Here is a 59,447-nt window from a genome sequence, read left to right as displayed (position 1 = left end):
GTGTATGTCCACTATATTGTGTATATATATACAAATATTTTTTTCTATGTCATTGATTTGCTTCATAATGTCAATTTTTCTCCAGACATATCACTGCCACCATCATAGCACTGTCTTCTGCAGTTTAAATGTTTTGGTTGGTTTGGTTCTTCTCTGTTATGTGATGTTTCACTTTTAAAACAGGATCTGTCTTCTGATTATGTATCACTAGTAATATTACTTTGTTGGACTGACTACATTTGGCAATGGTGAATTTGCTTTTATTTACATACTTGAGTTGCTGTAGTTTGCTTTGAAGCCTGTGGACAAGTGTTTAGTGAATTAAAACCACAAAATATCTCATCTAACAAGCAGGAGATAGAGTGGTTTGTACTCCAGCTCTATGTTAAAATACGAGTCTGCTGGATAATTCAAAAGCACAATTTTCTGATTTTGCACCTCTGTTGAATGTTTTTTTGTTATATTTGGATAATTGCTGCAGTTGGATGATTAAATGCATTGACTGCAGCAAATATATGGATAAAAGAGCTGTATTCGCTGGACTTACGAGTTGATAATGTGATTTAAGTCATCAGGAACAGTAGACAAAGCAGTGTATATTTTTTCTGCAGAATAAACCTTTTATTTATGAAATGTTCTATTATTGTATGTACCCTACATTCAACACATCTGTTTTGATTTTCCAACGTTGAAAGTGTGTGTGCTTGGAAAAACAATTTTCATTTCATATTATCTCACTGGTACCAAATATGGTGGTGAATCTGAAAGATACAACTTTATCAACAATGTACCTTTTAAGAAATTTTTCTATTTATAATAAGTCCACAGTAATCCAGGCAAGTGACACTTCTCATAGTGTGTGCATGCATGCTAGTTTCAAACTCAAGTGCCACAACTCACCATGCAACTTAATAAAATACAAAAATCCCTTTCAAGACTGTAAATAGGAAAAAGACTCATTCTGACAAGGAAAAAAAAAAAGATTAACTCAGTTTTAAGAACATCAAATCAAAATCTAACAATAAAAATCAAATAGAAACTCGATTTTCAGGACTGATTTTCTGTAATAGCAAGTCCCTTATATCACCAGAAGCAGAACTTAATTATTTTAATGTTTAACAAAACTAGTACAGTTACCTGAATACAAGATACTATGATAAAATTAACAATAAAGTACTGATATTTGCATGTGTTATTATGAATTTCAATGGATGACAATTTAAGAAAAAACAACAACCAGATTTCAAACATGTTGTGGTTACTCAACCTTTTCCATATTGAAACAGTCTCTCTTTGAATTGTGATCCTAAGAAGCTGGCAGATAGATTTAACATTGGCTGACTAGTTGTATTTATAAAGAAACTCAAGAAATCTTACTGGTCAGCACATCTGAAACATGTGTGTAAATGTTAAGTAACTGGAACACATTTCCCAACTGCAAAAAAAGTAGTTTCAATCTCTGGCTAGTTTATTTATGCTGGTAAGACTAAGTTTATAGTAGGTATATGGCAAGGTAAGCTGATGGTGGACAGAAAAATCAAATGCTTCTACACACCACAGGTTAACAATTTTTAAAAGAAGAATAAATTGAACACAGACGGCAAAGGAAAATATATAACTGAAATTTTACTATTTTGTAAGGCTACTGACTGATTGCTGGAGTTGAGGAAAAGTGAATGAACAGCAAAAGAACAAAACTGTAAAACATGGAATACTAGTTCTATTAACCACTTGAAGGTAGTAGGAGCATTATATATTACATAAAACATACAGCTCATTGTAAGTGCAGAAAATGATTGTTGGAATATTTTTGTCAAGTTATACCTATCAGTAACCACACATTTGATCCAGCATGACTCCTTTAAATAATCCACATAATTATCTAAGAATAATTAGCAATGCTTCATTGCATATTAGCACATATACATACTCAAACTCAACACTTTTCCTTCACAAAGAGTTTTAATAAATATAAGTTATACATATGCCTCAATAATTAGGTTACTCCATTCCTAGAACACCAGGAAAGCCATCATGGTTGTTGCTTAATGAGACAGTCATTTCTATTTTTATGTCAACTATACAAACAAACAAATATAAAGAGATGGATCAACTAGTAATTTCAGTCTACCTGTCCTTAATATTACAAAAGCAGTAATACAATTCTTGCTGCAAGAAATGTCAGTTGAAGAAGATTTATTTGTTTATTTGTTTGTTTTTTGAATTTTGCACAAAGCTACTCAAGGGTTATCTGTGCTAGCCGTCCCTAATTTAGCAATGTAAGACTAGAGGGAAGGCAGCTAGTCATCACCACCCACCGCCAACTCTTGCGCTACTTTTTTACCAACAAATAGTGGGATTGAACGTCACATTATAACATCCCCACGGCTGAAAGGGCGAGCATGTTTGGCATGACAGGGATGCGAACCCGTGACCCTCAGATTACGAGTCGCATGCCTTAACATGCTTAGCCATGCCAGGACTGCCGTTGAAGAAGAAAGAAATGCAATGAACTTCATGCATTATTCCCACAACTACTATATTCACCCAGTGCATCTGTCATGATAGTCTTCTGGTCATGTAACCATTCAACCAGAACAATAGTGCAGTTCTATACAGCCTTGTTCAGTGAGATACTTTGAGTTACTGAACCAATAGCTTTGGGTGTACTATTTTTTGTCATAGAAAGGAAGATCATTTGTAAACCATGTTTATGCAAAATATGGTTCCACTAAGAGTGCTTTTAAATTTAATAGCTGTCCCTGCTTTTTATCATTAGCCAATACAGAAAACTTTATTAGTTGTTTATTGTTGTCATGTAATTAAAAATTTGTTTTTTATCCACTTTCTTTTATTTTTCTCTTTCAACACATGAATTTAACCACACAATTTTTTTACAATTAAACAAACTACAATCTTCTATAAATATTTAATGAAATCCACTAGTCAATACAACACACACATACAAATAGATAATTTTTTTAAACTATATCCATATTTCATTTATCATATCTTCAACATGATCACATGTACTGAAGTATTACAACAATAAATAACATTTATTATGCTACAGTCATTTTATGTTTAATTTCATTTAAGTATCTCAAATGGAAAATATACTACAATTATTATTGTTCACATAATTTTCCCAAAATACATGCACAGTCAGCATAACTATTCAAGAGTAAATTTAGAAGAGTATTTACACTCTGGAGGAGGTAACGGTCCTAAAATGCAAAAGTTCATGGGTTTATTGCTACACTAACAAAATAAAGAAATATAAGAAAACTGACAATCAATGCTATTTTCCATTAAAATTCTTCTCAAAATGAATTTCCAAAGCAATTTTTCATATTGGGCTCCAGATACTTTGATAAGCAGAAGTTAAAATAAGACTTAACATCCTACTAAGTGTTTTTCGTAATTCTTAAGTAACTTTTTACATCAAAATCAAATCAATTCTGATGCTAGCAAGCTTATTCTTATCTCAGTTTAAAACACAGTACAAAACTATAAACTTCAAGCTTAATTATGATATTGTTTGTAAAACTTTTTTTTTCCTGAATGAATCAAATTGGAATATTTTTAGATATAGTATTAATTTTATCAGATGCTTGTAAATTCCCCATATTAATAACATACCTATTTGAAAAAAAAAAAAAAAAAAGGTTTAGGCTATGAACTAAGATATGAATATACTTCAACTTTGAAGATCCTGTGTGGAGATGTTTCAATAAAACTGTTGGAAGGAATCAAGAAAAAAAATTCTTAGAAACTGATGGGTCATATAAACTTAAATTACCACAAATAACTATCATTAAAAGTAATGAAAATTTTTGTAAATTTCATGTACAAATTATACAAACAACTGAGTGTTAAAGAAAAACATTCTGGTGATCTCAAAAATTTTACCTATCCCAACTTAAAAAACAACAACAAACGTTTACAAGTTAGGTTTTTATACACTTTTGGTATTTTCATAAATCATCATACATAATTTTGTTGCTAATGTTGCATGCCCTCTGCTTCACAAATTGATGGTTTATATGGACTAATATTTCAAAATTCCTCAACGCAGCCATTTTAACTGTAATGTTTCTCTACATGTGAATTTTACATCACATGAACATTACTATAATATCTCCCCTTTGTAATAAATCAAATCTTGTGGTTTAAATCACAATTACATTTCTTTTCAATATTGTTACTATATACTACACTTCATTATATACATATTATTCACTATCAAAAAATTTTCCGGTAATTTTAAGGTCACTACTGGTTAAAAATTATACATATACTACACAATGGTTCACAAACTTTCACTGGGGGCAGTATTATATTTTTATGATATTTAAACAATGAGTATATTCTCTGATACAGAAACCATAACTGTATTATTATTTTCATTGCCTTTTACCTGATATTCTTATTACATATATATAGTTAAACAGGAATTCTTTACCAAACTCACTAAACAAACACACATTTTTCTTACCTACATTTCAATTGTGAATCTTTTAAAAATATTTGTTACCACTGATATCACCACACTGCTCAGTTTTTTTAAGTATTATCACCTATGTTTTATATTCAAATTTCTTCTATGTTTTTGATTGTATGATTCAATTTTATGATTTCTCTTTGGTATGAATTTTTTTATGCTTTTTTAGGTAGCTTATAACCCCAAATTCTTTACCACATACTTCACAAGAATAAGGTTTCTCTACAGTATGTGTACTCTGATGTCTTTTTAGATAACTTTTGATTCCAAATTCTTTGCCACATACAACACAACTGAATGGTTTCTTTATAGTGTGCATCCACTCATGTTTTCTTAAGTCACTAATCCTTCTAAATTCTTTACTACACACTACACAGATGTACTGTTTGCCCTCAGTGTGTATCATTTCATGTTTTTTCAGGCTGCTATTACTTCCAAATTCTTTGCTGCACACTATGCAACTATATGGTTTCTCCCCAGTATGTATCCTTTCATGTATTTTTAGGTCACTATTTCTTCCAAATTCTTTTCCACATATTACACAACTGTAGGGTTTCTCCCCAGTGTGTATCCTCTGATGTATTTTTAAGTCACTATTTCTTCCAAAATCTTTCCCACACACTAAACATCTGTATTGATTTTCTCTTGAGTGTATCTTTTCATGTTTCTTCAGATCGCTATTACTTCCAAATTCTTTGTCACACATAACACAACTGTAAGGTTTCTCCCCAGTGTGTATTCTCAAATGTATTTTTAGGTCACTATTTCTACTAAATTCTTTGCTACACATATCACAATTGTATGGTTTCTCTTTAGTGTGTATCCTCTTATGCATTTTTAAGTCACCATTTCTTCCAAATCTTTTACCACACATTATACAACTGTATGGTTTACTACCAGTGTGTACCTTTTCATGTTTCTTCAGGTCACTATTACTTCCAAATTGTTTGCCACACACTACACAATTGTATGGTTTCTCCCCAGTGTGTATCCTTTTGTGTATTTTTAGATCACTGTTTCTTCCAAAGGCTTTACCACACACTATACAACTGTGTTGCTTTTTCCCACTATGTATTTTTTCATGTTTCTTTAGGTCACTACTACTTCCAAGTTGTTTGTCACAAACAACACATTTGAATGGTTTCACCCCAGTGTGTGTTCTCAAATGTTTTCTTAAATCACTATTTCTACAGAATTCTTTACCACACATAATACAACTATATGTCTTACTTACAATGGGGGACACATTGTTTGAAAATGTTTCACTAAACATATCACTAAAGCTTTGCTTCTCAAATTCTCTATTTTTCATTTTTATATAGGAAACTTCTTGTGTTGAAATACAACAATAACCTGGAAATGGCTTGTCACAACAGTTGGTCACACAAGCTGGATCTGTAAACAAAAGATAGAAACAGTTTTAATAGTTAATAAGTGTTTTACAAAGATGTGAACCACTCTAAGTGATGTTCTTGCAGTAATCTCATACAGTAAATCACCAAAATATATTACAACAAACCTTATTAGACAATATTGGTTTCTGAAAGATGGAATAGCACTGGCATAATTTTCTTCTACTATTTTGGAAGAATATCTACATAGTTTAAAAAACAAAAGATGATGAAAGAAGCAGCAGCTGGGTAATTAACAAAATTTATTTTCAGTTACAATACACCACTAAAGCATCACAGCAAGGGTTTTGTGATGATGAGAAACCCACTTGAAGTAAAAACTGAAGGTGACTTAAGAAGGTCGAAACGTTGTTCTGTACTTTATTTTAATTAAAGTGATAATACCCATACCAGCTGTCTTGAGAATACAGTAAGGGTCTGTGCATTTTCAGAAGTCTGCAGTTAAAAGTTAATATTTTCTTTACCTGAAAATGTACCACAGTTAGATACTAATCTCTCTTCAGAGGAAATAGCTAACACCTCATGACACTGAAATAAAAGTATGCACTTGCACCAAACCTTTGAAAGAAATTCAAACTCCAACATGTAATAATGTGTATTGCAATAGTCTATGATAAAATCATTAGATTATTCTCCTACACCAAAAGTTAGGGTGTCATCCTTCATGAACAGTAATTCTCTTCAACACAAGAGGCAAGAAAGACACAGTGGAAGTAATAAAGATGGGTGACTGGTTCTATGGGAAGGTGACTAGCTTACTGAAACACATTTTGAGGTAAGAAACTTCATAAATGCAAATGATCTCTCCACAAAATATATAGTTAGAATACTACATTGAAAAAATGGTAGAGTGAATAAGGTTTAGAAACAAACTAAAATGATAAGCTCTTTTCTAATAATGTAGCAATAGACAAGGAAAAGTTATCTTGTGTGTCAGTCACTGGGGCAGGTGGGGGGGGCTAGTGTGATAAGAGACTACTTCTGTTTCCAAGGGATACTATTTGGTGATGCAGAAACATATTGTCAAATTAATTTCCTGTGTAGTTTATAATGTCACAAATAGAGTAAATGTAATGACTGGTCACCTGGCTCGTATATCTCATGGAATTAACAAATCATGTACAACATGTTGTATTGTAGGATAATAAATCCTACATTTTGTATATATACCACATGATATACTGACAAGAATAAGCAGGTGCAAGAATGAATAATCTCTGAACTGTGATCCAAAAAGAATATGAGACCCATCTGGCTGGTTATAACCATTAGGAATGATCCAATTCTTAATGTAAGGATGTCTTGCAATTTGATTCTAGGTAGACATCCTTGCACTGTACTTTCAATCAAATAATGCATTCACTTAAGTCTTATACCACTGGGATCATAGTGACCCAAAGCAGAATTCTCTACATCAATCTCCCATCACCATGGTAATGGAGAAGCAATAGTTTCCCATTAGAAATATACTGAAGGAAAGAAATTGTACAGGAAAAGACATTAAGGAGGTAGGTGGACCAATGGATTAGGAGAATAAAAACAAGGTGGAGCTGGTCAGGTGTAAGGGCAGGAAACAACACACAGTTCTGTTTGTTTCAAGGACCAGTATGACTTGAAAGGTAAAACATATAAACTGCTGAAAAAGGTTTTGCAGAAAACTTCATCTTAACCCTCAACACTGAGAATGGGCAGATGAACTTAACCCTTTCTTTTACCTCCTTCTTTAAGCATATTTTAGAAAGGTGATGTATTCCTTATAATATAATACTGGCCAAGTGGTGGTTCACATTGTCTCCAAAATACCTATATATTTACCTTTTTTTGTGAAATCTGAAAAAAATAAAATAAAAAAGTAATGTCTTTAGAGCTTCTGGGATTATTGGAAAATGGCGATTAAAGGTACATATATTCAAGATGTGGAAGAACATCAACAAATTGTAATGCAACATTAAGATGTCACAAGTCATTAACATTGGACCTAAAATATCACATCCAGAGACAAGAGAATCTGCAAGATGATGAGCTTTATATGAGTTAATTCTCTCAACATGGGTTTGATTGATTTGACCAATCGCATGACCTTTCTGTACTGGTATAAAGTCTTCATAGATGTGATACTTCTGATATTCAATATGGTAAGTATATCTTTAGAAAACTTGGCACTCTCTTTTTTATTTTTATGTGAAATATTTTAAATAAACTAAAAAAATTTATCCACAAACATAGTAAGTATTTGTTCTGAATAGTCCATGCGCTAAGTGAGTTTCATGTTAAGATTAAAAATAGTTTTCTTCATCTAAAAAAATTTCAGATTTGATTTCTGTAATCTATAAAACTTGCTAAATATATTTCCAATGTTTAAGTAAAACTTGTGTTATCTTCACTACTCTGTAAACATTGGTCAGTTTAAATGACCTCATAACCTCCTCCAAAAATCAAAATAAGTCTAACTTACTCTTTTTCTTTCTAGAATGACTTTATATATAGTGTAACATGAAACAACATTTGTTTATCCTAAGTAGCTTTAAACTTGTAACAGTGTATATCTATATACAATTAAATTTTATTGCTTATTGCTCTTTGAATTATGTCTAACTACTACTCATGCAATTATAAGTTGTAAATCACTTGAGGAACATGGATATCATGCTATGTTATTGAGTTATGATACACATGAAGTGCTCATGTGTGTGTCTCATGAAACATTATTATATCACTGGTATTATTTATTTTACCTAATTTAACCTTAACTAAAGAGATCCTTATTTTTATGTTTTAGTTACTTTTATAATAATAAATCAAGAATAAACAAGAAACAGAGTACTTAACCAAATCTTCTTTTTCTTGCTGTTGACTGGAGATGACACTTAACCCTACTTTTTTATGGTAATAGTATTAGTGCACTAAATAATTTCTATTTAATTAAATAATGCATTGACAAACTAATAACATGCAAAAAGTACACAAATTTTCCTAACTCTCTCAGTTTTTCCAACTTTCTAACTATGCAACAAGAGCTGTTACAAATTCATCCAAGCTAGTCTTCATTTTCCCTATGGGAGGGAAGCTTGTACTAACAGTGAAATTGACAATTCTATGTTTAAAAAACAACATAAATACATCATTCGATAGATGAAACCCTTGGCTTTCTATTGGATACAGGTAATATAGAATTAAGTGTAAGAGAAAATTATTAACAAATCATAAAAGAGAAGATGTGAGAGGTGGGTGCAGCAAGAAGGACTGGGTTTTCTGTTTGATAGCTCTGTGACCAAACAGAATTGAATGATATAAAACTTATGGTTTATCTGAGCAATGAAGGTTTTACAGTGAGTAAGTTAAGTTTAATTTCATAATTATTGGAGAGGTTGTAGATAAAACAAAGAAGATGCCATGAGAAAATGTGTCATTTGTGTCATACCAGGGAATATGCAAGATTTTTAAAAATACTGCCTTATTAAATTAAGAACTTAAAACCTATACAATATTAAAATATGGATTATTAGTTAAAAAGTTTGCACTGTACTAATTGATATAACATAAACAAAAAACAGTTTAATAGAATTTTGAATGTCACTAAAGCCTTGTGAAATGCACAGTAAAGAATGCCTGTTGCAATAGATAAGACAGATAAGCTGTTTAGACAAACTAGACATGGAAGAAGTAATGAGAAGATATATATACATAAAAGAAATACCAACTGCCTCAAGTGAGAGTAGTACATGCAAGATAACAGCAAACTGCTTTAAAAAGACAAAGGAGATACTCAAGGTCTGTTACTGAGTAACATTGAAATTTAATTAAAGTATTTTACTATCAGTGTAGTTTAATAAACTTAGTGTTATCAAGTACATTATAAATCAAAGTTTCATATTATTTTAATTTTTATTCCTTCACTTTCAAAGAAACCTCTAAAACAATAATTAAATTTTCAGTTTTCTTGTCGTGTGACCTGCTCAAAGTTAAAAATACCCTAATTTTTCTTTCTTTTATTTTAACTGTATTGGGTCTCAGTACAGGTTTTTCCCAGATGGTCAAAGTACACACATACACTGCATCTTTACCACTAACTAAATCAAATTCTAAAAAGTCAGTTCAAAGAATTATATTACAAAAACGTTCTCCTGCACTAGTAGAAGCCCTGCCAACAGAAAATTAGAGAGCACGATTGCTCACCCACATATTAGACTTGAATGGCATGCTTATAACCAATAAAAGAGCAGATTTCAAAATATATTTTCTATGATCTTACAAACTACAATAGCTGAGTACTGAAGGTAAATGCATTATTGGAGATCATTGTCTCTAGTGCTTGGCTGCTTTTTCTCATTTTATATATATTAGTCTGAGAGACAGTTAACTTCCTCAATGCAGGGCTAGTTAAACTGATTGACTTCATAACCACTTGATACACGTTACAGTTTCCATACTATAAGTTTTACTAAAATATGTGTATCTTCAGGAAGTTTGGAAGATTTTTAATAAACATTAAATATCATTTATACATGAAAAATAATTTTTACTAAAGATTTATAGACACATACATCAAATCTTTTTTATTTCTAGTCCAAGTGCAAAGTGAATTTTAACTAAGATGAAATATAACAGTGAACTTTGAATTTGTGAAAACTTTTATCATATGATTTGAAGTCAATCCAATAAACATCACAAGTATTTGACTATTGGCCATTCTTCCAGTATATCTGGAATTTAGCAGTACACTATATAGACACACAGAGATATTATTTGTGTGTATAGTTATAAAATCCTATTTTCCTTTCAACAAACATATTCATCAAGCAATAAATACTACTTATTTACTAATGCTTAAATTTTAGTTAATTTTATTAAAACATAGAAAAATAAGTAAAAAATATTTTGAGAAACAAAGATCTTTCGTACTTACAGTGTTCTGAGAATTTGTTCTCATGCATTGTGCATGCTAAACTTCATTTATTGTTCCAAGTGAAGGGAAAAGAGAGATTCATTTTAGTATGTACCAAATATATATCTTAAAAAACAAAATAATTATCAGTTTATGATATTAGTGCACACAAAAACACTATAATGTATCTGGGTTATTAAACAAAACAATCTTGTATATGTTCAGAGTATACTGCCTGCAGGCACCTGTTCATGTGTGTGTAAACATAAATAATCAAAGATAAAGAAAGCAAAAGGAAAGTAAAACATTAAAACTCAACTATAAGGAAGAACGTAAAGATGTGAAATTATGCATATGACTCAAAAAGATATTTTAAGATAATTCAATGAAAAGATAAAAAGTATGTGTAATTTCCATATCCTTTGTTTTTAACATTTTCATTGCATGTTGATGATGATAATAGTTAAACTTAGTAATATAATAGAGGAAATGGAAAATAAAATATAAAAAAGGATTACCTTAAAAAGGTGATATGCATTTAGGAGGTTCTAGACATTATGCAAACGAAACATAAGTTGAAACCATAAAATAGTATTTTAATAACTTATGTGAAAATCACCATGCAGTTGAACCAAGACTTCACGTGCAAATAACTACATTAAATAACAGATTTTTATTAGAAACTGTATAAAAAAATCAAAACTTTTAGGAAAGTTCTTGTCAAATTTTAAAGAATCTTATTCACTAGGTTCATTTTTGGAACAAAATATGAAAACAGCAACATTACTTACTCACAATGCAAGTTGCCAACAGTCATAAGATTAAGGGAAAAGGAGAAAAAATATGGCTTAAGAGAAAAACGGTACAGTGAACAGGTTGCCATATGTTTGAATGGTAAACATGTAAAAGCCCAAAGAACCAAAGAGATATTCCAGTCTAGATGACAAAAATGGCTTATTAAAAAGGATAAAAATAGGTCCATAAGAAACGAGGAAAAATAAAAGGAGGCTAATGAAAGGACAGAAGGTCAATGACAAAGCTGTTCTGTGACTGGCAATAATATAAATGGTTAAACAGCCCTTGAAAATACTGCTTAAAAGGAAGTAACTTGTGGAAGAATCAGACAACATGGAAAAAGGGAATGGTAAATGGACCAGCATCAATCAAACATCCACTTGTGGTGATAACTTCATGTAGCCAAGGATACCTATAGTCACGATACAGCAAATCAACAAAACTCAGCCAAGAACAGCTATAATCTTCAACCAACAACAAATAAGCCTTTATCAGTCCCAGACTGCTGCATCAGAACTCTGTTGTCTTTTTCCAAAGAAAAACTTCATCAGTGTCCATAGGATCCTCAGGTGATGCATCATGATCAAATGTTGCAACCATCAAGGCTATGCCATTCAACTCGAGCTTTGACTTTCTGATGCTTTCAACAGTACACCCCCATCAACCCCCACATTCCAGTTGACAACCTACCAAGACCAGTGAATGAACACCACTGTTCTGCCTCATGTTATGTGACATCAACCAATTTCTTAGAGACAGTAACTTCAGATGGAAGAACCTGTTAATACAAGACTTCCCATTCTACAATGCTTCAACTGCCAATAAATTGGTCAGAGCCAAACTGCATGCACAGTCAAACCTTGATGTGTTAGATGTTCATCTTGTCACTGACTGGCCTAATCAGCAAGTAGATACAGTCTGTACTATCTCTGAATAACCTCATGCTACCTCTTACAGAAGTTCCAAACTTATACACTATCAGGACATGCCACCAGTTCCTCAGAGACAGACCTTTCTCTAAGAAGACTATCAAACCTTTGACAGATCCATTCCATCACTAGCCTTCACAAAATCCCTTAAATGCATCCCAATGAACCTGAATTGACATTGTAAAGCAACCTACACTGCCCATTTCTGTCAGTAGTTTGACTATCAAGCCTCTCTGTATGCATTATCAATGTTATTCAGCTTTGATTAGATTAATTACACTGCACAACAAAGTTTTTGCTTCTTGAACACTGTTGGGTGTTCCTTATAGATTTTTGGCTGCTGATCACAAAAATCACATCCAGATTTGCCCATCATGTACTGTTTCATTGAAATCTTCAGTTTTACCAGGACATTGCTACAATGGAAAAACGATATCAGGGCAACCGGAACCCGTCAATGCTTGCTGACTACTCTTGGGCACTGCAACGTGATGCACCAGACATTGAATACAAATGAAAATTAGAAGCAAAACACTTTTTATTAAGTCAAATTTAATAGCATATTAGAAACATAAATGCAATTAAATACGTTATTGCCAATAAACAGTTAACTGTCTATTTCTCAGAGTTCCTACATGATGAAGTAAAACCAAAACTATATTTGTGCATACCCACCAGGTACCTGTCACCAGCAAAAACTTTTCAGGAAGCAAGACTTTTCAAAAAAATTGTTGTGCAGCGTTATCTGATGATCTCCCTCACTAGAATGTGCAGCACAGCTGTCCATTACCTAAAATTTCATGAACTGATCCCAGACACCTTTGAAGAACTCATAACAAGAGGGTGCCAAGACCACGTTCAAAGGAATGTATAGTTCGATTTTCTTTTTATTACTTGTCAACATCCACGATGTCTTTATTAAAAAAAAATTGATTGTGTGAACTGATCTAGCAAATTAAAGCTAGAATCATCAGTCTACTTAATCTCAAAATAGCATTTAAACTACCTAACTAAAAGTTTATTTTCAAACCTCTATCTCAAGGAACTAAAGGAATAGCTTTGCTACCTAAAGACAACACACTGACCACACACAAACACAACTTATGTAAAATTACACAACCTAGCCTACCTTGCAATATACTTCTAGCTATTTATATTCTCCCTAATATTGCACCTATATTCAATACATATCAAAATGTAATTATCCTAGGTGACTTAAACACTATACATCCTACTGTTTTCAATAACATCATTTACAACTCTGGAAGAAAAATCATTCATTCTCCATGGATCCCATAATTTTATAGGTGGATATTATAATACCATTTCCTCTAATTTAAGAGTCTACACACACACCACCCACCCAACAACCTCCCTGTTATCATATTCTCTTCTTTTAATTCAATATGGAACAAATGCTACCCTGACTTAAATCCTTCCCAGACAACAAAAACAACATTGTTGCTTATTCAGAAAACTTAATTCTGGCAATCACTGAAATCATACCATACAAAGTAGTACCCCAAAAGATTCCTAAAAATTCCCTAAACTCTTTCAATCAATCCCTAAAATTCACCAACTAATTATCAAAATACAGCAGTTATGAAAAAAATTCATCAAAACTAAAGACCATTCTCTAGAATACCACATCAATCCATGTAGAAGTAAAACACAATAACTCAAACAACAACTGACAGAAATTGAACCCAACTTCACCAAATTCTTGACAAATGAAAACACAACACTTACCTATTCTTGAAAATCTTTAAAAACATTTGTAAAGAAAACAATGACTTTGGATATATTATGAAAACTTCAATGCCACCACATATAACTAGAAAGTAGATCTTTTCATCCAGTACCTTGTAAACATATTTTTTTACATCAAACCACAGCAATTTTGAGACAATTTCATAAACGTCCAAAACTTTATTGCCAAAAACACTTATATGCCACTACCTTTCACATACTTTTTTTTAGGCTTCTCTAAACTTCAAAACAGCAATGATATCTCCATCCTGATAACCAGGACTTAAATTAAATAATATTTTAAAAAGCTTAAACCAGCATTCCTAGCAAAGATCACATCCCAAACATACTTAAATATGCATCTGATAAAGTAATGTATTACTTGAAAGACATTGCCAACTCTCCTTTATTTTCTGGTACCTCTCATGGTGCTGGAAGTCAGCTATCAGTGCAGTCATATCCAAAAAAAGGTAGTAACTACTAAAACTCTAGTAACTTCTGCTCTATTAGTCTCAATAAGTAATGAACTTTTTAAGAGGAGAATTATTATTATCTAACTAATGTGGCTACTCATAGTGGACACACTATCTGAGATTCAAAATTAAGGTAAAACAAAACAAACAGCTGACCAATTTGTAAGACTCACTGAAACTACATTCCACAGATTTAACTTCCAATCCTGTAACAATAGTCACTTTCTTAATGTTTGAAAAGTTTTCAACACAGTATGACACGATGGTCTTAAAACAAACTTGCAAATTAACTATAAGATCTACCAAATTTATGTAAGCTGGATCTCTAACTTCCAACACAACCACAATGCAAAAGTATACATTAAACAATAATTTTCTGATATTTTAAATTTAACACCGATATGCTACAAGGTTCCTTACCAGGTCCATTGATATATACCAAACATCACAATATGCTGACAATATAACCATCTGGAGCACATTTAACAACCCCTCCAACTTGCAGCTAATAGAGTTCAAGCTTCAGTTAAAAGAATCACTAATTAGTTTAACCTATGGAACACTATTCTCAATACATTTACAACCCAGGCCATAATATTTCACAGAAGCCTTAAAAAAAAAAAAAAAAAAGTTTAATTCAAATTACATGACTCTGATATAACATTCACAAAAACAATTCAGTTTTTGGGAATAACATTTAACTCAAACCTGACATGGTATAAACATTTTAACAATATATGTAACAAAACTGAAACAAGAATTTCCTACTTGCAGAAAATCAAACATCACATACATGGTTGTGGTATAAAAGGTACCTCCAAGACAGATGATAAAAAGTTCCATAATCACCAAAAAACAAAGAAGCAAAAACCACAATATAGCTGTCCAAAATTAGGTAATGAGAAGATGGCAAAGAGTATTTTGAACTAAAGACAGCATTTTAGGAAGAAGGCACATAAGGAGACAGGCATACAGAAAGAGGGCTGGTCAGTCAAGAATCAGAAGGAATACTATCAAATCCTTTAAGTATGGAACTAGTGACCAAAACAAATGGAAGTCTGGTGTATAGTCACAAATGTATCAATAAAATGGCTACCAAGTGAAAAATGAAACAAATTCACAGAAATACTTTAAGATGTCATATCAAATCTATAGGAAATATGCAGTATAGAAAAGAAATATGATCCACCACTAAATTCAAAGTTCCACAAATATAGAAGACTAACAATCAGATGTTGATGCCAAGAGCCCAGAAGAGGAGCTCGAGAATAAGAAGCAGGGGTGCCAAATGTGAGTACCTTCTCTTTCATTTGATGTAAGAATTAGGTCAAAATGTTCAGATGGCTGTAACAAAAGATAGTCACAGGCTCATTGAAATACTCATATTTCAATAACACTAATATGGAAAGGCCAGCCCACCAAAGACAACATGAGAGACATCCTTCAATTGGTGGTAGCTCAAACAGGGTGGAGGATTATGAATGCTCAAATGTGTGGAAATGTTTGAGCCACCATGAAATTGAATGGTAAATAAATAGAAATAAAGAAACGAGAATACAGTGAAGTACAGGGCCAGATTCAACTAAAGAAGAATATATATTAAAAAAAAAAACCAAAAAAGAGAAAACTTCATGCACAAGAAGGAAAACATACATGATAGCTTTGGGAACCAGAAGCTACATACCTCAAAAATGTAAAGTAGAAGGTTGATCTCACCAAGAAAACAGGGGGCAAAGACTCCCAAAGGAATCAAATACTGAATGGGAGTCAATACAGACTAAAGAGCCTGACCAGCAAACTTAAACAAGCAGGCATCCAAAAGAGAAGGTAGGTTATAGTAGATAATGCTTTCTAGGAAAGAACTAGGAGATACCAAATGTCATCTATTTAGTGGTGGATGCAGACCCAAAAAATGCATTCTTCATGTGAAAACCTTCAAGACTTAGCTGAAAATAGACTGGTGTGAGTCCTGAAAAGCAAAGAAAGCCACTGATAGAAAATGTGTACAGCCCAAGGGTTTTATGCAAAATATAAAAGCCATGCTCCAACAGAACCAAAGCTGAGGGGGTTCTAGAAACAACTTATCACAAGCCCCATGGCAGGTGGCCTCTCAGGAGGAGAGACACAAGTAAGTGGCCAAAGAACAAGGAACTCCTCAAAAAAATACCAAAAAATTTGCAATAATGTAAAAATAAAAGAAGAGGTTGAGAAGGGGAATCTAAGAGTTGAAGAGATTGCTAAAAACTCACCCAAGAATCAAAACAAACATAATATATAAGAAATGTCATGGAAAAAAATGGATGTTACTTAATATTCCTCAAGTATAGAAGATCCAGAAATAAGGACAAGTTATTGAAAATTTGATCAAAGTCATCCAAAAACAAAGCAGGATCAGCAGAGTTTACAGAAAGGGGAAGCCATGAATGCTATATCCAAAATGAAGGAATGTAGGACAGAACCAATTACAGGAAGTACATTGTTCATTGTAAATATTATTTTTGTTTCAATTTAAAAAAAATAAGACAAAACCTGTGGAGGAAAGTTTGGACATCAGGAGGTTTCAGAGACATAACTATGAGAAGTTATATTCAGTAAGATTGATGAAACTGAATTCATGGAAAGTAGTAATATTTCTATTTTTACTATTCTTTTTTTTCATTTTCAGTAAGTCTTATGGTACTTAAATCTTGATAATTTTTGTATTACTGAAATTCAAACACTGGATTAACAATGATCTAGACTATTCCTGTCAAGACACCATATCAAATTCTAGAATGCATATTCTAAAACTTTCTAGTTTGATTAAGACAAAATACAAAATATAGGAAAATACAATTCATTTCAAAAACTTTACCAGAAACAAATTTTAAAATCTGTGTTTCTTTCTTGAAATCACTAAAATGATGGTAAGATAAGACATAATACTTCAAATTTTAATTAGACACTAAAAATAAGAATAAAAATTCTATACTTTTCAATGGGAAAAAGAATACAACTGAACACTTCAGTGTAAAGAAAATAAGCAAATTTTTGGTATAAACAAAGTACTCATACAGTCATGAGAAAAAGTTAGAACACCCTATGAAAGCCTGTGTATTTTTGTAATATTTTTGGATACATAGATATTTAATCTCAATTTTAACAATACTGAGAGAATATAGGAATATAACTAAACAATTAAAACTGAAGAAACGACTTTTCAAGATCTTCTGTAAATGTAATTCTACAAAAATGCATATTCTAACTGAGGAAAAAGTTAGAACACCCTACCCCCTAATAGCTAGTGTCACCCCCTTTGGCTGAAATAACTGCAGTGAGACGCTTCTTGTAGCCATCTACCACTCTTTGACATCGGTCTGAAAAAAGTTTGCCCCACTTCTCAATGCAAAATTCTTTCAGCTGTGAGATGTTTGAGGGGTTTCTTGCATGTACAGCCCATTTCAAGTCACCCCACAGCATCTCAATGGGATTAAGATCTGGGCTTTGACTCAGCCATTCCAGGACTCTCCATTTCTTAGTTTTCAGCCAGTCCTTTGTGGATTTACTGATATGTTTTGGGTCATTGTCGTGTTGCAGGGTCCAGTTCTGCTTCATGGTGGATTCTATGATTGTGAGCTGTCCAGATCCTGCTGCAGCAAAGCAGCCCCAAACCATGACACTTCCACCTCCATGCTTCACAGTTGGTATGAGGTTCTTTTCCTGGAATGCTGTATTTGGTTTATGCCAAACATGTCCTCTGTTCTGGTGTCCAAATAATTCAATTTTGGACTCATCTGTCCAAAGAACATTATTCCAGAAGTCCTGGTATTTGTCTACATTCTCTCTGGCAAACTTCTGTCTGGCCTTGATGTTTCTCTTAGAGAGCAAAGGTTTCCTCCTTGCACACCTCCCATTCAAATTAAACTTGTGCAGTCTCTTTCTGATTGTAGAGGCATGCACTTTCACATCAACAGTAGCCAGAGCCTGCTGTAGGTCTCGTGATGACATGTTAGGGTGTTTGGAGACCTCTTTTAGTATCTTGCGGTCTGCTCTCGGGGTGAACTTGCTTGGACGACCAGATCTGGGCATGTTGGCAGTTGTTTTGAAAGCCCTCCACTTGTTGACTATTTTCCAGACAGTGGAATGGCTGATTTCAAAATCCTTTGGGATCTTTTTAAATCCTTTACCAGACTCATAAGCTCCTACAATTTTCTTTCTAAAGGCCTCAGACAGCTCTTTTGTTCTCACTATAGTGTTCACTCTCACTTTAACAGTCAGGAGCACACCAAACTAAATGTCTGAGGTTTAAATATGGCTTTATTCAAAATGCTGAGTAACGATTTTTTAATCATGTGCACCTGCTGTGATACACCTGTGTGTGAGTTGAGCCATTTTAAGAGGGAATAAATGTGGGGGTGTCCTAACTTTTCCTCAGTTAGAATATGCATTTTTGTAGAATTACATTTACAGAAGATCTTGAAAAGTCTATTCTTCAGTTTTAATTGTTTAGTTATATTCCTATAATATCTCAGTATTGTTAAAATTGGGATTAAATATCTATATATCCAAAAATGTTACAAAAATACACAGGCTTTCATAGGGTGTCCTAACTTCTTCACATGTACTGCACATGAAGGATGCATTGTTCCATTTCTGGTTGAGGAGTACAGTCTAATACTAATTACTGGTGCAGTACATAGTCTACTATGTGTAGGTGAAACTAAAGAATATGTGGAGCACTGCATTACTTTTGGATCAGGTATGCTATTTGCCTTTGAAGTGAGAAATGAATTTAATATGGGTAGAAAAAAAAGGAATGTGCACAAGTGAAATTTGTTCTGAGAGGTGCCATCCCTTGCAAAATATAAATTGAATGATCTATGTACATACCAAAACTCAACTGAACAAACAAGGCTCCATGACTCACAGTCAGCATCAGGAAAATAAGTATCAAAACAAATAAAGTTTAGCATAAACATAATGGCTAGGGCATGTTGATCATATTACATACACTCATCAACCTCAACTGTAAGTAAACAGAACGTCATACATCAAATAACCAGATTTATGAAAAGGAAGCTGGCAATTGGCTGAAACTGGACAAACTCGTAAAACCACAACACAAGCAAAAAGTACAATAAACCAAACCTGGCATTACGGGATTGTGGTGTTGCCTCAACTCAACAATAAGTATAGAGCAATATCTATAACTGGTATTATGAGTGGAAATCATAACTCACCCAACTGAATATGCTAGGAAGAGATATCCTGCATCTGGAATTATAACAAAAACATGGACCATTCATTCAACTGCAAGAACAGTATATAAACATCTCCGAGCCAGTATTATAAGGCAAACAAAGTCCCCCAAACTTCACTGTAGAAGCAGGAAAAGGACTTCCTATAAGTGAAATTAATGAGAAATCAGAGTCATCACAAACACTGTATTACCAGAAAGATCCCATACAGGCTAGACCTGCTCCAAACAACAGTTGCCCATTTAAATAAAAGCATCCAGAGAAAATGGAAAATGGGAAACAAGCTTTACCCTCTTCTCAGTGAGTAGATAATCAGTGGTATGTAGGGTAAATTAAAGTTATACAATGCTCATGAAAAAGCCTACATGGTCCACAATTGCAGTGATTGGGAACTGGTAAGGACTCTCTTGCTCTAGTGGAAGAAAAGGGAGGGGGGAGTACTGAGGAATTTCACACCATAGAAAGTGCAATGGGTATCAATGATTCCTAATTTTGAAATGCATACCAACCCTAATTCAATCAAAAGGACATCAGGGATGGGTAGAAATCCCATTCTGCTTTACTCATGAAGTCCACGAATGACAGTCCACCACTGAATGAAACATACTGATAGCTAGAAATATACATACATACTATTGTTTATGCCACCAATGGTTTTGCAAAACATCCCACCTCTATAGTGAGTATAACAGTTCAATCAGTGAACAGTGAGGGTTTGAGGCAAAGCATACCCAAACAAGCAACACCTGCATCAGAATGGGATCTCATTATCACTTGTAAAAAAAAAAGTCCCTGAAAACATATCAATAAAAGAAAGTAATAAGACTTATCCCAGCCAAAGACAAACAGATGTGTGTAGAATTGCCATGAGAGGGATACAATATCAGTTTAAGGAAGAAACAGCCACGTTGTGGAGATAATGAGCAACAAAGATGTTGAGAGTAGTCTACATTTCTACCTGAATGACCACTTTCAAAGGATAGGAAAAGTGAGCAGCCAAAAACATGATATAATGAATTTAATGAAAATAAACTTTGAAGAGATGGTCACCTTCCATGAATAAGTCCAAATACACCACAAAAAGTAGTATTATAAAGCATATAGTTAAATATGATAAAAAAATGTATCTGGATGGAACAATGAATTAGAATTAACTAGCAGCCCAGGTAACAAAGTACTCATGAATACTGAACTAACAAACCATCCAAATTTATTTTGTTCACAAGGTATGTACAAATAATAAGTTTGCAAACCATCTAAAATTACTGAGAAAGCAAAATAATAATGAATATCTTAACAGACAATTTATCTAAACTAACTTAGATGACAAAAGATACATATGCCTAACGCTGAGGATAATTAGGATTATAACTTAAAATTACCGAGAAAAACAAAGTAATAAACAATACCTAACTTATAGTTACCTGAATTAACTTAGATGACAAGAACAAATATTTAAATTATTGAAATCCAAGCACTGATGGCATGAAATAATTCATTTTCTCATGTGTAAAGAGCAAGGACACACAAAAAATACCTGACCCATACCTACCATGGTATATCCATAATATGTGAAAAAACAAGTTGAAAAACTTGCCCACAGATAGCAAATTCACTCATGTTTCAAACATACAGCAAAACCAGAATATGTCAACTGATGACCCTATTAATTAGCTGTAAAAACAAAATAGAAGGGGAAAACTCCTGAAGATGTTTAGCATGTGACAGACCAATATACGAAGATGCCAAAAAAATGTCCAAACAGATTTCACCTTGATTGTATTCTTCCTAAGAAACATTGCCAAGCTGACAAAATTAATTTGTTGGTGAATATATGAATCTAGCTCCATGCAAACTAAGGCTTGTACCTCCTTTGTTGATAAAGTCAAACCTGATTTCTGGGAAGTTGTACCAGTAGCATTTTCAACTGTAATGGGAATTTCCACAGTCGACATCTTGAATCATAAATTTATACTAAGATCTCTTATAATTCAGAAACAATAAATAAAAGAAAAGTTGAACCAACTGAATGCAACTAAAATACAGCTATTGAAAAACAAAATAGAATGGTAAATAAGCACAATCATAAACAGGAGACACATGCAAAAAAAGCACACATCTAAAGAATCCTGTGCCAATCATGAAAGTGAGGATTCAGTGGAATAGCAGAGGGAGCTATCTGTACCAATTTAGGTGGTGCAGTACTATTGGTGGAGAGTTGTCATATGTTATGTACATGTCAATAATGCAGTTCATGTGGATTAGTGTGTTGAGCATGAACATTTTTTTAGCAATGCTCAGACATTAGAGGTTGGGTATCTAACTTAGTTCATTAAATTTGTATTTTACAAGGGACTGAACTTCTCAGAACAAATTTCACTTGTGCACATCCTTTTTTTCCACCTGTATCAGATTCATTACCAACTTCAAAGGTGAAGAGCATACCTGTTCCAGAAATACTGCAGTACCCTATGTGTGTTTTGGTTTCACCTAATAGTACACCCATTCATTCCAGACAGTTGCTTCTCCTCCATTTCAATGTTAAGCACCAACACCAGCTCCTTCACCTTTGCAATGTGGAATCTTAGATTTGTATGAAAAAAGGTAAGACTGTATTGGAAATAACATTTTATTACACTGAAAATGTAGTTCTAATACAGTGGAGTGCCGTTAAGCCGCGGTATTTGGGGGGTCAACCTGCTTAACCGCGGCTTAAACCTTTGTGACTGAAAAGCCGAAGTCTTCAACAGCTCCGCCGATGAGCCTCATCCAGGCCATTGCGTGATCATTATATCGGATTATGGAATTAAAAATAATACTTTAATTATTGATCACTTTTTTCACGGATTTACCGTGGATTAACTTTAATGTATGGAGAGGTGTGATTCGGTAACAATGGCAGCCTCCATAAAGCTGACATAGAGAGCGGATAAGGTAGATTATCGGTCGATTTCTATTGTAATATATTTTATTTATTTCCCAAATTAAAGCAAATTTTTTTTAAAATATCCCCTTGAAGTTATAAAGCCAGGATTAAATTCGTAAGCCGTGTTTTTACACGTTCTTAAATTAGAGATGAGCCGCGATAATCCTTGCTCACATCGCTCACAAGACTTGCTACAGCGGCTTAAGTGATTTTGCGGTTTACTGGTCCGCGGCTTAATGGTGCTCCACTGTAGTTACTTGCCACCTCTCATTCTTCCTCTCCACTGCCAGTGTTCTTTAAAATACTGCTCATTTTCAAAAGCAAGGACTGAGTGGGAGTAGAAGAAGGAGCCAGCTGTGCCAATATAAGTAGCACAATATATTGGAGAGTCACATGCTACATACATGTTTAATAATAGCACAAAATTGGTGGGGTATATGGGCTGGTGTGCTAAGCAAGAAAATTATTTTTTGCAATCTTTAGAGAGCAGAAAGAAGACTGAGATAGCTTTGTGTGAGAAGGGATAATATCATACTGGAAGTGTCACATAAAATAACTAAACAGGTCTTTCAGTATGATTGGGTCAAAGTGGACCTATACTGACTTTTTACAGTGTTATATTCAAAACTTAATTAATCCTTTTGCCAAGGGATCAGTATAATACATACAACTTTGTCTACACATTTGCACACACCAATTATTTGCACTATAATTTTTCAAACAGTATATGTATCTTCACAAAATTTGGTAGACTTTTAGTAACAAAGTTTTTTTGTATACAAAAATGAGATTTATTAATGAAATATTTTAAATAAAAATTTGTTTTTGAAAATAGAGTCTGTTTTATTACTAGTCTGAGCAGAAAGTGATTTCTTAAGATTAAGAAAACTATTTTTGTCCTAAAAATCTCAAATATCATGTGTATAATCTTTAAAACCTTCTAAATATATTTCAAACATTAGTTTTCAGTAAGAATTTATATTTTTTGTTATTTTCTATACTCTAACTATGTGGGGTCTGTCACTTGACCAACCTCATATAACCGTTATGAAAAAAATTACAAAATAAATATAAATTATGCTTTTTTTGTTTTGAAATGACTACATATTATAACACAAAAATATAAATGTTTAGTCTAAGTAGCTTAAGTCTCATAATGCTATATATTTATTTATTTTTTACTATATTAACTTTCCACTCATGCTTAGCTAACATTAAGATGGTGCACACGCATGCATGTTATGTATCTAATAATATAAAACTGAACTTTAGTCTTCCCTATCTTGGCTGTACCTTAGTGGACTAGTATTCTGTAATATAGTCACTTTTCAATTATACATTATACAGTAAAACCTGTCTAAGCTGAAAATTGCATATGGCAGAAACCTGTAGAAACTAGAAATATCAAAATTTTGAAGCATTATCTTAAGATATCTCTTATAAAAGACCATCTATATGACAAGACCTGTGTAATGCAGACAAGAAACTCTTTCACCTTCCTCATCTATCAACAAGTTGGATTAGAACCTGAGTAAGTCGGAAAAAATGTTTTTGATTAAATATTAATTTATTATTTAATTAATAATTTCTTTAAATATTAATAAATTATTGTTTAATTAACAATTAGTTTAAATATTAATAAATTCTTGTTTAATTAACAATTAGTTTAAATATTAATAAATTCTTGGACATTTTGTTACAGTAAGTATTGGTTAAGTATATTATGTTCTTTTTTTCTGCCATTATTATTCTAGAGGTTGCCATTTGAAAGAACGATTAACTGTACTTTTGGTCGCATTTGCTGATGGAAAACTAGAGAAACCATGGGTAATATGTAAAAGTGAAAATCTGTGTTGTTTCAAAAATTTATGAAAGAATAAACTTCCTGTGAAATGAAAAATGAAAAATAAATCATGGATGACAAATGCTATATTTGAGGAACTTTTGAACAAATTAAACAAAAGAATGAAACAAGAAAATAGGAATATTCTACTTTTCCTAGATAATGCAACTTGTTACCCAAAAGTTTAACTTTCAAATGTTCATTTAGTCTTTCTACTTCCATGTACAAAATCAGTTCTACAGCCACTAGGCAATAGAATTATACAGTGTATAAAATTAAAATACATAAAATTGATGCTTCAGCATATTACTGCAAACATGGACGCTGTATGAGAGCATTTGAAATGACCAAGATAATCGATATTGTAGATGCAATTGCATTTTTAAGTCATTCAAACAAATGCATAAAAGATGAATGCATAATAAAGTGCTTTTAAAACCGTGGATTTATTCCTGATAATAGTGGAGATTGTGGAGAAGTTGCTTGTTATGATGATTCTAGTGAAATCCAAACTCTGATTGAGAAGATTGCTGCAGATGATTCTGTGAACACAGAAAGTTTTGCAAACTTTGACAAGAATGTTTTAACAGAAATTGATATAATAGAATTGCAAGATAGTAACAATGTGAGAGATTCAGAAGATGAACAAATTGGAAAATATAGTGAGAAAATGGAAATCCCTACTTTATCACAAATGTTAAGTCATATTAATGCTATCAAATTGTATGCAAAAATGAAGGGAAAAATGAACTTCATGAAAAGGCCGTAGAATTGGCATTCTCTTTTAATCACATGAGAAAGCTCATTAAAAAAACGAAACAGTTGAAACTGGACACTTTTTTCAAATAAATTTGATTAAGATTTTGTGTACTTATGTATTTTTTGAATGTCTATTTTTGTTCTTATTCTAATAAATATCGCATAAACAGTACAATAACTTTATTCACAAACATTTTAGTTCCCTTGAGTCAAGCAAGTATAACGTTCCGCTCAAAAATTAAATATAATTAAGGAAATGCATGTTCACTATTTCTAATCTGGAAATTTTACTCAGTACTATGCGATTCTGCCTTAGACAGCTTCTACTGTATATGCATATAGTTTATTACTGCTTAGAAATAAATTATTAAACTTATTTTTCTTAATATGTAGAACAGTAAACCTAGAAATAAAGCAAATGATTATCTCTTCTTGCTATGACCTCTGATCTTGGTTGCTGCTGGACATAGGTTGCTAAGTCTTTTAAAATTTCACATATTGAGGATATCAAATAAAAATTCCCTGGGATTCAGCACATGAAACAAAACAAAAACTCAACATATTAAGAAACCAAATAAACACAGTCACACAACTATGATCGCCCGATAAAATCAACAAAATGAAACAACACTTCATCAACATCAAACAAACAACAATAAATCCCAAGATATTACAAATTACAAAACCCTATGCTGTTGCATACCATATGTTCCCAACATCAGAGAAAACCTAACCAACATTTGTAAAAAACTTAAAACAAAACACAACATTCCAGTAAACACCATATTTATTCAAAAACCAGGTACAAAGTCCATACTATGTGAAAACTACACTGACAAACACAACACCAACATAATTTATAAAATACAATGCAACAACTGCCACAACTTCTATATATTGGAGAAACAAGTAGAAAAATGGAAATTAGATTAAAAAACACACAAAAACCCACCTTCACACGTTTTTGGACACTGCAAATCAAATAAACACAACATAACCATAGAAAACACCTAGATATTAAGTAGAGAAACAAATATAAATAAATGCAAAATCAAAGAAGCCCTACTTGTACAGCAACTAAAACCAAAATTAAACTAACATAAAGGAACAGCTTTACACCTACACTAATTAATAACCTAATATCCAACTACAATGCCCCCTACAATCCCGTACCAGTTTATACTCTCGTTCCTAAGACGTGTCTGTCAACAGTCACATTCAAACTCTCTCTTTCTTAACCTGAAGATGACCTAGGAAGGTCAAAATGATGCTCTCTCCTTATCAGTAAAAGTGTTAACACCCATATCAGCTGTTCTGAGATACATTTTGTATATACAGTTAAATAGTCATAAAAAATCATCAATAATTACACTGGTACCATCAAATTCCACTATAATTTCTTAAGCTTGGTAACTATGATGTATTTAGATTTAAAAAAGTATGAAACTTTGAGCAGGTTAAAGACACAACTTACCTTCACAAAATATTGGTTTGAAAGAATGTGGAAGTCTTTTCACTGACTAAAATGGCTGAAAAACCACGAAAGGGACATTCTAAGCTGTTGATTGGTTATTCACATGTCATATACTGTAGTAAAAGCATGTAAATGACTATTTCAAAAAAATGGAAAGAGTTGAATGAAGCTACCATGTTTGATTCAGTACATTAGCCATATCTCTGCAAAACTAAAAAATATGAGGCTCTTACTTTAATTCTAGTCTGTCAGTATTAATAAGCTGAGTTGTTAATTTGTACAAAATTATACTTAGTATTTTGGCATCATAAACATTGAATTTTAAACTGCTGCCTTAAACATAACATGTGACCTACTAAAATCTATATTTAGGTGTGTTTCTTTTAATATTTACTTTCAAATTAAGAAATTAACTCATATATAACATTAAAGTTTAAATCATAATCTACAATTTTATTCCTAAGATAACAACAAAAATTCACAAAATAGTAGTTGAATAAAATTTTGAATGCAAGTCAACAAATGCAATGACATGCCCTTTAACCAGTGACCTGTTGCAAAAGGGTTATACAACTTTTTGTTATCAATGTTTATTAATAAACTTGGCATCAGACTATTCTGTAATTCAAAGTTTTATATTATCTAAGTTGTAATTTCTTGATTTCAAAAGGAAGTGTTCAAATAAATTCTCAGTCTTCACTTCTCTGTAACATGCCCAATCAATAATAATACAAGTTATAATTCCAGGCAAGAATATAAAATTTGAGCTTCCTACATACTAAGTTACAAATATTGTAATAAATTTATTAATCCCATCAAACAAGCACAAGCCCCTCCCACTTCATCATAGCTTTGATGAATATTATCAACATCACGTCTTTATTTGATAGATGTGTTTGTTACCTACATAAAAGCATTCTTTCTTATACAAAAAACCTAAGGTGGCTATTTATTTATAGCAGGTATAGGTACTTTAAAACTGTTTATGACCATTACTGTTCAACTCTGAGTAGCTAATGCAATGTCTTAACCTTTATAACTTAGAATGCCAGTTAAATTATAGTAGTTTGGAGATATTTTATTTTAGTATCAAAGATATGTTCTGTGTTTAAAAATGCAAATTTAAAGTTACATGAATTTTTAGTTAAACAACTAAATCAGTGAGAAAAAAAGTAAGGCTTCTGTTCCTATTTCATTTGTATAAACTCTATGATTCCCTAAATGAACATCAAAAGTTTTTCTTTTTTTTCCAGTAAAACTTTAACTTTATTTTTCTACCCTAACATTTTCTGTAGGAAAATCATTAATGTGAATAAAAATATCAAATCAATTAAAACTTTTTTTTTTCTAGAATGACTAGACAAAAATAATTATTTATCCTGAGAGTTCATACTTCTTAATCTCTTTACAACTGTTTTTATTTCATTTTGTTGTTCTTTGAGGTATGACTAACTTGTGTAACAAAGCAATAAGCCACCTGATGATAGCTTAGGATAAATACATTATTACTTTACATCAAAGGACAGCATCTTGTGTTCTTTACTCTAAGAGAAATTGCAATAACTATTTCAAATTTGTCATATAGGTTTCATCTAATTTAATAACATTTTAATTTTTACTTTTTGTTTATTTGTGTTAAAACAATATGGCAACAAATAATAAATATACATAAAGACAATACATTTACCACTTACTTTAGCCTTAAAGACTTCTCTTTTGCACTAAGTGCATGATATAGTCCATTTATTTTCTCTGTGTTGGTTCTCCATTAATTAATTAATATATATCTTTCAAATATGTATTTTAGACAACACAAAAAATATATCAAGCACTAAACAGAATGTCCCAAAACATACTGTAAATAGGTTTGAAAATTTAATTTATGGTTGGAACAACTTCTTTAGTGTAAACATATCAGCTCTCCTGCAGACAATTAGCTACAAACATTAAAATAGAACAACCAAATTATTTATGTAGTTCAGAATGTTCTTTCTATTGGCTGTAAATATGTCAAATACCAATTTCAGGAAAAAAAATCATATAGGCATTTGTTAAAAGACAGTGGGTATGGGAGGGACATGTCATGGAGGTTAAACAAATTTAGAAACATTTTAGTAAAGCAAAAGGATAAAAAAATTGACATTTTATATTCTAGCTTGTCAGTATGTATAGTATGTTTTTATAATTGGTTAAAAACCTGATGAACTTGTAAGGAAAGTGTACAAAATTCAGGTGCAGATTGAGAAATATTCAAACGTTTCCTTTCAAAATTAAGAAATAAAATCGTATATATAGATTTGAACTGTTATCAACATTCTGGTGCCAAGTTTATTAACATACCTTGATAATAAGGTAGTTTACCCCTCTTGTGTCATGGTTCTGTTGAAGAGACTAAAGGACAGGTTTTTATCTTACTTTTTGATAATCTTTATGTAAATATATTAATGAAACAAAAGTTACTTTATAATCTGTTATTATATTTCATACAGAATATACCAGATAACCATTTGGTACATATTAATAAGTGATATATATTACTTCCATGAAGCTGCAGTAAATAATATTAATGGTTTTCTCCAGTGTTTATAGCAAAATATAGATATAATATTATCAGAAAAATTACATCAATTGTTAACAAATAAAATGCCCCTTTCTAAAAATCTGCCTTGATATGGTACACTCTGAAACAAGGTGCAACACAAAGTCTAACATTGCAATCTGGACAGTAGTATCTACTTCCTCATCCAATTTTCTTTCCTTTGGAATTTTTCTGAGCACTACACACTGTCTTGTTGGGTTAGTTTTCTTTTATGCAGCTGGTACAATTTCAGGTAAGTGACGTTCTGTCAGGCAAAGTGAATTTGGTGTTGTCCCTGAATGTACACCTTTTGAGAAGAGTTCTGGTGAATGGTATTTCTCTATCTTCTTCTCAATTCTGTATTCTAAATGTTTCCTCTGGCCTCCTGTTTTTAAATACAAAACATATGAATTCCAAAATTCCTGTTCTCAAAAAAGATTTTTTTGTAATACTTTTTTCAATGCTTTCTTGGAATACAATAGTGAGATAAATGTTGATCAACTTTGTTGATGACACCCATCAAATCATTGCAATCAATGACTATTTTTGGCTTCTGCTTCAGTTATTGTTTTTCAACACCAACCATTTCAGCATTATGAGCAGTTGAAAGCATGGCTACTTCATTTTATCCTTCCAGCAAATGACAGTAGCCTTTCCATGCTGATATGCCATGATTTCTCCTTTCTTCAATTTTTTCATCTTCAAGTTCAAAGGCATTTCTTTTCTCATACGTTTTACTGTTCCATGTGTGTCAGTGGTGTGAGGAATAAGTATGTCTGCTAGTTGTGGGCAAGTGTGAAAAACTGTCCATTGTTAGGCAGTAGCCTTTGTTCAGTAAAGGTTTCAATAATGACATCACAATCTGTGAAGATATAGGAAGTTCTTTATAATCTTCATCAACAACTGTCCCTTTTCCTGTATAAATCAGACTTGAACAGATGTATCTTGACTTTGATTCACAAAGCATGAATGTCTTGAAACCAAACCAGACTCTTTCTAGAGGAATGTACTGCATCCAATCAAGTTGTTCTTTGAACAACATGAGACTTTCACCAATAGTAATGTCTCTCTCTGGTGTATAAATATGCATGCACATCTTTTTAATGAGGTTGGCTAATGAAAAACCACAAAGAAAAGAAGTGTGACTGCCACAGTTTCAAAAAGAAAGAACCTATAAACTCAAAATTTTGCACCCATACTAAGTGTACTCTGAGGATATGCATCTGGTTATTACTTAACTTATATATACACACATTTGTTTAAAGAGGTAAACTAGAGAAAAAGTGGTTCCTGAAGTAACAACTTCTAATATATAAAAAAAGCCAGCAGATTTCATAACAGTGCATTCTAACAACAACTTTTATGTCATGTTGCTTAGCAGAAAATATACAGATTATACTTTTATCCTCAAATGGATTCAGAATACACAAACTATTAACCTAATAGTCTGAGCAAAGCTTAGTATTTTTGCTAATCTAACAGACATCAGCAAAAACAGCATTATGAATGTCATCTAACAAGCACTAATTGTAATACATGATAACATGCAAATAAATTCATGTCATGAATTAAACATACATCAAAAAATGGTTTGCAAGGATTAACGTAAGCATATATTTGAAACATGGAAGGTGCCTAAGTTATCACTGGCATATTATAAAAGAAGTTAAATTTTGGATGTAGCTATTGTAAAAAAAGTTGTAACATGAGTACTTCAATTCTCCTATGTTAGTTTAACCATTTATATATTTAAATACCCCATACCCTATATGTCCAATATTTAGAGCATGGGTTATTTATTACTTTCAATTGCCCAATCTTTAACTTTACTACCTGAATGAAAGCAGCAACTTTGATGTCTCATGTTCTGTTTATACACACTCACATTGTAAATTCTGAAGATTTATTGTGTTGCATTATTTTGGTTAATTTTAGGATTTATACTTTAAAACTTTGTTAGGAGTGTAGAATTTCTGAAAACATTTCTGTATCCAAAGGACAAAGTTCTAATAGATCTACTTGTCCCCTCCTTATCCTACAAGATACGAACACACACAAATAAACAGAATATAGCTTTTAGAATTTTGCTCTCTTTCAGGGGCTCCATCTACTCCAAACCCAAGAAATTTTATAAGGAATTTCAGATAGTGAAATTAAAAGAAAAGTCAAATACCACAAATAACTGTTGTAGTCTACAGTCTCTTGTGCTTGTAAGATCTACAAGAGCAACTATACACTGACCCAGAAACTTTTTAAGTGATTTCTCTCATAAATACTTCAATTAGAATATGAAAGTTTCATTAATGCTAAGTATCAATATAATGTCACTGTAATTCCTGGAAGAAGTTGATAAGTACTGAATGAAGAGTTTATTTAATAAAATGCATAATTGAAAATTCAACAGTTATTATTTTTATTCAACTGGTTTTACTTCATTTTCAAATGTTTATGTCAACAGTAACATGAATTTGACAAGATAATATAAAGACATACAATATGAAAACCAGTTGAACTTCAGCCCATTGGCCCAAGTAATGTTATAATTGTCTGCTGTTTAACTACTAGTAGCATATTTCATATTAGTATTACTAGGATTTAGTTTATGTAACAGTTGTAAATATTCACTGTACAACATGCTATTTTGCCTGCTGAAATCATATTCCACACAGAAACAAATAGAGAGTCCATGACATAACCTTAACTTTGCCATATACTGCTAATGTAACAGGATGTTTGTATTGAGACTGTTTTGGGCCTGCAGATGATAAAATAGAAGGACATGTGATAATTGCAGTCTTACCTTTGTAGAGTGAATTGCATGGAACTGATATAAAAAAGTAACTCTACAAATACTAAATTTTCAAGTCATATAATAAAACATGCTTCTAATAAGCATATTAAGAAAGGATGTAATGTTGCAGTCTAACTTGTTTATTCCTTGTGTACCAGTATTTTCATGTTTTATGCACTTTAGTTTCTAAAAATTGTAAAAGTACTAAGATTTAAGTTAAATGAAAATGTAATTTATCTACCAATATTCCCTTTAAAATATTATTAACAATTTCTGAAACATTATATAATCACACTCACCTGATGTACCTTCCAACATAAAATCAGTATCTTGCAACTCTTTTTCAAATTCATTTTCTTTTGTCACACTTGCAATATCATGCTTTGCAACGTCTAGAATGTTGTCACCATCACTCTCGCTGAATTGGGAAGTAATGTCATCTTGTAGTAAATCATCGCACTGTTCAGTTTTCACTCTGACAAACATGTTCTAAATCATACAAGTCACAAGAGACCATTAACTAACAATACTGCCAATACTAAAGCAGATAAAGAGTTAGTTTTCCAAGCTCACTTGCTGCAAACCAAGACCTACACCTAGCATTTTGTTGTGAAATAGCAACTGATAAATTTCTACAGTAAACATCATGATATCATGGCTAGATAATTACTTAAAATGGTTAAAAACAATAGTTGGTGTTTTATTAATTGTATTCAACAACAGTATTTTTGGTAGTCATAGTAACTGTATTAGAAGCACTACTAATATCAACTTAGGAAGAAGAGAATATCAGAATACACGTTACGGCACAGATTTTAAAACTAGACTGAACATGAATAATATTTTGAATTACCTTGGAATTGTACAGAGAAAATAAATAATTAAAGTCTAGGAATATCTTTGTAGAGGACCAGCATTCTACTTAGTCAGAATTATATTAAAAAAAGCCAAAATATACATATTCAATACAAAATCTATATAAATATAACAGCACTATCTATTGCCTGTTCAGGTAACTACTTTGCAGGATGTAAAAGGATCTTCATCAAAATTGGTAAGAAGGTTCAATAGGTCCATACAGAGGTACATATAAATTTTAAGTTTTGCATTTTGCAGTTTTTGTGGGCATTTTTGCATGTTTTACCACTACTTTGCCTCTTCTGCAAGATTATTACCAAATTTAGCATGGAGGTTTGTTGGATCCATGGGAAGATAAATACAAATTTTTGGTTTTGCAGTTTGCACTTTTTATGGACATTTTTTTATAATTAAATATACAAAAAGCACCTTTTCATGTCCTAAAATAACCTTTCATTAATCATGAATTTACATAACTTTTGTCCAGGGGATGGGTACTCCAACTAGTAAACCAATAAAAGACTATTCTAATGATGATTATGAAACAAAATATCCACATATATCACAAAAATATTTAACTTTCTCAACTCCAAGTTTTCATTTCTCAGTCCATCACTTACCTGCCATAGTGGCTGACAAAGTAACGAACCCAGGGCCTCCATTAAATCCTTAAGGAAACTATTACAGAGTAATCCTACCTGACCTCTCTGACTTCTTTCCATTAACTTGACAGTGTTAGTACATAAAAATACTATATTATAATGGAAACTTGTAATAAGCATATGAAAGTACAGAATACCAAAGGAATTTTGTATCTACTAATCCTGTGGAAAAGGAGAAACTTAAAAAGTACTTGTCCATTTAAAAATTTTGCTTATTTCATTGATATTAAAATAACAAAGCTATTTTTAGCATAGAATTTTCTTGTAAATTGAAAGATTTGTATACTGATTGTATTGTTATTTGTGAAAGAAAAATAAAAGAGCCAAACCTTACTTTTAATACCTATTTTAGATATCTAACCAGTTTTATATTTATTAACATATTAACAATTTTCTGAAACAATTATGTAACCCTTTCACTAGAAGTATTATAAAATCCAATAAGAAACATACAAATTTTGCATAACCAATAATGATTTACTGTCAAAAGTCACTGTTTTCATGTGTGTATGTATTGTTACTTAATTTACCAGAGTAAAGAAATATTTCTGTAGCCTTCCTGTGAAACAAAGTTATATATTTTTTTTTATAAATTATGGTGCTGTTTATTGCTTATTCATTATTTCTGTTTTTTTGGTTTAGTTTATCTACGAATTTGTAGTTGCATTAAAAAATGATAACTCACCTTCCACATAATCACTTGTATTTTGAGTAAATAAATGTGTGTATGATGAAACTGACAACAGCTATCACGCTGATGAGGTACAGATACTATTAATATAGCAGAAGAGTATGTAAATTAATGATCACATGAGGTGCACTCTCATGACCTACTCTGCGAATAAATATCCTGTCTGATGCTTCAACATGACAGAGAATCATGAGATAGTTATAGAAGGATATAGTTATTGCTGTATGTTTGTTTTGTTTGTTTTTGTAATTTTGCACAAAGCAACTCAAGGGCTACCTGTGCTAGCCGTCCCTAATTTAGCAGTGTAAGACTAGAGGGAAAGCAGCTAGTCATCACCACCCACTGCCAACTCTTGGGCTACTCTTTTACCAACAAATAGTGGGATTGACCATCACATTATAACGCCCCCATGGCTGGGAGGGCGAACATGTTTGGCGCAACCCCGCGACCCTCAGATTACGAAGCGCACGCCTTAACGCGCTAGGCCATGCCGGGCCGTTATTGCTGTATGTCACTTGATATTGAAAGGTATTGGTTGAATATTGCATTTGCTGTATTTGTTTTTAAAATTAGATTTTTTCTTTCTGGTTCTTTTTCATGATCCAATTATTGTTGATTTAGTAATATTTATGATAAACTATTTATTAATACTGATGTAAATTTATGACCAGGCATTTGTTATTTAAATGTTGAATTTATTTCTAAGTGTTGTTAGTATGAATAGATTGGTTTCTTGTTGATGACGCTTGATTGTAGCGATAATCAAGCTATTTATTTTAGACCATTACATTAAAAAGGAAGTAATATAACAAAAATTAACTACCAGCAAAAACAAAGATTTTTCAAGAAATAAAAAATTCCCATGTCTCGAATTCTCTGAGAGGTATTTTAAAATTACCATATTGAACAAGCAGCAAATGGCTTTACCAAACCACCACTTATAAATCTGTGAGTGACTGATAAGTTGTTCATAGTGTTTTGAACCTTTGCTCCTTCTCCTCATAACTACCTTTTCAAGTCCACTCGTCCCCAGGCAGTTTTTACTCATCTACTGTGACTGAGTGATTTTTTTCTCCTTAAAGACTAAAGGCATTTTCAATCAACCATGAAACTATAGCTTTTATGTGTACTCATTTTATTTTTGTTTTCCATAGAATAAGTTTCAAATTCATGAAATATTTACCTACATATACTGGTTACTTCAACACTCTGGCATATCAAACTTTAACTGAACCCTTAAATTATTCTGGAAATCTCTTAATTTCAAAAGCTTGAGGTTCTATGAACCCTAATGATCAGGTTCTTATTTGTACCTTTGTTACTTCCTGCACCATTCTAGTAATTTCTAAATTTGACTTTAGTATTATGTCTTTTACCAAATTTCTGTGTTTCTCTGACAACAATTATAGTTAATTTACTTTCAACTAAATCAATACATTATTTCAAAGTAAATAAAAATAACATCATATTTCATTTGTATAAAAGTTTGTGATAGTTTCAAACTTTTTGTTTCTTTTTACCAAAAAATAACAAAAGGACTGTAGAGATCTATCAGTAGACAATACATCAATAAACCTCAGCATTCTTCCTAAGGTTCTACTCCAAAGATCATTAGTAATAATTATTCCTAGAAAACGAATCTGATAAAAATTTATGAAAGTCAATAGATTGAGCCTTTCCAGACTAGCTGTATTTCAACAATTGTTTACCCAAAAATACTTTAGAATTGTCATTTTTCATTGTGTAATTTGCCAAGAAAACTGAAAATATGTTCAAACTTATATTGCTACACACCTTTGAGGAGTCATTTACTTATATATAGAATACATTTAGCAATTTTTTATAATTTTTCTGACCATTCCAAAGCATAAGTTTATACCTGTTTATTTTGTTTTTCTTACATCAAAGCCATATCGGGCTGTTTGCTGTGCCCACCAAGGGGAACCAAACTCATGACTGTAGCATTGTAAAGCAGTAGACTTACTGCTGTACCACTGAAGGACAGTTATATCTAATAAGAAACTATCATCCTTTCAAAATACAATTCTCGAGGTTTTGTTTCTTATGTGATTTTTTTCATTTTATCTGATTTTAATAGCCCAGTCTCTCATTCATACTATTTTGTAAGTTCACAGCATGACATGTGAACTCCTCCTAATGAAGCTCGGCCATGAAAATACTTAAAAGTCTATATACTACTGTATATGGTAGCTTATAAAATATTCCCATCAATATTGAGTAAATAAAATATGATGAAAAGTAATTTATAAACCTTGCTTGTGTAGAGAACAACAACAGAATACAACAGACTTAAGAATATCACCTATCTGAGAATGTTTCTTAGCTTCCTTCAATTTTCTTTACAATTTTGAATCTCCTTTTGTTTTAAACTACATGTGTCTGACTGTTAGAGAATGTTTCTCTAGTGACAAAAAAGCCTAGTTAAGTTCAGAAAGGCAACAATAGAACTCAAATCCTTATTAATTGAATACTATTGTCAAGTTTATCTTATTCAAACAATGAAGGTAAGTAAACAAAATTATTACTTATTGAAAATACACTAAATTTATTCAAAATACATTTTTCCAATAAAGAATATTGTTAGTAAAACCATTTTTATCAAACATGAGAACTTTCCACTGTGAAAGTTCAAGTTGTAAGTTACGATATATCTTTGTCAGTGTTTTAGCCAGAAGTAGTTATTAACTTCACTGGCAAAATAAAATTTCACACACAAAAAAGTTACTAAACACCAATCATGAAAACATTTTCTCATCAATAATAACTTAAAAGTGATGGTATAAAGTAAATCAAATTGTATCATTGCTGAGCTGAAACTAGATACTACTTAGTAACATTTTACCAAGATTCAAGCAATTTGGTTAAGTACTGCCACTATGAGAAGGGAAAAAAAAATCAATGGATGCATGTAACATCCCATCCCATCCAGTAAGAACTAAGTTTCTTTAAAAAGTATATAGTTATTTTTAATTTTTTTACAAAAATTATAGATGTGATACAAAGAACTTCCTTCATAAAAACAATGCAAATCAAAGAAAATATCTGTGTTGGAATTAGTATAGTTATTTCACTCTAATAACAAAAAAAAAATCAGTAAAGATTTTAATAAATTAATACCTCATTCTCTCCCAATACTTGATCCGGATTATTCTCTTGAGCCTTCCTAAGAATGAAATGTGAAGATCCTTCTTCTAAACAAACAGCTTCTCCAGTTGCTATTAAATATTAATATATTTTTTTTAAAATATGAACATAAATGAATATGACCTATGCAATGCACAATAAAAGTCCAAGTCATATCAGTATCTCAGGGTTAATCAGCTGACAATATCAATGTTTTAGAAACTAACAGAATTCAGAAGATTATCTGTACTACTGACATTTGTTGGTATTTTTTATTAGAATTTAAATACTATTTTCTCTATTCCACCCATTCATTATTTAGGTGTGTGTTGTTCTCACAACAGTTAGTAGTTCTACTATATGGTAGTAACTTCTAGCTGCACCTAGAATATTCTGCTCTCTTCATTATAACTTTTGCCCTCATGAATACCCAAACTGGCAAAAGTATGGGTTAGTAACAGCAAAGGAAGCCTCTTCTCAAATTTAATTTTACATCTTAAACAACAGTATAGGTTAAAGCTTGATACACCATTTTATTTTGGGAAAGGCATTGAATCAGTGACTTTCCCCAAAACAGATCCCATCACAGCAACTTAATTCATACTTAACCTAAGAAACAACATATAAGGATCATATATATTATATGTAATAACACATAAAACTGTGTATATGCAGAAAGAGGAAATATTTCCATTTAATGTGATTCTTGTGAAATCATCACGTGTGTAAAGATCTCACATTAACATCCTTTCTTATTGCTTTGTCTTCATAGTTTTTCTTTTCAAATGGTTTATTTTCATTTTATTGGAAGAAACTGAAAACCTTTCAAATGGTTATGATTTATTTTACCTATTTTTTGAACTGATGAAAAGAATAATTCAGATTGCAATTATGAAGTCAGCAATGAAACAATAAAAATCAAAGCTATCACTTCAGTGTGTCTAACTAGCAACCATGTTGAGACAAGAATGATATGTATACATCCACAAAAAAGCAATATTAGCATAATGTGACAGCAAGTGTTAATTCTTAAAGATATACATATGTGAAAGTATTTTTATTTTGGTAAGGTCATTCTACAAATCAAGGCACTGCTTATTCTCTGACTTATAAAAATATATTATTCTCTGACTTGTTTTAACATTAAGTTCAGTAACTGCATTCAAAATTATACAATGCATCTTGTCAGTTTTTTGTGTTATATTTGTTCAGAGGTTTGTCAACATGCAAAAACATACTATAATGCACAAGAAACTTTTCTTAAACTACTGTTAGTCAACTGAAAATTTTTCTTCAATTGCCAAGTCTACCTATTCAAGAAAGGTTCAAAAGATTGGCTGCCAATAATCATAAAGTCCTCTACAGCAGTGCTCTTAATAAAAGAAATATGTACAACTTTAAAGGGATTTAAAGTTAAAATACCATAACAATACTTTCATTAAACCTTACTTACTTCTTGAAAAAACTTGATTTTTTAACTTTTCATGTTCAAAATTAATGTCAACAAGCATCATTCAAGATAGGGTATTAGCATTTACCAATATATAGAGCTATCATCTGACATATTACAGGCTTAACAAAACATGATCAACAATCAGGAAATAACAAAAGTTATGTGGAAGGCAAGGTCTTAATCTTCTTCAACACTGTTATTTGTAACATTTATAAATTTATTTGATTAAGAAGATAATTATTATATTTATATTGTCCCCAGAAATTCTAAACAAAAATATCTCAAAACTAGTCTAATAAACTCTTAGTTGTTGTTGTTTTTAAACTGAATGATTTTGAAGCAATCTTTGGTTAAATAATTTAATTAAATGAATATTGTACCTTGTTTGAATACTGTATGTTTTTTGTTTTGACTCACTTTATTAGCTTACACCATTCCCATTTGGTGGGCAGTTGCTATGTTTTTTATGTTTCTTTTACATTGTTGATAGATTTTAACATTTTGTTTCTCAATTTAATGTAACGAAAGTATCAATGGTAGATGAGTGTATTTCTTTTGAGGTATTATAACAACTTAATATTGTAATAAATCTCACAATAGAGAATTATGATGAACTTGGGAAGTATTCTGTGAGTTTATTGCTGAAAATTGAATAAGAAGAAAGAAACCATGTCTTGAAAACAGGAAATGAATTCCCTTTTTTTAAATAACTTTTAATAACAATTTATTTAATAACAGTTTATCAGCAAAAAATAGTAATTTTCTGAATGTAAAAGTAAATATTTTCTGACATTTCAGTTGGTGAAAAAGACCAATAGTAGCATAATGTTATTCTTTTTCACTATAAATCTTACATGCAAAATAAAGTACATATAAGTTGCATTCTTTCACATACAGGAGTACTTAAGTAAGTATTAAAAATAGTAATATATTGAGTATTATGGTTAGATGAAAGCAACAATCTCTATATGACAGAGTATTGTCATACACAATGTTTCCCTTTTTTATGTTAATATCTTTCACAATAACTAATGCAGGCTTCAACTACCCAAGGATAACTAAATTTAAAAATTAAAACAATACACTTTACCTGAAATGTACTCTTCTTACAATAAAATATTTATTCATAGGCAACATTTTTACACTGTCAAGAAACCAAAATTAAAGCATTATTAATGTATGGAATGCAAATATACATAATATTCTTTGTTGTCACATACAGTTATGATTGTAACCAAATTAAATTTATGCTTAGTGTACTGAGATGTATCAGTAGATTTTGGTTTGCTATAATTCTACATTAAACATCTAGACATTGCCTCCTGGTATTATTGTTTGTATCTGTGGGTTAAAAAGTAAATGGTTTTATTCCACATGAAATAAGGAAAATCCAAGTAACTAACAAAAATTTCATTTTATGCCTAGTGTGACAAAACAAAACAAGAGAGAAATAGAAATATTAGTAGAGACAAGTTTAAATTCTAAAGGATTGTACTTACTGGTGGTTGATGTAAAAGTTTCTTCTTCATTTTTCAGCTTTTTGATATTCAATAAAGCACCCTGTTCTTCATCAAGCAATGGCTCAACTTTTATTTCTAGTACTTCCATAGTTACATCAATATCAACCTCTTCATGTTCATCTCAACCCTACAGTTAACCTATCAAAAAGAAATCACTATTTATAATTTACATAAGGTCACAAAAGATATAATAATTATCTTGAACAGGTAAGTGCCACTACTAAAATAAGTGAGTTATCTTATTTGTGTGATGCAGAGCTCAGACCAGAAGCCCAACATCATGTCTTTTGGCACAATTCTTTAAAGGGATTCAGGGACATGCCACTTTTCTAATAAAGTAGTCACACTAAAGAACATCTTGCCTTCAGGTGTCATAGGAGCAGGACCACCGATGATGGCTGGATGAATATGTTAGAAATCAAGGTTGGAATAAAATAGTAGTAGTAAATGAGACAAGTAGGTGGATCAAATGGTTTCCTTAGAAATCTAATTTCCAGTTTTATGGCATTTCAGAAACATGACCAGGCTATATCCTCCACTTATTACTGATTTTTACACTTGATTTCATTCTAGTAACCCATATCTGTACTAACACTAACATTTAAATGTTTCTTGTATTAAGGATTATCAAAAAAAAATAATAGCATAGTGCTCTAAGTCTCACGAGTCTTTATAACATAAAAAAAAACACCAAAAACTAACACAAATAAGTTGGGTACCCTTACCATTAGAAATATTTTTCTCACAATTATCAAATAATATTTGACAAGATTTGGCCAACTTAATCTATATAGTAAACTAACTATGAAAAAATATTTTTAATAAAATGTAATAATGATAAAATTAATCATAACAAAAATAGATTCATTGAACATTCTAACCAATACTGTTGGTGAATGTAGCTTTATAGAAAGAATAAATTGTACCTTACTTATGGAACACATAATCACTAGTGGTGTGCTTCATACACTGTCAACAATTTTCATTTTCCTTAAAGAATTTGAAGAAAGAGCATGCAAAACTTTCCACAATCCTCCACTAATAAAGTCTTGTGATTAACAAAACCTTTAGTATGGCAGCTATAGAGTAGCCTGACATCTGAGATAAGTTATATCAACACACTGCCGTTTAACTTTGAGTAGATCACAAAACAATATAGCCAGAACTAATGGTTATAAAGATAATAAAATGTTAAATTGATAAAACAGTCATACAATAAACAGCATGAATATTGATACTTTAATTAAAATATTGCCATGCTAAATGTAATAAAAAAAAGATTAAACATATAATAAAGTGTCTCACAAATTAATCCAACTTTAGCTAACTTACATTATTCTCCAACCCACATGGAGTATGCATCAGAAGTAATAAAGTACATCCTAAAGGTGGTCACAATAACACACTGGTTCACTATTGTCATAAACCATTTCTAAAAAATTAAAATTAAATGTGGAAGTTCAATAAGATTACAACATTGCAAAAATTTGAAACCTGTAATTAGTACATTGTTGAATTTGCTAGAAGTAAATAATTTTTGCAAACTCAAAGTGCATAAGGAAAAATTTTGTTTAGGAAAAACTACAATGACTCTGTTCCTAAAATAATATAATCTTAAACAAATTCTATTATTTCTAACAAACTGTGAGTAGTAAACATTGTGACATAACATGTTTGGAATATTTGTATTAGGAAATTGAAAATTTGTAACTTAAAAATAAAAATTTCAATTTCATTTAAATGTTAACTTGAAGGTTTGATTTGCAATGCTTATGCTCTTTGTTTGTTTTTTCTGGTAAGCTCTGCTCATTAAATTTGTTTGGCAGTATCACTAAAACCATGATGCTTTAGTAAAAGATGTTTCTTTGTTGTTATAAAGCACAAAGCTACACAAAGGGCTATCTGTGCTCTGCCCACCATTAATATCAAAACCCAGTTCTAGAGGTATAAGTTGGCAGACATACCACTGTGCTACTGGAGGGTTTTGGTAAAAGGATACCAATATATGTAAGAGTGCAATGTATGTTCAGTTTTATTATAGTCTATTTTTATACAGGATTATGAAAGATATAGCAGAGGAAAACGCATTGTGTAAATAAGAACAAGCATTTATGAATGCATCAACACTCTTTCTGCAGAATGGTAACAATAATTATGATGTAAAACTTTTTCCCTTAACTACTTCAAATTAATTTCATCATTCATCAACCACACCTGAAGACAGCTCATTCTGGAGGCCAACCACTTTGTTAGAAAAAATAAGGCTAATTCAACCAAATACAACTCTTACTATGCCAAAATTAATACTTGTGTCTCTTAGTCCTACTATTCTCATTTCTGAAAATTAAAAAAGATGATGCATCAACACCTTTACAATTTTAAACAACTCAATCAGTTGCTCTCTAACCCTTCTTTTTCTAAAGAAAATTTCAAAGATGTTAACTTGTCCTCAAATGACAATCTTTCCATGTCAGGTATTATCCTAGTAGTCCTCCTCTGAACCATTTCCAACAATTCAATGCCCTTCCTAAGGTAAGAAGCCCATGACTGAACACATTACTATAAATGTGGACTAATTAATGATCTATAACATGAAATTATACCTTCTTTAAACTTATATTCAGTATTTATGTAGATACAACCTAACATCCTATTTACCTCTACACTAGCAAGAACATATTGCTTGGATGGCTTAAGAGACTGATCAACCAGAAGATTAAGACTGCTTTATTCTAAAACACTTATGAAGTCTTCTTCCATTGACTTTGTAGTTACTTGATGTATTCCACGAATAGTAAAATTAGCTTACTAGTTCATACTTATTTTGAATGTTAAGTGAACTGAAATAAAAATAAATAATAACAATGTGGCTGTTGTTAAAATAAACGAATTATATTGCATTATTAATCCTTCTCTTATTCTGACTTGTATATAAATTGATAAACATTAAACTTCACCAGCTTTATCTAGTTTGTGCCACAATAATTGTTGTTAACTTATTTGATAAATACAAATAGCAATGTACCCTATTAAAGTGTCTGTTGTATCCAAGACAGCCTGATGATCCATGGAGACAGAAAGCCTTCTTGGCATTAGACATGGCAGATATGGTGTGGTTGATGTATTGTTATACATTCTTCTTTACCTCTTAAGTTCTCAGAATTACTAGTGTAGTCTTTTACATGATGTTACTGCTACTTGACCTGCTTCAGAAACAAAAAGATTATCTTATTAGTTTTCTGAATCATGAAATAAAAAAGAATATATATGTATAGAATATTAATACTCAACAGTCAAGCAAAATAAAACAAAAACAAAAGGAAGGGCTGTATTAAAAACAGCAAATCCAAACCTCTGACTAATGATAATTTTAATAAACAAAAACAAGGCCAAACTAAAGTAAAAAATGCTGCACAAATTAAAAAGATCCCCAGCCTACAGGTTATAATATAGGATATAAAACATACCCTAGGCTTTTGAGGTGACTGAAGTAGCTTATTACTTCTTTACTTTGGAGAGCAGTCACCTTTCCACAACAATCTACAGTGGAACATTGCGAACTTGAGCACCCACATCTTGCTCTTCTCATTTCTATTTCATTTGATTATTTTGTTATTATTATCTGTGAATTTCTTCATGTAGACTAGTGAATGGAAGTTAAGGCTGATAGATGGTATATCTCTAATGCAATGTGGATCCTATTTCTGCAGCCACCTTGAAAACCAAATGCACCTTTTATATCCAACATTATACCCTGTACCCTGGGAATTTATTGATTTGTGCAGCATTTTTTATTTGTGTTTGGGTTTGTTTTTGTTTATTAAAAATTATATATATATATAGATAAATAGCTTGTGTTAAAAATAATAATTCAATGACCTTTAATCCTCCTCAAAGAGAAGAGCCCAAAACTGAATACAATACCAAAAAGTGGTTTAACAAGTTACGTATAAAACAGTTATAACCTCTATAGACTTGCACTCAGTATTTTTATACATCCAACTTAAAATAGTATTTGCTCTGTCACAAGCAACAGCACATTACATGAATGGCTTAGGAGACTGATCAGCTATAATAACAACAAAACTGTTTTCTTCCAGATCAGCACTAGATATAGCAGTTATAGAACAGTTAATATATTATTACAGATTTATATATTCTTTTTCACTTTCACTCAAAAGTCTTATTAATAACACTTGAACAACAAAGGATCATTTAGTCCTTCAAGCCTCTCCTTCTACCCACATTATAGAAAGAATTGAAAAATTCAAACCCACCCTTTATTTTTCAGGAACTCATCAATCCCCCTCTTAAACACTTGTGCCATCATATATTAAGTAACTGCTAACAGCAATAATCACCTTGCTAAAAACTAAAACCACCTTAAATGGAGCTGTTCTTGGTTTTCTAAATCAACTTTTAAAGTTATGTTCTCTTACTCTGTCATTCTTAGAATATACTACAAATCAGATGCCTTTATCCTACTGATCCCCTTAAATAATACATTGGGCTTGAATAAGATCAAGAGAAAAAAAAACAAATATTAAACTATTTGCAGAAGCATCTTAGAACCCCTTCTTAGAACTCTTTTCACCAAATAATTATCCTTGCTTAAATAAAGAAATCAGAACAATATACAGTATTCCAACAACTAGTGATGTGTATAAATATAACCTAATTAACATCATTAGCTTTATAATTAGCGACAAAGCTCTATCTTGAGAACTAATTTATTCAAGGCTACATCAAACTTGTTTTAATCTGTTATGATATTAAGTGGGTTACTGTTAAATATTAAATATATGGTCCAAATTATGATTATTCAAATACTTTACATTTGCTATAACGTAAGATTGTTTGTTAGATATCTAACTTCTTAATTTATCCATGCTATTCTGTAGTATCTCATAATCCTTAACTAGAATTACCTCAGAGTTTAATGTTATCAGTAAACTTTACTAATTACACCATTATGAATATTATTAAAGTAAATAAAAAATTTTAAAGGTCCACGATTTGACCCTTGAGGTAATTTACTAGTTACACGTGCTGAGTTTAAATGGATCTTTTGTATTGTCTTACCCAGTTATGTTAAAATACAATTATCTTTATCCAAACTACTGATGTGATTTTCCTGGTTGATCCAAAGATGTATTATCTTAAGTATAGCTAAAAATATTTTACCTTGAGATAAGGGTGTTAAGAGGTATTCTTATTTAAGTATACAAGATTATCCAAAGGAGTGATAGGTCAAAGGTAACTAATTTACATGCACAATTTCTTAATATAAAAGAACAGCAGTTTAGATTTCAGAGCAGAATGATTTACTTATGAAATGAATTGCTATTGGTGGTATTCAAAGCTGTCACATTGCAAGAATTTATTTAAGAAGCAGACTGGTAAATTAATAAAAAATGGAAGGTTGGTTGAAATGTTTAAATTTACTTTTCCACAGACTGGGCATACAAGTACAACCTTTACAGACGTCAAATGGTCCCTTACTCTCTATATGTTAAGTAGGTAAGTAAAAATCCAGACACCAGTATTGTATTCTTAATAACAGAATGATAATAAGGTCTTGGGTTACATGTGAAAGTAAAATATGAATTTGTATAATATTGTCAATTACAGCAAAACCTCAACATCAAGGGTACCATTTTGACTGCCTCCAAATGCCCTATATAGCAAGGTGCTCTAAATGTCAAAAATGAGTCACACAAATATATATTCCATACTGACCATACCAAATCTCTGAATTTTAATGCCTCCATTGTGTATGTTGTATGCAGAACATGGGTGTTCATAAGTTGTACATTGCCATGACATGGAGTGTTATCAACAAGATGTTTCTGGATTGGATTGATTATGCTCTTTTTCTTTATTATTAGTCACAAAGTTTCAAAGTACTCTTCAGAGTTTGAACTGTTAAACATTTCACATTTATTTTCTGTTTTTATTTTAATGTTAATGACTGAAGAGGAATTCCACTTAAAACAAAGCAATGAATCACCAATTGTTTCATTAGACTGTTTAAGTGACACCGCAACATGACAATCTTTGCAAGCAACAAAGCACACACACACACAGAAATAATCCAACTTGACTTTCTCCACAAATACAATTTGAAATGTGTCAGCTTGTGTAACCCACAGTATTTATAATAAGAATTTCCTTGAATAATAAGATCGCACATTGAATCTGTGAAAACATTTATTACATTGTATAGTACGGAGCAGATCCAATAAACATTGCATGTGTTTGAATACTGATCATTCTTCTGAGATGAATTTAGTGATAAATCATGCATACATACAAATATAACTGCTCACATTATAAATGCCTAAAATACTAGTGACTTTGTACCTGTTATTGCAAGATTTATTTTGGTTACAAATATTTAAAAAAAAAGTGATTGAAAAGGTTCACTTTTAATGGTAACGTGTCCATTAATCGAGGTTCTACTGTACTATATATCTATACAGTATAGTACTAATAAGACAATTTTCCCAATGCCATAGCTTTCCAGGCCAGCTAAGATATTACAATCCAATCCTGACAGTTATTCACCTAAAAAAACAATGAAGCAGGACATTTAGAGAAAATTTCTTAAAAAACAACAATTTCTCTATTATATGACCTTTACATATCTAGACCAAGGTGTGAAAACCTGTAGCTCTTTTAAGGAGATTTGTGCAGCTTTCAAGTAATTTACTCTGTCCATGAGGGGATATCAAAACCATTGTTTTAACATTGTAAACATGCTGTAGTTCTCAAAATGTTTTGGTCTCAGACAAAAAAAAAAAAAAAAAGTCTGTTCTTCCTTGAAGGGTTGCAAACCCCTATCTAGGCCTACTACATTAAACACTAATAAACCTAGATCTATGTAGGTCAAATAATAAGAGTAATTTAAAATTTTAATAAAACGGACCTAGATCTATGCAGTTCATATAACAGAGTAAATTAAACTGACACTACGTTTATTATGTTACCAGTTAAACTTACTCTAGTATATGACCTTCATGGTAACTGGACGACTAGACACCATACAACTAAAATAGTACGTTGGGACACAGAAAATTTTCCTTTATATTTCGAAGTTTTAATACCCCCTCCAAACTTATGAGTCGTCTAACTGTACAGTTACTATGACAACCATATAGTAGTAACAGTGTCACTATCGGTACCAAAGAATGACAAACTTACCAAAACATCGTATATTTATATTATAATCAAGTTTTCAAGCCGTCTCCACTTTTATTTCGTAACATTGTCATTGCCAGTTGGAGTTTAATCATTTAACTTAATTTCAAAGGCTGTACAACTAATTTTAACAACAAAACTCATAAAATGTCGATTCGTAACTTTTAGACTAAAAGCAGGTGAGCGAACGTAGTGTGTTCAGTATAACTAATTATACAATGAATTTCATTCTTTAAATTTTAATATATCCAACCAATTCAAACTGAATCAAAATTCCTAGTCCGTTCATAAAGGAATCGCCTACTGGACGCTGCCAATTTCATAAGACCATTCACATGAAAAACAGCTACTCTTAGAGGTGTACTGACCTACATTTTTAAAGAACAACTTTTTCAGTTTACAATAATTCTGTATAAGTTATGTTAAAAAAAACAACAGTATAAACAAATTGAATTTAAACTGCGAAAATATCCATCATCTGAGTTATATCCCATAATGCTTTTCTTACAATCGTCCTCATCGTTCGCAACTTATAAATACACATTTTCGCATTCACACGCACCTACTAACAATATTATACAACAATAACAAAAGAGGGATATCGCCAAGTAAACGGTTCTTAATTATTGCTAAACCGGGTAATTACGAAAATAAACATAAGAAATATTTGCTAGATAATTATACAAGTAAAAGTATATTAATTTAAAAGTATCATGAACTGTTATTTATATTATTTTTGAAACGCATGTATCACAGAAGAAACTATGACACAAAGAATACTGAACAGTTTAACAAGTAATTTGAATATTGAAACAGCGCAACAGAATTCTGTCCCAAGATTGGACCCGGCATGTTCTGGTGGCAAAGGCACTCGACTCGTAATTTGAGGGTCGCGGGTTCGAATCCCCGTCATACTAAACATGCTCGCCTTTTCAGCCGTTGGGGCATTATAATGTGATAGTCAATTTTACTATTCGTTTGTAATAGAGTTGTCCAAGATTTGGCGATGGGTGATGATAACTAAATGCCTTTCCTCTAGTCTTACACTGCAAAATTATGGATAGCTAGCGCCGATAGCCCTTGTGTAGCTTTGCGTAAAATAAACAACAACAACAAACAAACTGCCCCAAGATAAAGGAGCCCTCTAGTGGCACAGTGCTATGTCTGCGAACTGACAGCAGTAAAATCCAGGTTTCGATACACATGGTGGACAAAGCTCATATAGTCCATTGCATAGTTTTGGGCTTAATTACAAACAAATAAACCCAAGATAACGGAAGCTATCAACTAATACTTCGAACCAAAATCAACTGTCTTATTTTCTATAAAAGTGCATATATAACCTTTTCTTTTCAATATTATAATAAAAATTATGTTGTGCTTATTAGGTTTAAAGGAATGCTTGTAATGATCAATAGGAAGAGTTAATGGATAGATGTTGTTATATGGAGAAAATGTAAAGCCTCGAAAAAATCCTTTTTGAGCATAGGACTCTTACTAAATATGCCAATGTGTATGATATCAGTTAACCTGTCTAGAATACTAGAACCTCTAGAACAAATTATACCACTGAAAAGCAACTCTTGTAGAAGGGAGGATGGATGACTGAGGGTCATTAACATGAAATGGTGTCTAGTGAGTCTGAGACTGCTAACGGGTGTCTTTGTAGAGCTTCTTGGTTGTTGCCATGGTCTCAACTCTGCTCCAGACTATTGGTAACTAGTGGCGAAAGGCTGTTGGTGGATAATATACACCCGTCAGAATTAGAACCATGGCAACTGACAAGAAGTCCTGTAGCGATATCCGTGGGCAGGATTTCTTGGCTGTTGTCATGGTCCCAACTCTGCTCCAGACCATGGGCACCTAATGGTGAAAGTTGAACATGTTGTTAATGAATATTCCACACTTGTTAGAATTATTTCCCCAGCAAGTGATACTCATAAGTGTAAACTATGAAACATAGAGTGTGATACTTTTCAGGACTGAAAGGTACCATTTGAACTCAACAGCAGTTTGTGATACTTGGAGTCATGTAGGACTCCACAATGAAATATTGAAGTAGTTCATTGCACTGTCACCCTGGGCTTGGGACTTACTGCCCATCTAGATATTGGAGTCCCTGTTACAGACTTTCATCTAAAACTGAGGATATCAGAGGCACCTTCACCTTGAATATGTCGGAATCCCCTAAGAAAATAGGCTTTGGTCAACTGCACATATGTCCCTCTGAACAAAGCCAAACAGATAATAATAGAGTACTTGAGAAAGTGTAGTAGCAGCATACGTAAATAAACACACATGGAATAGAAATATTACATGGAGTTATTCATGAATGTGTTTAAAACAAATTAATACAAATGAACTAATTACACAAAAAGTACAGTGATAAACAAGGAAAGGACAACTATGGCATGGAGATAAAAAATGTGATTTCGATTTTAAGATTTGATTAATATGATGTTAAGAGCGTTAGCATGCATTAGACGATCTTCTGATCAAACTGTGACAGGATAACGCGAGCATTTAAAGGTCTTTCTCGGTTAACATCTTTGAGATCTACATCTTTCAAAAATGATAATTTTCTCTTTTTGACAAATCTTTGGATTCATAAATCAAAATGGAGAATAACTTTGCATCTTAAATTATTTCTGACATAATTTCAGGTAGCGTATTTTGTACTAGGTGATGAGAATATTTCTCATTAGCTGGTCCTTCTGTCAGCTTAGATCGTAATGTTTCTCAATATTTTTGCAACATATTCAACATTTCTAGGAAATTGCCGTTATCCTCATCGTTTAACTATTTATGTCTCCTTTGTGCAATAGTTTTGATATATTCACGATTTTTTCTCACAGTCTCTTTACGCTGTTCATTAATTAGATGTGCTACCATATTTTTTTGCTGTTTTTCTTCTTTGTATGCAGCATATTTGGTTGTATAATCAACGTATTACACTTGTAGAGAAATATATATGCAAAACCGGCTCGTTTGGGTTGAGAAAATATTTTACATAGAAGAGCGAACAACGTTTCGACCTTCTTCGGTCATCGTCAGGTTCGTTCTTCTATGTAAAATATTTTCTCAACCCAAACGAGCCGTTTTTGCATATATACAACGTATTACTCTGATTTCTTGTGCTTAAATAGTCGGTTATTCTTATCCTGTACACTTTTTCTAGCTTTTAAAATCGTCTGATACAAAGGCACTTCCTTCATTTGCTTGTACTGTAGAAAAGTGTCTAAAATATTTTTTTATTCTTACAACCAGAATATTCGATCCATTCATGCTCGTACAACATTCGGAACTAAAGCGTCGACTGTGCTTTTAAGGGAAGTTTGTTTTGCTTGCCAGCAATGCAAGGGTTATTTCCAACTAATATGCCTCACAAAAAAAAAAAAAAACCTATTTTGTGAATTATAACAGAAAGCAGTTTTTATCACGTTTATAAATAGTGAGATGAAAGAGCAACTGACATCTTAACGTTATCATTTTGGTTAGATATGTATTGTATCGTATTTAAGTCTTCATCACACTTTCAATATTTGAAAAGCGCATCATTGAAGCACGTGACAAAATTTCATATATTTTAATATTTGCAGGTTCTTAAACTTTTAATAATATTTATTATGACATACACAACCAGTCAATTAAACTTCACTTCAAATTGTAATAGATTATTGCTATAATTCTACTTAAACACATTGTATGAACAAATCTGCCTATAAGATAACAATAATCATACCATTGGTTAAGGATACGCGATCATTAATAACTTATGTATTAATATTTTAATTAGGCGTATGTACGTGAATTTCCAAATTCTAGATCGGAAGCTAAAAGGGTCAATATATGAAAAAAAGGGTATAAACACCGGCATCCATTATGTGAATACTTTAGTTTTTTCATGCCTAAAAAACATGATAATTTATGAAAACAAAAATTTTGGTAAACTTTGCATATGGACAGAAAATGCTCATTATAACATTGGAAAATTATTTTTAGCCCCGGTTTTCAATCGTCGGAGCAAAATTTTTGGAATTTAGCGGCAGTTTGCGTGCTGTCACTTCGGACTAATTTTTGGATCAGTTTTTACACAATAAAAACACCCGAGGTCACAGAAATTATTTTAAATACAAGTGCGTGCTGATAAAAATATTCAGACTAATTATAAGATATATAACACTTATTTGCATGTAGATATAGCAGAGATAATCATTGTTTATACCTCCAATTTCGTCTCCTAGAACAACCGTTTCATTACAATTCTCTAGCCTTCGAAATCGCATATATAAGCAGCTTCTAATACACAGCTATGTACACTAAATGTATATTACTTGGTAGGTTGAAAGGTACAGTAATGAATATATTCCCTATAATTTAGGACATACTTCATTGGGAATAAAAACTTTAAAATATTGAATATTGAAAAAATAAACACATAAGTAGCGTACCTGCGTAGGCTCTCCGAGAATATCAATGACTTCATTTTCATTATCACTAAAAGTTAACTCGTTTCCCATGTGTGAACAAGTACCTGATTCATATATATGTAAAAACGGCTCGTTTAGGTTGAGAAATAATATAAAATTATATATTCAAACATCTAACACCGCCCTCTTCATTCTGACACTCAGTTACACAACCCCTTTCAAACATGTGATCAGCTTCCGGTCAGTTTCTTAGTGAACCTGACGATGACCGAAGAAGGTCGAAACGTTGTTCGCTCCTCTACGTAAAATATTTTCTCAACCTAAACGAGCCATTTTTACATATATATTTCTCTACAAGTGGGTTTTCTCGACATCACTGACAAGTATCTGATTCATTACTAATTACAATTGTCTTCTCACAAACTGCACTAGTATCATCTTATCTTTGACGTTTTTGATCTGCAACACCAGTTTTGATTAATTTTGTGACAAATATTTAATCATAATTTTGGTTTGTTTGTTTTTGAATTTCGCGCAAAGCTACTCGAGGGCTATCACTGCTAGCCATCCCTAATTTAGCAGTGTAAGACTAGAGGGAAGGCAGCTAGTCATCACCACCCACAGCCAGTTCTTGGGCTACTCTTTTACCAACGAATAGTGGGATTGATCGAAATATTATAACGCCCCCACGGCTAAAAGGGCGAACATGTTTGGCGCGACGGGGATGCGAGCCCGCGACCATCAGCATGCCTTAACCCACCTGGCCATACCGGGCCTCAAAATTTTGGTTAATTAATCTGCATGACACTAACCAGTACGATTTATGATGACAGATAATTGATTATATCAAGTAAATTGCCCTGCTTATCAGTCCAATCTATTCCTACAAAAATAAAGCTAACTGCCCTGTTAGAAAAATAACAGTTAGCTAAAAGTGATTTTTACCCTATCAAAATTTGTGTATGTATCCTTTAGTTCTACCATTTTCACTGTTAAGTACGGAAAAATATGTTGTACCAATACTATCAACTCCTTTAACCTTTTATCACCCCCATCATTTATGCAAGCTAGACATCATCTCCAATAACAATAATGGAATGTAAAACATCCATGGATGATATAGGGGTAACAATCTTAAACACTTCGGTTAGATTCCTTTGAATTTTTTTTTTGCAAAAGAAAATTATTTCAGAGATTTTTAACCTGTCCTCATATGACAACCTTTCCACATCAGATACAATCCCATTATCCTTAATCTCAGTATTTTCCAATTTTCAAAATTCATATATAATCTTCTTGACTTTTGTGTTTTTCATAAAATTATGGTTTACTTATCTGCATAACAAAATCCATCCACACTTTTATCGCTATTCTTCTTGTGGTTTCATTTCCACATGTAATAATACTTAATTTTTCATATTACTGCCTTGACTTAGTGCCCGAAGACACAAAAACACTGCCCCCTAGTGGCTAAGCGGTATGTCTGCGGACGTACAACGCTAAAATCCGGGTTTCGACACCTGTGGTGGATAGAGCACAGATAGTCCATTGTGTAGCTTTGTACTTAATTCAAAATAACAACAACATAATGACACAAGCAAAAAATGTGAAACTGAACAAATACATGATAAAATGATTGTTAGGTTATAAGAGTAAATGTGATAGGGTAGATACTACTTATGATGAGGAACTTATTAAAAGTATCTGAAGAAAGAGAAGTGGGAGAGTATTTCTTCAAACATAACAGAAATTTATTTAATATTGTTGCTTCACATAGTTTCAAAATGTAAAACTGCCTTTGTTAGTATTGCTCATAGCACTGATTGCTGACAGCAATATGAAAAATTAATAATTACTCACATCACAAAAATTATTTTGTTCTCCTTTATCAAGTTAACAGAAGTTTAAGGAACAGGCCATTTTAACCACTACAAATACAAAAGACTACAGCCTCTGGGTCTTCTTCTTGCGAGGCAATAGGCACACAGAACAACTGATTAAAGTTGTAATATCCAGCCTAATGAGATGCAGTTTAATTAATATTTCTCACTTTATTATTGTAACAGAGGCCTGGTGAGTGGCTTAGATAGGCTGAATGGTTGGTTTGGCTTAGCCGTTGGAGCTTCGACTAATACTATCTGATGTTACAAGATTTATTTGTTTTTTGGTGAGGATGCAATGGGTGAAAGGAGTATACAGGCACTAATTCTAGGTTTTACAACTAAAATAAAGAGGTTTGAGGCAGATATTTCAATAACACTTCTTTTATTAACTTTTTCATACACTTAATGGCTACAAACATCTTCTTAATAAATTTCTTTAATTACGCTAACAATTTTACTAACCATACATTAAATTCTATATTGCTTAATATGATACCCGATGCTTAGGGTGAATGGCATTGAATACTTACAATAAGATAAGGCGAGAAACAGTTTACTGTTTTCTTGCAAAGCATTGTTGAGACTTGCATGGACCTGGAGAGAAACTTTTTTTGATGCGGGAGAGCTTACTTTTTGGCGTTTATATGGGTTTTTATTTGAATTTTCCTTAGTATCTTCACGATCTATCAAATAGTAATCATCACTACCTACAAGTAGTTCCAATACTTAATTGGTTAATTCTGTCCTGGTCACGTGCAACGACTAACAACAAAAACAACTTCCATCACCCACTGGTTTCAACGAGAGTAGGTGAATAGTCAGACTCTTCTCTTGCACCCATCTCCACATTCTTGTTATCAATAGAAATCAAAGAGCTCACTGGCTCTCTATTTGGAAAGTTTTAAGCTCGATGGACATCAATCATCGGCAGCTTTAACTCACGCTTTTGGCATCTTCAAGTTCTCAACTAACTTCGATAATGCAGAGTATCTAATGTGCATCATCCTTTCCATTGACCCTGATACTGTCAATTCATTACAGGCTTCATTAATGTAGCGTATATGGCTTACATCATTCTTTTCACAAACATTGATAGCGTCAGCTCACCATAGTCTAAACATACAGCAAATAGTTTCTTCACATGTTCTCCGTAGTCCTTATCACTATATAATCATAATTTTTTAAATACTTTAGTACTTATAATTTCCTGTGTTACTTTGGGGCAACTCTCCTTATTACATACGATCATCTAAGGCACTTAGAAAATCCGGCTGTGCCTCATTATTTATACTGAAATAATCTTTACGTGCATTGAGACTGCCCACTCGATATCCTTAAGCAAAAGTGGAGAGGGCTGGGACTGAAGAAGATGAAAACTGAAGAAAAACCTCAAAGTGAGTAAGATAGTTAATGGGGTTAAAAAGGACTTCTCCAACTGGATCAGAAAACTCATCTTATTAGCTTCTCAAAGAAGCAAGCAGGTATGACTGATTGACTAGGCAAGGGAAGTAGTGAGCAGGAGCCAGTCATATATAAAATGTGAGACAAAAGACCCAATGAATGAACAACAAAGGGAAACCCCCTGAACGTAGAAGTAAGACTCAAAGTGGTTTCAGATAAGAATTCAACTAGAGAAGATCTATGATGGGTTTCCAATCTCCCATTCTCTGAGAGACAACAATTAGATGGGAGTAAAACCCTGGCTGAGTGGGTACTACTTGTTTGAAAGTCCCTTTGTGTAGTGGGTATTGAACAGACTGAAAGATTTGTGTAGTGGAGAGAATGGGAGCGAAATTAAAGGAAAAACTCAACTCAGGCATATCCTGTAGAACCCACAGAACTGTCGTGAAATATAGCTAGAAAGGTACAAACTAAACATACTTAGAGAAAGTACTCATTACTAACAAACTAATAAAATCTAGAAAATTGTAAGATCTATAAAGTACATAAAAATAATAGACTTGCAAAACTATGAAATTCAACTGAAGACATAAAACAATAATCACACCTAAAGTACAAAATTATTAAAGAAACGTAAAAGATAAAAGATACGTAAATATTGAACTTATAAGTCACCCAAATAACTGACAAGAGAAACAACACGAAAAAAGAAAACCTACCCTGAATAACATGAAAATAAAAAGGCATCCAGTTAACAACAATAAAATCCGATCCAATTAGATGTGAATAGTAGTAAAAGAAAAGGAACTTATAAACTAATTTACATAAACAGCTAAAGAAGTATAAATAACGAACCAACACACCTACAAAATCTGTTGAAATTACAATTACCATAACACGTATCTCAGAACGGTTGGTTTGGGTATTAACATTTTTATTTATAAGCAGAGAACAGCATTTCGACCTGCTTAGGTCATCTTCAGGTTAACAAAGAACCAGAGATAGTAGAACTGTAAGACATAAAATAAAATTTATGGGCACGTCAGACTATAAAAATGGGCACAACGTGAAAGAAATACATCAAATGTATATTCTAATATGGAGCAGAGTTGAAACATATAAAAAAACATTGCATGGAGCTGGATTTATAGTGCATCCACAAATAGCCAGACTGATCTAAGATATCAAATATATATGTACATATATCAGAAAGGATCATACTGATCAGATTAAGAGAATAAAAAAGATTAACAACTATCATTCGAGTGTACACAAAATGCAATAAAAGCAATATGGATGTGAAGAAAAAAAGACGAGTTTTTACCAAAATTCTCAGACACTGTCAACAAAGTGAGTGAAATTGATTACCTTATTCTTCTTGGAATTTTTAATGGTAGGATAGTGTAACAGATTTATTTGTATACACTTACTTAAACACCTACGATTGCTTCAGTACAATGCACGTAACGTGTATTGTTAACTCTGTATTGTGCCTGTTCTCTTAATTTGTAGGATATTCTGAAGAGTAAAAATCAACACTATATGTTTTACGAAAACAGTAGCAAGTCTTCGAATGCTGGTTTCAAATGGACTTTTGAGAATTTCGCCTAAATATTATAAATTAACGTGCCTAGTGACAGAATAAAATATTGTTGGTCGCTAGTCAGTATATTTTTAACCTCGGAAGCTATAATTGTAACATACGCTTATGACTCGGATAACTACATATACTTGACCAGGAATGTTTATAGATTTCGAACCGTTCAACTTCAGAGAATTAATTTCGGACATCAGTACTTCTATCTTACGCTTGAAAGTAAGCTCATAAACTGCGCTAGGTCAAACAAGAACAAAACTAGCTAGCATCCGCGTCAAGACAAGTGTACCTGTGTTTTAACACAGAATTAATTCGCTCTCCTTGAACGTCGAGAAAAGATTCACTTCCAGACCAGATAGAAAACTCAGTATTGTCTATAAGTTTCCAAAACAGGTTTATATAAACCATTAATTGTAATAGCTATTTGTAATAACCGTTATTATAAATTGTATTGTTGTTTGTGTTAAGAAACAAAATTATGTGTATCAATCTTGTTGGTAAATATCATAAATTTAATGCATATGATATTTAATTAACTTCTAATTTCGAATCCAAATTTCCTTTTATTTGAAATCGTAATATGTAACGTAATACTTTGGAGACTAGTCTGAGATCAATTATAATACCTAACAATAGCTAAAAGGGAACTCTCCTGGTAGACATATCTCGGCTTTCACAATGATGTTACATCACAGTGCAATGGCAATGAGTGGGATATATGCTTGAACATGGCTTTATGTCATTCATTGATACATTTTACCAATATTGTCCAACTCATATATACATATGGTACAAATGGAACAGTTTCAGCGACCTTGTTCCAGAGAAGACACGCCAAGTGTTATCTGTATATAACATAGATATAGACACAAGCCAGCATCCAGTCATTATAGGTTTAAGTAATATACCAAAATAACGATAACCTACTCAAAGCTGCATAGAAGTAATCAACCAGAGAAAACATAATGAAGATGTGGTTAAAGAAGTGAATCAAGAAATTATAGAAACTTTCAAATTAGTACAAGAAAATATCCAGTGTTGAAAAAGTATGGACACATTTTAAGAGTACCATCCTTGATATTTGAAAAATCAAATGTGGCATAAAAACACTGATGCAGTAGGAATAAGAAAACATAATAGTGAAATGAAAAAGTCAATGAAACAACCAAGGAAAAGAAGTTTTTTGAAGTATAGTTAAAATTGAAGTGAGGGTGTATAATGTAAAATATAGAATATCAAGAAGAAATGGTAAAAGATTAGTGAAAAACCCCAAAGAAAATCCTGGAAGAGCATGGTAAACATTTGAGCGATTTATGTAGGATTTCACCAGATAATTTCAGAAGAGCATTAAAGCCATGCATTTGAGAGATTAAAGTTTCAACCAAATATTAGTAACAGAAATGAAAAACTACTGTATAACAAAACCAAATTCAAAGAGAGATGAGAAGAACATTTTGAAAATCTCTTAAACCCAACCGGAAAAAGGAACACATCAACTCTGTTCAATTCTGAACAAAAATAATTTAATGAGCCATCAATACTAAAGCAGGAAGTAAGACAGGTAATAAAGATTAGTCCTGTAAATAGAGCTGTAGGAACTGATGAAATAACATCAGGTGCAATAAAACTATGTGAAGAGATAACAGTCAAATAGCTGACGTTAATACTTAATAAAACATGGTAGGAGAGAAAAGCTCCAGTCTGGTAATACAACAGCTCGTTACCAGTCTTCTGATTGCAATACTTGTAGAGGCATTTTACTCCTTAGTTGTTTAGATGAGATAACAGTCAAATAGCTGACGTTAATACTTAATAAAACATGGTAGGAGAGAAAAGCTCCAGTCTGGTAATACAACAGCTCGTTACCAGTCTTATGATTGCAATACTTGTAGAGGCATTTTACTCCTTAGTTGTTTAGATGAGATATGTGCAATTTTTTTGAACAATGGACAAGATACAAAGTTGAAGTATTCTTAACTTAAGGACTGTTTTGTTTTAGGAAAGGCAGGGATTGCAGAAATGCAATACTTGCACTAAGGAACTCAGTTAAAAGGTTATTCCACACCAACAAGAATTGAAAAATGTTTTTATATATCAAGAAAAAATATTCGATCTTGTTAATGGAAATAAATTGTGGAAAGTGCCAAGAGAATAAGGAGTGCAAGGTCAGTTCTTAGACAACATAAGAGCAATGTATGTAAACAGTAAAAGTGCAGTAAGAACTACAAATAACCTTACAAAGTTGTTCCATAT

At 32.0% G+C, this 59,447-nt stretch overlaps 1 protein-coding gene across 6 annotated transcripts; it reads right to left on the bottom strand.

Moving 5' to 3' along the window:
- Window positions 1–2,915: 2,915 nt before the first annotated feature.
- LOC143230698 (uncharacterized) lies at window positions 2,916–48,459 on the bottom strand. 6 transcript variants are annotated; one of them, XM_076464695.1, is made up of 6 exons: window positions 47,887–48,459; window positions 43,709–43,889; window positions 40,663–40,821; window positions 37,705–37,802; window positions 32,655–32,844; window positions 2,916–5,899 (listed from the first exon to the last, which is right to left on the bottom strand). In XM_076464695.1, exons 3-6 carry the CDS (start codon window positions 40,769–40,771, stop codon window positions 4,632–4,634), a joined length of 1,665 nt encoding a protein of 554 aa, XP_076320810.1. In that variant the 5' UTR covers window positions 40,772–40,821; window positions 43,709–43,889; window positions 47,887–48,459; the 3' UTR covers window positions 2,916–4,631. The 6 variants fall into 6 exon arrangements, with proteins under 6 accessions (XP_076320810.1, XP_076320814.1, XP_076320811.1 ...); XM_076464699.1 differs by having other exon boundaries at window positions 32,655–32,773; XM_076464696.1 differs by having other exon boundaries at window positions 43,709–43,886.
- Between the last annotated feature and the right edge of the window lie 10,988 nt (window positions 48,460–59,447).

Source organism: Tachypleus tridentatus, chromosome 10, assembly GCF_004210375.1.
Source record: "Tachypleus tridentatus isolate NWPU-2018 chromosome 10, ASM421037v1, whole genome shotgun sequence".
NCBI classification, from domain to species: Eukaryota; Metazoa; Arthropoda; class Merostomata; order Xiphosura; family Limulidae; genus Tachypleus; species Tachypleus tridentatus.
This window is presented reverse-complemented; position numbering and strand designations above follow the sequence as displayed.

Coding starts and splice junctions, on each gene's coding strand:
- LOC143230698 (XM_076464695.1), bottom strand. CDS start 40,771: ATGGAAGTACTAGAAATAAAAGTTGAGCCATTGCTTGATGAAGAACAG. Junction 37,803..40,662: donor AACTTTTACATCAACCACCA/GTAAGTACAATC, acceptor AATATTTAATAG/CAACTGGAGAAGCTGTTTGT. Junction 5,900..32,654: donor TATGTTGGAAGGTACATCAG/GTGAGTGTGATT, acceptor TTTTGTTTACAG/ATCCAGCTTGTGTGACCAAC.